This window comes from Phaseolus vulgaris, chromosome 1 (genome assembly GCF_000499845.2).
Source record: "Phaseolus vulgaris cultivar G19833 chromosome 1, P. vulgaris v2.0, whole genome shotgun sequence".
NCBI lineage: Eukaryota > Viridiplantae > Streptophyta > Magnoliopsida > Fabales > Fabaceae > Phaseolus > Phaseolus vulgaris.
In genome coordinates this window covers 14,741,154-14,813,242 of record NC_023759.2, presented here as the reverse complement: position 1 = coordinate 14,813,242, position 72,089 = coordinate 14,741,154, and the positions used below count along the sequence as shown (strand labels likewise).

At 37.8% G+C, this 72,089-nt stretch overlaps 1 protein-coding gene across 8 annotated transcripts; it reads right to left on the bottom strand.

Annotated features, from left to right (window-relative positions):
- Nucleotides 1-16,320: 16,320 nt before the first annotated feature.
- Nucleotides 16,321-30,800, bottom strand: LOC137813658 (uncharacterized). Of its 8 annotated transcripts, none has more exons than XM_068616028.1 (9): nucleotides 30,446-30,800; nucleotides 28,934-29,028; nucleotides 27,390-27,522; nucleotides 26,685-26,932; nucleotides 24,146-24,265; nucleotides 23,747-23,891; nucleotides 22,171-22,310; nucleotides 22,055-22,090; nucleotides 16,321-17,604 (listed from the first exon to the last, which is right to left on the bottom strand). In XM_068616028.1, exons 3-9 carry the CDS (start codon nucleotides 27,463-27,465, stop codon nucleotides 16,828-16,830), a joined length of 1,542 nt encoding a protein of 513 aa, XP_068472129.1. In that variant the 5' UTR covers nucleotides 27,466-27,522; nucleotides 28,934-29,028; nucleotides 30,446-30,800; the 3' UTR covers nucleotides 16,321-16,827. The 8 variants fall into 8 exon arrangements, with proteins under 8 accessions (XP_068472129.1, XP_068472125.1, XP_068472128.1 ...); XM_068616024.1 differs by having other exon boundaries at nucleotides 28,887-29,038; nucleotides 30,446-30,782; XM_068616027.1 differs by having other exon boundaries at nucleotides 28,887-29,038; nucleotides 30,442-30,707.
- Between the last annotated feature and the right edge of the window lie 41,289 nt (nucleotides 30,801-72,089).

Below are 72,089 nucleotides of genomic sequence, written 5' to 3'. Positions count from 1 at the left end.
TCGTATCTAGTGGGAATCTTCTTAGGGTTCTCACCTTAAATTGCTAAATCCAAAATCATAAACAAAGAGCAACCAATAAAATGTGGAATTTTAAAATCAATTAATCACATGGATATGCTCCCTCACTATTCTCTTTTTCTTCCCCACTAGACTCATCATCTTGGCTGATATACTCATCCCTCCCTCTCAAGATCATGGTTCTCCTATTTGGGAATTGGGATGTTATATGACACTTAAAGCATTGGATGTATCTAGTGCGGGTTTGTGGGGTAGTCACATCTTTTCCTACACTTTTGGGAGTTTCCTTGGATTTATATTTTGACATACTATCCTCCCTTTCTCTTTTATGCTCTCTCTTGGGATAAGAGTTAGAGTAAGAACTCTCTTGCAACTTGATCCTTTTCTCAAATTTTGTTGCTCAACTTTTATACAAGGTTGGATCAAGTCATTCAAGTCCCTATAGGGTAGTAGTTCCACTTTATCTCTAATCTCAAGACTGAGACCACTTAGAAACCTGTTGAAGATGGGAAGCTTTGATGTATCAAATCCTCATGAAGCCTGAAACTGTGTTATGTTTTAGGTTTAGGTTTTGTTATGGGGTTTAGAATCTTTGTAAGATCAGTCTTGATTCTCAAACAAAGCTTATTTCAACCTGTTTTAAAGATTAAAGTGTTTTTCCATGCAAAGGGAAAAACAACCGATTAAAGTTTCGAGATAACCAGTTATTTGTCACTTAGCTGGCAAAGGTGTTTTGAAACTGTTTTTTTTAATCAGTTGTATAACTGTCAAAATCATTCAACCGGTTAAATCGTGGTTTTAACCGATTAAATGTAAGTTTTCATAACAGTTTTTTGAAAACCTGTTTTAACTGATTTGGTTGTTCAAATCTGACTTCAACAGTAGCTTCTCAAGGTTTATAAAACTAGTATTCTTTCAAACGTGAAAAGATTGATGAAACAGAAAAGTTTGATACTCTGATTTGTGATTGATTTGAGAGATTACCAACTATTTGTGAAAAGGTGTTTTACCAAGTTTTAGCAAGATTGCTTTTGAGCTTTGTTGTGGTTCAAGAACTTATCAATACAATTTCTGGTGTACTGTGATTCCAGGTGTTTTCTAACCTTGTTAGGTTCTTGTAATTGTTCATATTGCTCTCTACGAAACTGTTGTAAAATCCTGTAAAGTTAGTGTGATTCTGGCTTGAGGTGTTGACTGTGTGCAAAGAGGGTGAGTAGGCTTTGTGGAAAGTCACCTCTTTGTGTTGTGTATGTGTAATTTGTGATTGGTTGCATAGTGAAATACTCAGTGGTTTGACTGAGGACTGGATGTAGCTCTTGGATATAGTGAACCAGTATAAACCTTGTGTGTAATTCTCTCTACCTCTTTCCTCTCCTCACTAACATAAAGTTGTTCTACCTTTATCTCCCAATCTAGATATGTTTCAACATTTTCCTTTCCATAAAAATGAGGTAAGTCTACCATAGTCTCCTTTGGGCTTTCTCTTCTAGTTCTTCTAGGTGGAGGTTGATAATATTCATTCATCCTAAGATCCTCCTCAGAATGTGAGTGACTCAACCTAGAACTAGATGCATGTGAAGATCTTATTATTTTTTTGATGTATTCATCCCTTTCTTTAACAAGTTTCAACTTTCTTCTAAGATTGCAAGATGGGCATCTCTTTCTTTCTTTTCTTCCAAAATTTGAGCCTCATGTTGCAATTGTCTAAGTGATAGTGATTGAAAGTCTTTAGCCATTTGTTTTTAAAGAGATTTTATAGACTTTTTATCACTTTCACTAAGACTAGAAGAATGAGAAGACATGTTTAAAGTTATGTAATAAAAGTAATTTTAAAAAAGAAAGATAGGTGGAGTGAAGTAAGTAATTTCCCAGGAAAGGGAGGTGGATCACTAGGATCTCTTAAGTACCAAGTCTTTCGTTGCCAAATACTATCCCACAACACTTTCACAAATATTTCTCTAAGCAATTTACTTAGAGTACAATCAAAGATGAAAACAAAATTTTATGCAAGAAAACAATGCAAAGAAATAAAACATTTGAAAGAAAATTGCTAACTAGAAAGCTTTAAACTAGGCGTTTCCTAAGATGAGGCTTTTTTGCACTTAGAACCTTGAAGGCACACTCACCATCTAAGATGAAATTAATCCACTAATTAATCAAGGTTTTGCAAAATACAACTCAAAGAAATACAAAGAAAATTAGATCAACAAATTTTGAGGCACCAAAAGTTTAAGACCTATTTTATGCACTCCTTCACTTGTAGCTCCTTTGTGTATATTTTTTTTTATAAGTTTGTTGTTGTCCCTTGCTATAACTCTTTAGGATATTCAACCTTGAATATTCAATTATGCACTTCTTTAGTGATATAACTTTCACCAAGAAATTTCAGCTCCACTACTGACCAAAGCACTTTTTAGGTCATTTCCACCAAAAAGAGGTCAAACTAGTTTTAAAATAGGACTACAACAAATGAAATTGATATTTGACATGACTTGAAAGATTATTCAAGAAAATTGAAAGAAAAAAATGAAGGTACACAAAAAATGGTAGCACACAAATTGAAACCTAAAGAATGACACTAGAATACATGAATAAAACCAAAAACAACACTACATAATTGTGTAAAATTTTTCTCAACTTGTTGAATTTATGGTAGGCAGAATACTTCAAATTTGAATTTGAAATTTAAACCACAGAAACCTCATTGTTTAAGCTCAAGCATTGGAAATTCACCAAAACAGTACGCCAATTAATTGTAATAATTTTTTAAAATTCAATATCCGCTTCAAATTTTTTTTCAGAGTCAAAATTTTGCACTCTGTCTGTTTTTCATTTATCATTTTTTTTTTCTATTTTGAATTTTACTATACTTTTTTTTCACTTTTTTAACACAATAAACTGATCAAATCCAGAAACTCGGAAATTTTTCACCAACGGAATTAATTTTTATAAATGTTTTCAGCCAACACAAAAACTGTGAAATAGACGAATCCTAAACTGGAATTAAAAACATAATTGAAAACTTCAAAAACACAATGGAATTATGTGGAAAATGAACTTGTATGGAACTAACACACAAGTATGAACTCAAATCTGGAAAAATTAAAATGCACCAAAGCTCAAATTCAAAATAGAAATTGTACTCAAATTAAAATCAAGCAAGCAAAATTAACAAGAAAAGTACTACATAGAATTGATTACAATTTTGGATGCACATGACATTGACATTAATTTAATGGATTCAAAAATTAAAATGACTCAAGACCAAACATAATTGCACCGATTAAAAACATCAATAAGACTCAAATAAAGCAAAAACATAACACACAATTACTCAATAGAATCCTATAAAATTTGCAACACGGATGTGATTTGATTTTAGGATTGTTCATTTAGGTGACACTTTTAGAATTAGAATTGAGATTGTTAAACAATTAAGAGTGAAAACCTAAGGAAAATCCCCACTGGACATTAACTTAACCAAGTGGTTAAGTAGATGTGAATGATCTTTTCACAAAGGCAAAAGGAAAAACACAATTATATGATGAAGATGATGACAAGATATGGAGCGGAATTTAAGCATGGAAAACAATAATAATGTCAATGACCGAATGTAATTCAAGACAACAAAACATGTACATGTTTATGAATAAAATGGAATGATAATAGAAGGAAAAGATGAAGGAAAAGGAAGCTTATGAGAATTGGAATTGAGAATGGTTGCACGCCACTTGGATGGTGAAATAACTCCAAGATAAGTGAAGGATGCCGCCACTTGAGAGCTCTCAAAACTCACAAGATAAGACTAAGACTAAGAGGACAAGCCTCACTAATCATTCACACACAAAAATGTGTAGAGTAACTTTTCTCTATTTCATTCAACTTGTAAAATACACTAGGTAGACCTCTTATTTATAGGTGAAGAAGCCTTGGAGAACAAGCTAAAGGGGTAGGATGGGAAAAGGGAAAAAATGGGCTAGGCTTGTCCTTCTAGAAACTAGGTCAAAATGCCTTCAAATGGGTTAGGAACAAGCTAAAATGCTATGCACACCCCCTATTATGCTAAAGGTACCTTATTCTAGCTTATATTTTCTATTTGGACCCCCAAAGTGAGCCCAATTATTTACAACATATTTGTAATTATTTAAAAAGACCAGTAGGAAGAACTTTAGATGCTCTGGTCTATGTCCCATTCTCCCTCTAGTGAGCTCTCCACTTTGAGATGACTTCTTATTGTGTAAATTAGCATCCTTGGGCATCTCCTTGTTGACTTGATTTGCAACAAAATTACTCAATAGAATTCTATAAAATTTGCAACATGGATTTTTCAAGACCAATTGAACAAAATGAACCGAACAGAAATTAAAAACAACAACACAAACTTAAAATCAAAACTAAAACAGCAAGACAATCAAGAACAGGATGAACAAAATGAAATTAAAAATTAAAGGAAGAGAAGACACTTATCTCTTGAAGAACCTTGGCTCTAAATACCAAATGATGGAATGTGCCTTCATGACTGAATTCATTTGTTGAATTTTTGGAGGAAGTGTGAAAGCTTCAATGGAGGAAATGTGCAAGGATGGCTCTTCTGGAGCTATGGATTCCTTGAAAGTGCATGATAGGTAGGGAGAGTGATTCTGAGCTAAGTGAAGAAGAAGATTAAAGTGTCCATCCTAGAGAGGCAAGACAAGGGAGTGAGATGGATAACAATCATTGCACAATTCACTCATTCGTTAATCCTGCAAATTAATGAGCCAAACACCCCTTTATATAGCTTTAGGGTCCGACCATTGTACACATAATTTGGTGGGAAATTCAAATGGAAAAATGTTTGAAAATAGGCATCTATTTGAGCTCACAAGGGAGACGTAACATGGTATGCATCAAGTGACTCAAATTAGGTCTAAAGGACCGACCAAGGTTTCATTAGGAGTTTCTAGAAACCCTAATTTAACCTAGGCTGATTTTTAAATGCCTAAATTCAACCCTAATTACATTTAAGAAAAATTACAAGTAAAATTCCTATTCTACTTTTGACAAAAATAAATTCTACTCTACACTAGGTTTATGGCATGTTTTAACATGTATAGGAAAGTTTCTCTGCCATCAGTAGCAAAGTCCTAGTCTTCTTGGATCTTCCTTGTCATTAATCTAGTTGTTGGACCTAAGCTTGACCTTCTTCCATCATGGCTAGTTTTTCTATACATTTACAAATAGTGGAAAATCAACTACAAAGAAATTTCACATTTTACAAATATTTGTCTAGGGCTGCATAAGACAAAAACATAAATTCCACCAAAAAACCTTGTGAAAAATTCCTTGAAATAAAATAATTAAATCGAAAGATTAAGCAACTTCATCCAATTCGAAAACAAGATATTATTTCTGGGGATATCTTGCCTATAATTTTCTTTATCTTACTTTTCTTGTATCATTCTCACTCCAACCTGTTGGCATATTTCAATCTTCTTTTAAAAGAGGTATGGCTATGTTTTTCATTTACATTGTTTTCTCCATTTCTTGTGGTGTTTCTTTTATCTGTTTTAGGTAATAAAAACCACAATAAAGGTACCATACAAACTAATTTGTTTGTTTTCAGTTTACATACCCATCAAACTTTATTCTCTTCCATTCTACTTGTGTTTGCTATCTTTTTAAGGTGGATCCACGAACCGGGTGGATATTGACTTTAGTGTTTACAAATAAGGTGGCACATTAATCAGATTTGAGGACAAATTATTTTGAAGGGGGGAACATGATGGAGGACCATCAAGCCACCATATATAAGAAAAAGGACAGAAGAATTGTCTGTATAAATAGTAGAATAGTCATGTATAGGACTTGTATTTTGAACTTATTTCAAGAGTACTTTGTAAATAAATCAAAGACACTCTTAAAATCCTCACTTGTCACGCAAGCAAGGGTCTCTATAGCATCTTAAGAGGAATTACACAACACCCCTTAAGCCACTAAATATCACCATAATTAAGCTTGCTTAACTGGAATTATGGTAGCTTAAGAAGTAAGCTACCTTCATTGTCTTCATCTATAAATAGCCAAATAAACACCATGTATTTAGATTTGCATTAATTGAATGAAGTGTTCATAATTTAAGCTTATCCTCTCCCAAATCTTCCTTTGCTAGAGAGCCTTCCAAGCTTAGTGAAAACCCTGGAAAGTTGGCCTCACCTTGTTCTACCTCGTAGAACCTAAATCACTCTCAAACCTCATCAATTCACTCTCAATCTTGGTGCAAACCTTCAACAATTCCATGAATTCTCTAGTCCATCTTGATGGCATTCCTATGAGCTATTCTTGGATTTTTGTTGATGATGGTGCGGAAGCTTAATGGATGAGAGTGGAACAAGGTCCTCCTAAGAGGTGTGGTGCATGAGAGGTAGTGAAGGTTGGAGTGGTTCGGCCATCTCCATTTGGGAGTGAAGTTTGAAGACTAAAAACCTAATTCTAGAGAGAATTTGGCAAGGGAGTAATTTGAATGGCACTTGGGCAGCATTTCATTACTCAAAATAGTCTTCAAAATACAAGGTGTAGGCTCCTCCTTTTATAGGCTAAGGAGGACCATAATGCAACCCTAATGCTAATCAAAATGAAATGCAAATTACATAACATGGAGCACATGTCCGACCATGTGGAGAATCCTTCTAGAATGTGACCAAATCTTTGCCAAATCTAGGTCAAGTCTCATGAAAACAAGATTATGCTATTTACACTACACTTAATACTAAGCCACCCTTAATGGGCCTTCATGTAGCATATACAAGTTGCTTTTTCTCCCATCCGTGGCTTGGCACAAGGCTCCCATCCATAGCTTGGTCATGGACCTAGTAAGAGGTCCTAGACGCTCTCTCATTCCTTCTAGACGCTCTCCACCTTGTGCTAGACGCTCCCCACTTGGCTCTAGACGCTCTAGATTTGGCTCTTGTCTTTCATGGGGTGTTGAGCTTGGCCCTCTTCCATCACATCTCCTTGGATTGCATCACATGTCCCTTGAGGTTTTGATTGCTGCATATTTTTCCAAATATTCACAATAACCTTTTCATCTTGGACTTTTAATTTAAGCCTCCATTTATCAACATCAATCACCATTCTTGCAGTTTTCAAGAAAGGCCTTCCAAGGATCAAAGGGGATTTCTTACTTTCTTCAATATTCATAACCACAAAACCATATGAAAATATAAATTTATCAGTTCTTACCATCACATCTTCAATTATACCACATGGTTGTTGCATACTTCCATTAGCCATTCACAAAGTCATGTTGGTTGGTTTCATGGTCACTCTACCTATCTCTTTCAACAAGGAAAAGGACATGAGATTTATATTGGCCCTTATATCTTATAATGCATTATGTGCAAAAAGGTTTCCTTTGGATACTAGAATTATGAAACTCTTAGGATCCTTTGACTTTCTTGGTAGGGGTATATTTATTATATCTTTGCATTTACTACTTATTCCTCCCTTTTTTGCAAAACAATTTTCTTTTTCTCTTCACTTTTTCATTTTTATAAACAAATTCTTTTTTTTTCCGATTCCCTAGTCTGTAATCTTTTCTTCTTTTCTCTCTTCTTTCTCTTGTTCAACTTCCTCGATACTTTCATCTTCTTCCAAATGTTTCTCATTTTCTTTTCTTTTTATTTTTATTTTGATACTCATCATTGTCTAAAATCAAATTGCTTGAGTTTTGAAATTCAATCACCATACCTTCATATGCTAGGACATTGCAATGTTTCTTAAGGTTGATTTGTGTGTTGGTTGAAAATCTTCCTTCTTGTTTTTCTGCTAATTGTTTCGTTGACTGTCGCACTTGTGTTTTTAAATTTTTTATTGAAGCTTTAGTGTTTTTCTCATTTTTCAAGGAAGCCTGCATGAATTTTTCTAAAGCCACCAATATGATGGAGGGCCATCCATTCTAAAGCCACATTTTCTCTCAACTAAGAGTAGATGATCAAACTTGAAGATTACAGTAGAAATATTTGCCTTAGTTTTGTATAAATACGCTCTTTTGTCTTTGCCCTTGTATGCTTTTCTTCTATCTGATTTCTCCTTATTTTGATTGCTTGGACATACTACTTTGATGTGCCTTAGCTTATCACAATCGAAACAAGTATAGTTAGCAGAACTAGACTCATTACGTTTACAAACATATCTCTTTCTAGGATGAAACCTTTCACGATTTTTCTTCTTTAGAAATTTGGTGATTTTCTTTTCAAAGATTTCCTATTCTTTCAGCCTGTTCAACCCTAGCTCGTGTTCTTTCAGCTTTCCAAATAGAGTTGTTGTAGATAGTCTTGACAAATCCTTGAATTCTGAGATTGTCGTAACTTTTGGTTGCCAACTTCTATCGAAACATTTCAAAACTTTGATATTCAATTCTTCCCTGTCAAAGACTTTGCCCAGACCTGTCAAGTGATTCACTATGTCTGTGAACTTTTTTTGTACCTCAACTATGGTTTTTTCCTATTTTATCCTAAACAGCTCGTACTCCTAAATAAAAGCATGTTTCCTTGTTCTTTTGACATCCTCAGTTCCTTCATGTGTGACCTCTAGAATGTCTCACATCTTCTTGGACGAACAACACTGAGAAACCCTATAAAATTCATCCATATTCAAAGCAGATGTAATAATACTTTTTACCACAAAATCATATTGACCCTTTTTCTTTTCAGTTTTAGACCAATCAGACCATGTTTTCATAACAATTATGTCTTTTACAGCATGCATAAGAATAAAAAGACCATTTAACACAATATCCCAAATACCCATATCAATAGATTCCATAATGATCTTCATTCTAACTTTCCAGAAAGCATAATTTGTAGAAAATGAAGCTTCGATGCCTCCAAATATGTGAAGAAAGCTTGATGTTTGTGTTGTTGTGTTTGGGTCAAGTTCTAGGTTGTTTAGAATTTGTAAAGTTCATTCTTAAACCAATGCACAACTGAATCAATCTGTTTTGAAAAAGAAAAGTGTTTTTCTAAGCCAAGTGAAAAACAATCGGTTGATTTCTCGGTTTAGTCGATTGTTTTACACCCAGCTTGTTTGAGGGTTTTCAAAACTATTTTTGAGTTGGTTGACTAACTGTCAAAACCAATTCAACCCGTTAAAACAACATTTCAACCGGTTGATATTTGAATTTCTTAACAGCTTTTCAAAATTCTGTTAAATCTGTTTTCAGTTGATTAGAATCTGTTTTCAGTTGATTTACATCTGTTTTGGCTCGTGTTTAATTGACTAAAACAGTTAGATTGAAGAGCTATAAAATTGGTTGCCCTCCATATTTGAAAACACAGAGAAAGTGAGATTAAGAAAGATCTTTGAGGGAGATTTGATTCAAGCTTTGCTAAGATTGCCTAAGGTTGTGCAAGTGGTTCAAGAAGTGACTTAGGAGCTCTGTGATTTCCTGTACTCCAGGTGTAATCTGTTCTTTATATTCCTGTAAATATTTTTCATTTTGTATTCTTGTAAAACATTGAATCTGTAAGGTTATAGGTTGTACTGATTGTGATTGTGTGAAAAGGCAAAGAGGGTGTGTGTTCTTGTGGGATCAAGATCACCTCTTTGTAGTGTTGTGTGATTGTAATTTGTTGTTGGTTACTTAGTGAATACCCAGTGGTTTTCTGGGGACTGGATGTAGCTCTGGTAAGGAGTGAACCAGTATAATTGATTGTGTGATCTTCTCTTTCCCTCACTTATTTAAAATCTAATTGAATTGTGATTTTAACATTGCTACCATAAACAATCATTTAAAACGTAATTTCAACTGGTTGTTTGTCTGGTAGCTGGTTTAACAGTTCTGTTTTCTTGGCTGATCTGATACTTTTATCTGTAAATCAATATCAATCTTCATTCTTAACCTAAATTTGTGAAAAACGCCCCATAAACAATTCACCCCCCTCTTGTTACATTAATTCTTACATAATTGACACCACCAAACATAGGAGGTTTATTAATAAACGCACCTTAACCAAATGGTAACTTAAACTCAACCTTTTTTCAAAAACTAGATAAACTTTCAAGCCCTAACTCTTGATACCTATTGCTCAAATAAGAGGAAGTTAAGTTCAAGTGGGGGGATTGTACTTGGAAATGTTTTCTCCAATAATTGTTTTAATTCAGAAAGAATTTTAACATATATTTTTGGGAAACAATAGATTGATTTTATAGTTGAAATACACTGATACAAAAAATGAATCTTTTTTTATATATAAAAAAATATATTAAATTATTTAATACACATATCTTAGAACACAGTCTTGTAAATCAAAAATACAATTTGAAAATATCAAAATTTGTTGTAAAAGAAACAAATATCTAAACAAATTTCAAAAGGTGATTTTTTAAAATAACATATTGTTTTTATGATCAAGAAATACTGGAAAGAAATTTTTACAAAGTACATAATAAGTGCAAAATTCAAAAGTATCAATTAATGCTTTTAAGAAAAACTTTGATTATATTAGAATTAATGAAAACTTCTTAAGTTGTGAATAAATTTATCTTGTTAATCTGTAACTAATACAAATTGATACAAAATATATCAGTATTCAATGTAACACCAATATCACTTATCGCTACAGTTTCAGTTATTACATTGAATCAAACAAGTCTGCAGAGAACAAAAACAAGTAATTGATTTTTGAAAACAATTGGTTAATTATACATGTACAAATTGTGATGCATAAATATTATAAAGCAGTGATAAATAATGCATAAAAGACACCAAGATTTTATGCAACATGATGATGTAATTTTCAAACACCAAGCAAGTGTGCCAATCCACATATGCAATTACCAAGAAAGCATTTTATGTGATATAATCCCTATGGAAATTGGACACATTATACTTGGTCAACCTTAGCAATTTGATCATAATACTTTCCATGAAGGTCATTCAAATAAAATCACTTTTACATTCAAAACCCTAAACCTTATAAATTTTTTTGTTTAATTACTCCATCTTTGGAAAGAGGTATGTCTTCTTTAAATTCTTCTTCTATTATTCATACATTTTCTTAAAAAACAATAAAGCCACACATTTATTGGCTTTTAACAAAATATTTTTGCCTTTTTTTTTCCTTACTTGATGCAATCCAAGATGATGGATTGTAGAAGTTGAATGGAGAGGAGTTTGCACCAAGAATGAGAGGTTATATTGAGGAATTTGAGTAGTTTTGGTGCTAGAAAGTAGAAAGAGATTTGGCCAACTTTCTAGGATTTACTAGGCCTTGGAGGCTCTCTAGCAAAAGGAGATTAGGAGAGAATGAATCTCAAATTCAGAGTTCTTCATTCAAAATTTTCAAATTTGAATACATGAGAGTATTTTAGAGTATTTATAGATGAAGGTAGCTTGCTCCTTAAGCTACCATAACTCTAGTTAAGTAGACTTAACTATGGTGAGTGTGGTGGCTTAAGGAGGTCGTGTGTACTGTTCTAAGGTGCTCCAGAAGCCCTTACTTGTGTGACAAGTTAGGGTTTCTAGAATATCTTTGTTGCATCTATAAAATAATCTATAGAAATTTAACATACAAATCTTATACAGTTTTATTCTATTATTAACACAAACAGTTCATCTTTCTTTTATTCTTGTGTACTTCCTCACTTCAAAAGGTTTTGTCCTCATATCTAGTTTAAAGTGCCACCTTATGTGAAAAGAATGCTTTAAGATCCGTCTGGTTCATGAATCCACCTAACAAAAACAACAAACATAAGAAGAATGCAAAAGTGTAAACGTTGATGGATATGTAAAACAAAAAATTTAGGTTGTGTGGTATTATTATTTCCTAAGTTAGGTAAATGAAACACCACACAAAATGGAGAATAAGGAAAAATATAACAGGGAGAAGAAGTACCTCGATCAGGTGATACAAACATGCAAAATTTTGTCTGTGTCGAGGTAACATGGTTATCTGATTTATTTTGTTGTTGGAAGGTTAAGGTTTTGTTGAGCAAATTATGGTTTTAGTTTACAAGTATCCCCTCGAATCTGTTTGGGATAAGAATATAGAAAAAACATTTCTTGTCTTTGTTAGGTTAAGATTTACCCTATAAAAACAATTAAAAGTTAACATAAAAGAAATATGGACAACAAAAGGAAGAAGAAAAATGGAAAACATGTCCTTTGGTTCAAGGTCAAAGTAATCCTTTCTTCATAGGTTGGCCGGAGAGATCCAAGGAGTAGTGTTATTTTTATATGTAGGTGTTAGTTTTTCTACCTAATGAAGTTGCCTAAACGTTTGATCTTCTTGGTGTATTACTATCAAGTCTTCACAAGAGTGTTTAGAGGAATCTATATCATAATATCCTAACAAATGCTTGATTTTCATTTGTTGAGGCACAACAAAATCCCCATCAATTTGAAGCCATAAATGTTTATAAGATGTAAATGGGGTATTTATGTTGTATTTAAACATTTGAATAAACAAAGGTATAAATTGATAACTATCCATTAGAGAAAACCTTTGAAAAAATTGACAAGTATGATGAAAATCATTTTCTCTATGGAGAGTGTGAAGTTGATTAGCATTTTTAAACCAAAGATTTGAATCAAGGAGAGAGTCATTGGAAATAATATGAACAATACTAGTACTAGACTCATCTCCTTTTGGTTTACTATTAATCAACTCTTTAGAAGATATGTCGATTTCTTGCTTATTATTTCCTATATTTGTATTCTATTGTTGGTGTATCTATAATTGGAGGTATCTTGGAAGAGATGTTAATTTTTCTCTAAATTCTCTCTCTCTTTAGATATAATCTTTTTCTCCATTTATAAACTTTTGACCTATGGCAATAAATTTTTAGATCTGCAAAAGTAGGCTTACAAATAATAGGTTCAGCAAAAGATACTTTTGTAGAAATCTTCTCCCTAGAATGTGGTTGAGCTACAACATTGATCCACAATATAGGAATTATATAAGACCTCTTTACTTGAAGAATAGGGTATCTTATAAGGTGTTGTGTTTGTATAACACCCTTCCCCTTGTCTGATCCAAGGTCTATGTATGTTTTCTCTATATCCTAGACCTATGTGTGTTTACTTTCCTGAATTTGTTTATATTTTATAAGCATTTCTTTTATCTCAGAAATATTTTTATAATAAATCAAGTAAAAACGATAATGAGAGAGATAATGCCAAAGTCTCTACTAGTTCACCTATAATCAACGCTTACATTCAATTAATCAACCATTCTAATAAAGTTATCTACTAATTAAGTTTCAAAAAAAAAAAAACCCTAAGTAATGTTGTCTTAAGTTCTACAATACTTTAGTTCAACTTTTGTGACACTTTATCACGAGAATAACATGGAAAAGCTATCCATGTTCACACTATTACCTTAAAAAATAATTCAATGAAAGAACAATATCACCTACAAAGAGTTAAGCATAAGAAAATAGTTGGAAACTCGAGTAATCACACAAATGTTTTTCTTATGCCAAGGTATTGATCTCAAAATTCAAACTTGACTCAGAGAACAATTATATTACTCAAGTATCAGTATCTCCCATTAAACAAAGGGTTTAAAAAAAAATGCAATTGATTTCATGTTATTTGGTTTTGAAATGAAAAAATAAATAAAGATTTCAAAATCTCGGAAGTTTCAACTTTCTTACTTTGACATGTATGATCAAAGTGGCATAAAAAAGAACTTATGACAAAAATTACACTTGAAACAATGATGCGAGAGACACTACACCATCCTTGATTTCAAATCTTCATCACTTAAAGATCTTCACTCCTTACATATCTCATGATCAACTAATAATATTAGTTTGAATCATCAAATAAATTGCATTTAGCACACATGTCATCAAGTGAGGCCATAAATTCTTTGAACTTTCTCTAATGAATGGTTTAATTCTCCATCTACTTTTAATATATACCAATAGTCTATTTGGCTAGAGTTGTCATGTATCTTCCCTCATGAACATTAATTTCTGACTGCAATTTGTTTCCTTTAGTTATATTATTTTTATTGAACTTAATTCCTTTTAGGACCTTAACATTCTTAAATTTATCTTAGCCAATTAATGACCAAATTGGTCGACCTCTAGATAGTTTGGATTGAGAATATTTTTTTACATAATTAAACTTAATTTCTAATTATCCTGATATTATATGATAATTTTGGAAATAATTTTAGAGAGTGGTAAACCTTTATAACCAAAAGTGATTGAAAAAATAGAATCAATATACAATTAGGAGAATAGCCTAAATTTTTATTATTATTTTTTTAAGTTTGTTTAGATCTCTTAAATTTGAATTTCTATCTATGATTAGAACTTTTTTTATAGTTATTACACACTAATCTCTTAATATATTCAAACAAGTACCAATTGAAACCGAATGAGAAACGTCACTCAACGTCATTGACCGATAGGGTGATGAATCACATAAAGAATAAATTGATAATAAATGACAAATAAGAAAACATTTTATAAATCAGAATAATAACCTTCCTATAAATTTGGGTCACATCCCACCAAATCCGAATGACACCTCGAGAAATAAGTTAACATTGATTTAAAGATATATGCTAGATATGGTCATTGAATCAAATAGTTTGTTATCAAACACGATAAATAAGTCTTCTACAGATGAGCAAAGTACGTTTTTATTAATTTTACATCATACACTCTCAATACATAATATTTACTTAATCATCGGAAAATCTTTTACAGGTTTACTTCCGACTGAGCGCTAAAGCGCTAAAGAATTGAAGGGTTAAAATTTAAAGCAGTAGAAGAGTTTAAAGAACTGGAATAAAAAAAACACGACCAAATACGCAATTATTGAAGAGCAATAGACATTAACAACAATTGTATTATAAAATAGGCTTAATTTAAAGATCACGTACATGCACAAAATCTTCATATTATTCAGTAATACCTAATATCTCGTACATGCTCACAAAATTTGTATTCCTACTTTTTTTCTTCGTACGCACCATAAGAGAAATTTCTTTGTTACATCATAAAAGAAATGCTTACACGTTGTTTATTATTGATTAAATTATTTTGAAAATCTCAACGTTGTGGTTGTCATTTCTTTTTTAACAAACCTATAATCATAAAATCCAAAAAGCGAAAAATTACTCATAATTTTTTAATTTTAACCAGTAATAAAAATGTTAAAAATTGATTGTTAAAACTCTTATAGGAATGGGTGAGAAACACGTTTATTTTTTGCATTTACTCGATAAACAGGTTTTGATCAAAGTGTTTATTTAAATTTGAATATAATTTTTTTCAATATTTGAAATGTGAGAAAAATAATTATAAAAGAAAATAACTTAAAGATTATAAAGTATTCGAATCAATACGCAGCTTTCATAAAATGTATCAATATTAACATTTAACATTCTATATGTAGTTAAATAATAAAATAAATTAATTATAAAATTTAAATTTAAATGTTTTTGCAATATATGCGTTGATAACGTTATAAACTCTGCTGCAAATTGATGCGGAAACACGAGCAAAAATATAAGTTCTTGTGTTCTTAAAAAAGCATTAGGTGACTAACTCTTTAATCCCAATATCACACACTAGAGCATAGCGCGAATAAACTATTTATACAGTGCCTCTTTGAATAACTCATTTAGCATAATGGTTAATCACTCTAGGCTCATACATCGAGGATAATTCCTTGACAAAAATCTGTGATTAACTTTTTTGGGGTATAAAAATTTGTTTCATAAATAATTCTCACAATACCACAAGTTAAGTTTAGAGTCTAGTTATTATTATGTAGTCTATTTTTCTAATAAAATAAACTGTCAATTCAAAATTAAAACCTTGTTAAGAGTTTACATAATGGAGACTTAATTAGCCTCAAGTCTCTTATAACTCGCATAGCAAGTAAAGTTTTGATAGTAGTTTGTTTTCACCGCTAATAATATGCCAGAAATTATGTAAAGGAACACTTTTTTTGTGTGAGGAAAAAAAACAAATGAAGCTTTTATCTTATAGACGAGATTTTCCTGTCTACTAAACTCAACTTAATCTAAAGTTTATAATATGCATTTGGTCAAGAAAATGAATTTAAATAAATTAAATTATAATTTCTAATAATAACTTCTATTTTCTCATTCATCTTATAAATCACACAAATTATTGTTTATCTTTAAAAAAACAATTTAAACTACCAGATTAAATTTTAATACAAAAATGGATATGAAAAAGAAACTACTTTCAAGGAATTTTCTAATTGGTAGTTCGAAACCACCATACACTTTTGAGAATAAAAGAATCTGTTGCAAAACTTATATCATAAGCATATTTAAAGAAATGTTGTCATGTATATGATAAATAAATAAAAAGGTTTAGAATTAGCCGGGCTCTGAGTGCAGTGTTATAAATCCATAAAATACAAACACAAGGTCTGTACATATAACAGCCCCATCAGCGGAGATTTAGATGTTAAGAAGATATGCCAGCTGACTATGACTCATGTCGAACTACAACACTAACGGATTCACTAGTAACCACATGCCTACAACCCTCCAAAACCACACATCTAATAAAAAGCCATAAGGCAATAAAAATGCTGTTATACAAAAAACAAAACCCTACTCAATAAAAGTACAAAACCGTTATCCTCGGCGTACCACAACAAAATATTTTAACTTCAGGAAATTAGTACCAACCCAACAACTAAGTTACAGAGCATTTACTATCTGCACATCTGACTGTGGGAAGAATCAGATTCCCATAGCAAGGTTAAGGGTGGAGGTATGAAGGCTTTTCTAAGCAACCCTACCTCCAGAACATCTAGAACTGGGAATCTTATTGTCGAGATATTGGGGCCATAGGCATTGATGAGGGCTGGTTATAGTAATTTCCATCTGAACCCTGAAAACCCTGATATGTACCCATTGGAGGAGGGGTAAAAGTGGAAGCACCAACACCGGGATAGGCTGCAATTGACGGCTGTTGTGTCATGCCATAGCTGTATGCCATACTACTAATGGATCCAGCAGTCTGCATGAACTGCGGCACAGGGTACTGTGATATTGGAGGTGGTGGTGGTGGCAATGGGGGAGGTGACGATGAGGGTGGAGGTGGTGGTTCATTGGGAGTAGATTGCTGGTTGGTTGTAGGAGCATTGTGTTGAATAGACTCAGGTAGAGAGAAGGGAGGAAGTGGTTGTTGAGGATTCTGAGATGGCATAAAAGATGGTTGGTCATTCTCGAGCTTGGTCCTCTTCTCTGAGTGATAATCAGCTGAAGACTGATTGCCTATGACACCTTCTGATGCTAGGGAGGACAGCACATATGATAGCATCTGCGCGGAGGATGTTGAAGCAGTAAGTTTTGCTGCTACTGCAGCAGCTGCAGATTTGCGTGGATCTTCCTCAACCTGTCCAGATTTCTGAGAAAATGACACTTGTGGTGTGTACATTAATGGAGCAGATTGCTCCCTTTCACGAGAAATACTAAAACTTGCAGATGACATGGAGGTTTGAATTTCCTTTGAGCTCTGCTCAGCTATTGACTGAATGTTGTTGCCATTAAGTAACTGTTGGCAGTTGTTGGACGCCCGATCTGACCGTACATTTGCAGCCTAAAATGTACAAGTATCACATATATAAGGGGAACCAGGCTTACATTAGTAACATGTCAATACATAATACATACATGACTAAAAGTTCAGATAAAAAACATTATAATAAAAGCCATTCAACTTTAAAAACAATACTATCCATCCTAAATATAAATACAATTGTAACATTACTTTTTATTAAGGTCAAAATTACATATGAATCATCATTTAAAAAACTTAGCCTTTTGTTAGTTCATAACATGGTACCAAAGTGAAAGTCTACACAAGACCAAGTAATAAACCGTTTGATTGTTCCCACCACCCTAACCCCCTTTCTAATAAAAAATGTGAATTCCAGCAAAAGAAGTGATAAACTAGTTTTTGTATCAATCTGTTGGAGATCCCACCCAAATTAGAGTAAATAAGTGGATGCAAACCTCATCTAATAAGTCAGTTTTGTGAGACCATGTTAGACTTAAAATTCACTTCCTAATATGGTATCAGAACATAGCCTAGCAAGGTTTGTTTGAGCTAACTGTGCCACCCGCTATCAAGATTGTTGTTGAACCACCCACAAATATCTAGTCTCATGCTCAAGATGTCTAATTATCATTGTGAGTAGGTGTGTTGAATATCCCTCATCGAATAAAGATAAAGCCAAATTATATTACATAACAAGTCACTTTTGTGAGATTGAATTAGACTTAAAATTCACTTTCTAATACAATGTTATTGACAACATCATATTAATGAATATTAGAAGTCCAAAACTCCTTTACAAAAAATATATCATTAACCATAATAGGTTATGGTGGAAACATCTCAGGAAAAAAAAGATACAATACATATACAAAGATAATTAAAAATGCAGATATATAATTGTAAGGCAAAATAATTAAAGACAACCAACCATTCGGTTAACAATAATAACTAGAGATGTCAAATAGTCTCATCTAATATGCCAACAAATAAATTAGTGCTGTTGACTACACCCAGCCTATGTCAAGCCAATGAACCATTTGGCTCCACTTGAAAAATAAAAAATAATAACTTTAAATAAAAAATTAAAAATAAAATATTTTTTTTTTAAATTTTAGTCATTGATGAAATTCATTTTAATTTTATATACAACGATTTGATACATATATATAAATTGTAATACATACATATATATATATTACTTTTATTTTGTTAAAATACAATTATTATTTTCTAAGACGAGTCAACCGACAAGCCTACGGGTCAGCCCAGTCTAAGCCTATTCAGGCCATGAGATAAATTAGGAGAGCCAAGAATAGTCCGCTTCAATTAAAGCCACGTTCATTTTGGTCTAACCTGGTTCATTTGTCTCGAACCAGTCTATTTAGACAGCTCTAAAAACAAGTCAAAGTAGAAAAGAATAAAGAAGGTGGAGGGTGGCACTGCAGAACAAAAGAGGAAACAGAAAAGAAACTGGAAGGGTGGCAATGAAAACAAAATGGGAAAACAAAAAAGGATACCCTGCAGTTTAGATTGGAGGGACTGCGCTTGGAGAAGGGGGTCAACTCCGGCTCCGTAGTGAGCCCACAGACGCATTCTATGGTTATTTAAACAGGCCGACCAAAAAAAAATAAAAATGGTTATTGAAACAGAACAGCTCTGCACAGCTGGTAGGTAACCTAAGTTTTTTTTTTTATTTTGGTTTGGGTTCAGTTGTTTACTGTAACTTCATTTTTATTTTTTTCATTTTTCGCCGCAAAAGATAAGATGGAATGGATTATGTTTTGTGGCGCATGAAAGTGAAGTTAAGAGATTGAAACCCTAATTTCAGATAACCTAGTCAGTAAATAAGTTTGGGCCTTACTTGGCCCATTTCAAATTTTTTAAGCATTGCAACCCTAACTGTTGAAATTCACTGCAACTAGATTTGTTGTGTGGCACCGCAAAAGGAAGTCAGCTGCAACATTTTTTTCAACCCTAATTTATTTGGCATGTTTCGGTGAATGTAAAAGGAGTTAAGAGATTCCTTGGGTTAACAGGTTATTATCATAAGTGCATTTCCAATTACGTCAAGATTGCTAAGCCACTAACAGAGTTGTCTAAGAAGGACAAATTTCTATGGAATGCAGAGGCTGCTGCAGCTTTTGAGATTTTGAAGAAAGCAGTCACAAAATCCCCAATTTTGGCTCTTCCTAACTTCTCAATTCCATTTCAAATAGATTGTGATGTTTCTGAGAGTGGGGGCAGTTTTGATGCAGTGTATTATAGCCTACTTTAGTAAAGCATTTTTAGGAGCTAAATTGTTCAAGTCGGCTTATTATCAAAGATAATTAATGGCATTTGTATTATCAATTCAGCATTGAAGGCATTATTTGTTGGGGGTTGGAAATCCAAAGTCTATTACAATCAACTTGATTGAGCAAACAATTATTACAGGAAACCAGCAGGAATGGCCAGCTAAACTCTTGGGGTTTGACTTTGAGGTGGGTTTGGAAAATAAGGTGGCTGAATTGAAAACCATTATTTTTTTATCCAATTTGGCAGCAGAGTCGTGATATTCAAGCGGAAGCAGTGCAGGATCCAGCATAAAAGAGATTACTGGTTCCTTGGAAGTCAATTAGAGTGAAGGCCCAGGTAGTCCTTGAAGGGTTGAGGTGTTGTTTTACAAGAACAAGCTGGTTTTATCATCTAGATCTCTAACTCCTCAGTTGTTGGAGGAATTTCACACACCACCAAGTGGGGGTCATTCTGGTTTCCTGCACACTCATTGTAGACTTGCTGGTAAATTATTTTGGCAAGGAATGAAAGGAATGGAGAAAATATTCAGTCGCTACTAGTGGATTGTTGAAGGTGAGTGGGTTTTCCTTAAACTCTGGCCCAGAGACAAAATTCAGTTGTGCTCATCAAAAAATGGCTCCTCTGTTTTTTGGGCCTAATCAAACTATTCACAAGTTGGCAGAAGTGGCTTATAAACTTAAGTTGCCCAAAAGTTAATTGTTTATAGAGTGCATCCTGTATTTCATGTTTTGCAGCTCAAAAAGGCAATTTGAATTTATTAGTTTTCTCCTGAATTGCCTTTGGATTTGAGGGGTTGAGGAAATCATATTTCCTGAAGAAGAAGTTATTGTGGAGGGATAAATTCGAAGACATGGACAACATACAAGGGAGTGTCAGCAGAAGATACCAGATTATAGACTTGAGGACAATGTTTTAATTAAAGGGGGGAGTAATGATAGAATACTGAATATGGACCCTTGTGCTGCAGGATGTCAATGATGTATTAGTAGTGGGCTTTAAGCCTGACAAGCCCATCCTGTTGGAGAGTTTGAGTGTAGGAAAAAAGAAATAAAAGGGAGAGATGAGACAGCTTCTTAGGTGGCAGTTAGTTCAAAAATGTCCATATAGTGATGGAGAGAATAAGGGAGGGCTGACCAAATATCTTTTCTGTTAGGACCCAAGTGGATAGAGAGAAAATATCCCTTCCTGAGGTGCATTGGTCTGGAACTCATTGTATGTGAGAGCCCAATTTCTTATTGCTATCTAATATCATTGCATTTGTTTTCACTATTTCAACTCTGTTCTATCACACTCCCACATAATCGGTTGCTGAAACCAAGTTCTAAATTACCTATTGGTAGTTGGGTTTTTCAATGGAATAAAATAGAAGGGTGTAGATAAAACAATTAAAAACAGGAATCTTTTAAGAGATTAAAAAAAAAAGAACCAACAAAAAGAAAGGACACAGTTCTTTCCATTTCCATATTTTTATTCAATGTCTTCACAGAGAAGTTGCTCGTAACCACTGTCTTTCAGATATATGGTAATTCAATTTTTTGACAAGATCATTTACTAAAATTGATTGAGGACCATCCAAGCCACCATATATAAGAATAAAGACAGAAGAATTGTCTGTATAAAAAGTAGAATAGTCACATTTAGGACTTGTATTTTGAACTAATTTTAAGAGTACTTTGTAAATAAATCAAAGACACTACCATCACTTATACAAGCAAGGGTCTCTAGAGCATCTTAAGAGGACCTACACGGCACCTCCTTAAACCACTAAAGTTCATCATATTAAGTTTGCTTAACTAGAGTTATGGTAGCTTAAGGAGCAAGCTACCTCCACCCTCTTCATCTATAAGCAGCTAAAACACACACAATGTATTCAGATTTGCATATTATTGAATGAAGTATTCAGAATTGAAGCTCATTCTCTCCCAAATCTCCCTTTGCTAGAGAGCCTCCAAGACCTAGTGAAGATCCTAGAAAGTTGGCCTCACCTCTTTCTTTTTCCTAGCACCTAAATCACTCTCAAACCTCACCTAAATCACTCTCAAACTCGGTGCAAAACCTCACTCATTCCACTGCCACCTCACTCACTCATTCCACCTTGGATTGCATAAAAAATACTTGCCAATCTTTGCCAACTTATCCAGAAAGAAAGAACGAAACTATATAACTACTCATTAAATTTGGACAAGTTCCAAACCTGAATCTGGCTACGGACTTGACCCAGCTTGAATTCCTGAAAACAAAAGCATGTCAGAAATATATACTATTAAGTTGCTTTCATCAATTTTGTAAAGATAAAAGTCTCAAATGAACCTGATCTTCAAGAGCTTCTCTCAACTGAGACACGAGACTAGTTCTAGATGACTCTATGGCTGTTAACTGCTCAATGCAGTCCTTCAGTACAGCATTATGCCCCTGGAGCTCATCCACCAGTGCGGATCCACCAAATTGCCCTATGACGATTGAATAGCAAACGATACACAATAAGATGCAATCAACATGCATTCCAACTTAATTAAACACTTCAAATGAAAAATACTGGGCTAAATTGCAATTTTGATACCCTTATTTATTTTCCACTATTTTAGCCCTCAGATTTTAGAAAATTCATAATGTCAAATCCCCAATTTTGCCTATATATATATATATCTTTTATTTTTTTACATTTTAATTTATTATATTATTTCATGATAGTTCCTTAAATGAATGTTAGGTCTGGGATTCAATTGAACCAAAATAAAACATAAAAGTTAGTCCTGATTACAATTGTATTATGGCAAATATAACAAAGGATATGGTTGCTACTGTAACAACTGCATCCACCTACACTTGTAACCAATATCATCGATATCGAATATCGGAAATATCAGGGACCCAGAAATCTTTTATGAAAATATATTAGAAGCCGTGGCAGAAGCATTGCAAACAAAGAAAATACTATATATACATATACACAATATTAGAAAATACAATATATACATAATATAAAAAAATATAATATATGTACATGCATAATACAAGAAAATACAACGCATACATATATATAATATATAATATAAAAAAATACAACATATACATATAGATAATTTAAATAAATCCGAATATATAATTGTAATCCAAAAATAAAGAAAGACAATCATAATTAATAATAATATCATGTCTAGAAATTCAAATAACAATAAAAACCAGAAATTTCAACTTCAAATCAAAACTAAAAATAACAAAACGTGATGAAGGAGACTGTTGGTTCAATGTGGGTAGGGTGGGTGGAGTTGCAGTCAGCAGCGGCAGTGACAGGCAGAAGCAGTGACATAGTGGCAGCGACAGCGCCAGCAGCAGCAGCAGGACTGCACAATAACAAAGGAGGTTGTTGGTTCATTGTGGGTAGGGTGGCCTAGGTCAATATTCTGTAGTAATCTTTGGTTTGGGCTGGGTTATATGCGGACCCCCACTGGGAAAATAAGAAGAAAAGAGAAGAATAGGGTTCACTGCCTCAAGTTGGGTCATGCGGACCCTTGGCTTATTCTACGGGTGCTTGCTGCCTTTGTTTGGCAGACCATTTGGCAACAACGCCATTCCCTAAAACCCAAAGACATCACAATTGCCCAGCCATGAAAAACCTGCATTGCCACCGCCATATTGTGGTGGAAAGCTATAACTCTGCCACCAATTTCATCCATAGGGGATTTTTGATAACACTGGTTGTAACCAACAAACTCTTCCAAACAACTGTCGCACTATTTAGCACAGCTGTATTACTGTTGATAGTGGAGAGATACAACATGTGTATACACTAACAAAGTGGGATCACTTATACATGAATCACAAACTAACTATTCAAGTCAATTAAATAGGCAAACAATTATAAGTAAATGATAAATTGACATACCTGAAACTATTTCTTTATCTGCTTTGTCAAGACAGTTAATGGCATTACTGCATTTGCTCAATATGGCGTCTTCATCTTTTTGCCCTCCATAAACAACATGAAAAGCTGAAACTATTTTCTCCAATGCATTCCCTGAAGATGGCCTCTGCAATGGATAAGAGTACAGCATAAGAATGCAATCAGCATGCAGAGTATTAAGAATGAAGAAAATAAATAAAAGATTGATATCCCTTGTGTAAAACACACATAGGGGTGTTTATTATAGATGAAAATAATAACAAAATTAATAACATAATAACAAAATAATATAAACTATGGGTTAAGCCCGCTACATTCAACACAAAGCATATTAACAAAGTAGGTGCTTCAAATCATCTACATCAAGACACAAATTATTACCAGTTTCATGTTTGTAGGCTTCACATCTCGAGTAGTGTTTTCCACATTCCTACCGACAAATTCTTCCTTAAGAATTTGACCACGAGAACCAAAGACTTTCCTCTCTTCCCATATAACAATCTGCATAAAGTAGAAAAACATGTCACAGTGGGAAGAAATTTCACCCTATGTTTAACATGATCTATGTTATCATGAATATTTAATCTACAAGAAAACATGATAAAAAACAAGTTACAAGTTACATATTTTCTTATTGATCACTTATGGCATTGCGTTATTAAAGTAAGACTGAACCTTAGAACCAGCCCATAATAAAATGCCAAGTTGAATCGGAAAACACATTTAGAATAACCATGAATTTAGCAGAATCAAATATCATGTCCATTTAGCAAATATTAGAAAAAAATTCCATAAATGTCGCAGCACAGAATACACACTCCAGGTAGAATAAGAGAGAAAAGTTTTATTATTGTTGTTGTTGAATAATGATTACCTTGTTGTATAGCTTTAACAAAGCTGGTTTGCTATACCTAGTATGCCACAGGCAGTAGTGCTTATTTAGAGTTATACCATCAATTATTCATATTTATAAATAAATACACCAGTGGGTGTATGAACACATGCTGTTTTCCAGTCTAAAACCTTCAACTTGGAATCAAAGCAGGTACAGTCCCACTCTCAGTCCTCCCTCCAGTTACTGTGTTGACTGTCAGAAACCGTTGTTGCTGCTGTCATCAGAATCTTTATTTTTTTCAGCAACTTACATACTATAATTTGGTCATATATCAATGTCGGATTTCCAACACATTCCTTCACACTAAGGACTAAATATCTCAAATGTGAGAATAGATATTTGTGGCACGGTAACCTCGCTAGGATAGGCTCCTTATTTCTATTTCTATAACTGTATCAGCCTTGATTATGGTTATACCTTCTCTCTAGTATCCAAAATTACCATTGTTCAGCTTTTTCTTAATATGCCTAGCATTAGCCATTAGCCACTCTATCAACTTGACATTCAAAATGTCTTTCTTCATATTTCCCCCAAACAATGTGTTTACTTAGTTGATGACAATGATTACAAGCAATGATGTTATTAAAATTTCACAATTGAGAAGGCACTTATTCAACCACTTCCAAATCAGATATATTGGTTGCTCAAAATATTTTATTGGTATTGAGGTGAATCAACCAAAAGAAGGCATTGTGATCTCAAAGAAAATATGCTTTCGACATTTTGGAGGGAACTGGCATGACTGAATGTAGGCCCATTGAGAGTCCTGTGGATCAAAGTTAGAAGTTAATAGTTGATCAAGGTGAACCATTCTCATATCCTGAGAGATATAGGATATAGGTAGGGAAACTCATCTACCTCGCAATCACAACACCTAATCTTTCAACCGTCATTGGAGTTGTTAGCCAATTTATGTTGGATCCTCACACTGATCATTGGAATGCTATTATATGCATTTTGAGGTATATCAAAATATCTCCTAGACAAGGGTTATTATATAAGGATAAGGGAAATAGTTAAGTTTTGGGATATTGTCAAGGTGAATGGGCATGTTTCTCTATAAACAAATATTCTACTATTGTGTATCCATTGGTAAAAATCTTATTTCTTGGAGGAGAAAGAAACAAATCATTGTTGCCTGTGAGTTATGTCTTTAACTACATTGAACTTGTGTGGATCAAACAACTTCAAGAGTTAAATTTTGTGAAGTCCAACAGGTGAGTTATATTGTAGTGTTAATTAGGCAACCCTTCACATTGCATCTATTCCAGTGTTTCATGAAAGAACTAATCATATTAACATTGATTATTGGTTCATACAAAAGTAGTTACTAGGGAGATTAGCGCTGAATTTATCAACTCCAGTGATCAACTTGCAAGTCTTTTATAAAGTTGTCTTCATTATACCTAGTATGTCATAGGCAGTAGCCCTTATTTATTATTTCTCAAAATTGTAATGTCAATTACTCAGATTTATATACGCAGACACACACATCAGTGGAGTGTATGAAAACACATTGTTTTTCTATCTAAAACCTTCAAATATTATTATTGAACAGCTACAAATCCAGGGTGGGGGAGGGGGAAGGAAGGAGCTAGAAGGGGAAATTGACCACAACAAGATCCAAACCTAACTGTGAAAACCGGATGGTGCGATATGTTAGCAAACATTAAACTTTATAGTTTATACACAAAATGATAGAGATCAAATAATCATATTAAACATTTACATACATCCTCTTTTTTCCCTTTGATATTCAATTCATATCTATGAACACAATAAAATATATTAATTAACTTAGAACTGAGACATTGCATTCACCCAATAATAGAGTAGGCATGTAAGAAATGTTGGGATGAACAATAACCAAATTTATTCATCCTTCTTTTAAATCAAAAAGATCTAGAACTTTTTTCAAACTCCAACTAACAAAAATACTACACTCTAAGTTAATATGTATTATGTGGGGAAAAAAGTCAAAATGCATGTATCACAATTTTAACTAAGAATGAATAATTAAAGTACCAGTCGAAGTGCCGCATTCCTAGCAAAATCATCTCCATTTTGAATCACATCTCGGAGAGCATCTGGAAGAACCTTCCAGAATTCACCTACAAATTCAGATCCTTTTCGCCTGCTGTTCTGTAAAATATCATTTGCAAGATACAGAAATGCCAATCTCTTCTCACGTGGAGAACCATGAAATTGCCTATCCCATGTTTCAACAACTTGTTTGGCTTTGTTCATATGAAAAATACACCAATGTGACAAAGCTTAACCGTGTTAAGGATCATATCCAAGCAGCAGCATATATTTATGCAACAAATATAAAAAAAGAAGACAAAGAGATTGCATGAATGTGAGTGTAAGAGTGTGTGAGTGAAAGTATGATAAAGAAATAAATAATGGTTACGCTGCTTTACTAGTAAATATAGAACCCCATATACAGTTCTGCATTTAAAAAGGGAGGGCTTAATCATTGCAACAAACTGAGAAGGACACAGGAGGGTGCGGGTGCTTAGAAACCAGTTAAAGGGGTATTACACCCCAGTCAACATTTCAGGGATCAGGTTCCAACTTCCAAATAAAGTAAAGCACAAATTATTGGCAATAGGTGATGTTAGACACTAAAAGCAGAACGAACTCAAAAATTGGAAACAGACAACTGCTTAATTAAACAATACAATATTAAACATACATTATAAACCATAAAATGATCTAGAAGGATACTCTCTATGCTCGTTTGGGAACCATTCAGCTTGGCTAGTTTTTCCACTAAAATTTGTGGATTAAATGTGCTACCCATCTTTCCAATTAGAGTCAGGGACAACTAATCAACTAGAATGTGAACCTCGATAAAAACCTTCAAATAAGAAAACAAAAGAAACACCAAAATTAGAATAGAACCAATGCCAGCAAAAAAAGATAACATACAATATAAAAGATATAGATTTTTATGTTGATAAACATGTACATGCATCAGCTGTTGCAAAAAACACATATATTAAAAAAATTAGATGAAGTAACCCTTCATAATAAAGTACCCCAGCTAAATATGTACTTGAAAGTCGCAAATTCCGAACAAAATGTATCTTTCTAAAATGATAATCATATGCATACACATCAAATGCCTATGGTGTATGGACCATAGTTGCCTGGTTCACATTACTCCAGATTGACAAGTGTATAGATATCTTTCCTGAGTGAGTGCCACATGAGGAATATACTAGGTTGCTAGTTAGGCTTGTGGTACGTTTTAATATATTCATTAGAACAATGCTAATATCAAAATACACATTCATTTTTCACATTTTATCTTGAATCCAAAGATGTATTCATGTTACATGTATATACAATGCCTTTCCAGATTTTAATTTTAAATTAATATTCATAATGCCTACACACATGTGCACATATATTCATCAGTTTTAACCAGAATGCCTTATAGACATGTGCGCACATATATTCATCAGCTTTAACCATAGCCATGGTAACAAGCTCCAATAACCAAAAATATAAATGACAGTCCTGCAACTAGTAACCCCACCACAAGAATCACTTAAATAACCATTCCTTCACATATTCCTATTGAAGACGACAGAAGCTCTGCTATTTTAGCACTACAATGAAAACACCAACATTAATGCTAGCCAGAATGTTAATGCTTCAATCAAGGGTTGTGTCTCAATACATGTTCCTCAACATATTGAAATGAAAACACACCGCAAACTAGAAAGAACTACTCAGATCCCTATTTGTTAAGCAATATGCAGAGTTAATGCGCATCCAAAGCCAAGAATTCCAAATGCTTGTTCTGAGCTGGACCTCCAATTTAGATCATTTATAAATGTAAAAAATATGGGAATATCTTTTTCACTGTCATACTCTAGGTTTCTGATATTGCAGCTACAGACCAACATGTGACATTATTTTGAAATTTACATATACCTCTCTGAACATGTGCCAATAAAAGTACAAATGCACAGATTAGGCAATCATTTATAAGTAGTTCAGAACTTAAAATAGTAAATGATTTATTTACGATAGACAAATGCACCATCCAAGAACACAAATGAGAAGTGACATGAGCTTGGGCAAACCAAACTAAATTTTAGGATTGTGCAAATAAATTAACAAATAGATTTTCCTTATTCATGTAATGTTTTCAAAGATGGATAGACATAAACACTTACAAAATTAATAAATATTACATGTATAGAACTCAACCTTTGAAATTGCAGCTACCATCTCAGGTGCAGGTGCGTCATGATTACCTAAATTGTGATTGATGAGGCCACAATTGCCGTAGTGATGCAGTTGCAGAGATCTCCAAAACCATTATACTGTGTTTGCAGACCTAACTTAAAACCTTGACAAAACTAAAGTGAAATTAGGAAATTTTTAGTTGAAAATAAACCACAAAAACAAAAGAAACAGTTGGTTGTGAAAGTAAAATGAACATAGAAATCTACCAAATAAGCATGTAAAGACATAGGAGAGAAAAGTCTAGGTAACCAAAGCAACAAGACCAGGCAAACAAACGAAAATCTAGGTAACCAAGGCTATAAGTCTACACAAACAAATGAACTATGCTTAACAAGATCAAACCATTTAATATCTAATCCGTTGGCTGATTAGCACTTGCTTTAATTATAAACTTGCAATGTAAAATAAAATACAAGCATGTGATGCCATTAAATTATGCCTTGATTAAATGAAAGCTGATATGGCCATTTATATACAATCTGATACAGAAAAATAAATATAAAGTACAGATGTAAATGATGTACGTGCACACAGAGGACAGAACAGCAGCACATATGGAGACGTAACCACAGAAACACACATGATTGCCAATCTTAACGAAATTAAATCACTAGCATCGATGCACACATAGAAAACATGCACACAAGGAAAGAACACCAGCACACATAGACACAAGCAATAGACACACATGCTTGCCAATATTGGTGATATCAACTCACAAGCATGGATGCACACACTTGGCAACATTAACGACACCAAAGCACAGAAAGGAAAAAAATGGATTTAAAGCACACAAGTAAACACAGTTAGGACTAAGATTCAAAAAGATTGACCAGTCCAGATATAACCCTAAATATCCACTTTAGCGCATTAAGTTTCGTTACAGGCTACTTAAAGTTCACTAATGACAACAATTATGTAAAAAATATGACACAGAGTCACATGAACTTAAAGAGGTAGACACACGAATGCAAGAGTGTTTAGGGTTCAGGCCACACAAAACAAAAATATGACCAAATTAGCACACACGTCGGTGCTTAGGGTTTAGGGTCACACCCTATGATAAGTAAGAGTGTTACAGATATGGCCACAAGGCAAGGACTCAAATTGAATATGAAACATATAATAACCAAAACCACACAGGAATATGACAAACAAAAACTTTTCTGAGAGGTTTTATATAAGGTCCACAGGATTGTATATTCCAAATTCCAACCAAACCGTTCAATACCTCCATCATACACGAATTCATCGACAAACATCTTTCCACGAACCAAAATAAGGTACACAAACGCAAAACAATCCTCCTTTGTCCAGTGATTAACCAATCAATAAACAAAAATTAGACATGTAAAAACATATTAAAAGAAAACCCACATCATATTCCTAATCGATAGAAACCCCAATCAATTGCCGCATACCAGAATAGACAAAGCGAACAAAGAAAGAGCGGAAACATTTTTAAAAAAATATCAGAACTGAAAAATGAATTCAGATTCCAAAAAGCGGCTCATACATACAAAGCAGTAGGAAGGAAGAATGCGGTTGAAGAGAATCAGAGAATAAAGCAACGAAGTAGGATTCGCACGGCGCTTAGATTTTCTGGTGACAGAGAGAAGTGTATTTTGCTAACGAAACTATATTCAGTTGCAGTGAGCTAAAGCGAGGTTTTAGTTCCGGGTTTCGGTTTGGGATTGTGCGGTTGTGACTTTTATACGGCAGCGAAAGCACCCACAACACAATGTGACACAAGAAAGAAACAAACGAAAGCTTCGTCTGTAGAGGGGGTACATTTGGGGAGGGTGAATTTTATGTTCCCTGAATTACCCCTTGTCTTCCTGCAAAATTAATCAAATTATCCAATACAACGGCGTCGTTTCTGTAAAGGCCTCGCGTTCTTTATGTAGCTATATTTTGGTCTTAAAAGTAATTTTGAACAAAACCCTACCAGCAAGCTGTGCTTTTTAAGTCTTACTTTTTCTTGAGCTTTTGCCCGTTTCATCATATGGTGAATTGAAACTTTACCTATTTATCCTTTTACAAAAAAACTTCAAACAAACTGACTAAAAAAAAAAACTTCAAACAAACTGACTAAAAAAAAAACTTCAAACCGCTAATATTATATCCCACTTTTATATATATGTGAGAGAGAATGAAAATGAAAAAAAAAAATCATTACTTTCATAGATCAAACAAAAATTTTGATTTTTGAAAACCGAAATTAAACCGCTATATTATTATTAATCTTTACAAATGATAATTTTTGTCGTGTCACTATCCTACAAAAGAAAATGTATTGGTTGGATGTGCTTGAGCTTGACTTAAGCACTCAAGTGTGTTATCTTGGCTGGTTAAGTGAATACAGCGAAAATATTTAGGTTGGTTCAAGATAAATAGTAAGTTCAATAATACGTTGAAAGGTCGGTCTAAACAACTAACAACTCATATTAAAAAGATAAGTAAAATAAAAATAACATAAAGAATAGCCAAATTAGTTAATCACATATATTACTGTAAACTTCAATGAAAATAAACAATTAGAGATAATCTTTTGTCTGTACTCATAAAATAAAGGGATATATTAATAGAATATCTTTATGTTTGTTAAACTCCTGAAGGGAGATCTACAAAAATTATAAAAGGGTCTCGAGACCCTAAGCAAAGGTAAGTTCAATCTAGGATACTACACCCATACAGATACTCTATATTCAGATACTCATAGTTAGGGTTGGGCAAAAAATCCACTTTTGTCAAATTGCTCCATCTCTGCACTACACTAATCCATTTATTTAAATCCAGTTTTTAGTTTGATCCATATTTTATTATATTTTTAGAGCAAATATTCATTTTGTTTATAAGGATCTTAAAAATTAGAAAATCCAGATTTCCAATCCAAATTCTCTGTTCTATCCAAACCATCTTTCTATACTTTCTCTCATTTGTGGTTTTTTCTCTCTCTCCAGCACCTCTTATTCACTTTTTAAAATTTTAGTTTCTCTCTCTTGGTTCCACCTCTCTCTCTCTCAATCTCCTGCACCTCTTGGTTCCACCTCTTATTCACTTTTTTAATTTTAGTTAGTGTTTCACACACACATTACATTATTATGCAATCAAGTTTTATACATTTTCTTTATAATTTTATTTGTTCCAATATTTTGTACATAATAAATGGATATAATATTTTTAAAGTTTAATTAAAGTATTATAGGTAGATATATTTTAATGTTAAAATGTATATATTATGTTATCTTTAATTTTTTTTTAGTTTTATTAAATTATAACTTTATTATATTTTCTTAATATTTATATAATATTCTAACTTTTTGATATATATTATTATATTAATATTATGTTAATTTTTTAAGAAAACATGATTTTTTATTTAAAATACAATTTTTTTTTATAAAAATATGGATTTTTACTTAAAATCCAATCCAAATATGTGGATTTGGATATCCAAATTGTTTTTATTAAAAATATGGATTTGAATTATAAATCTAATCCAAATATTTGGATTTGGATTGGATTACCTAAAATCCAATCCATGACCACCCTTACTCATAGTTATATGCTCTCACTGACTTGATCATCAGAGTCTTGTCAACAGGTGGAGCTCCCCTCACTATGAATTATTAGCATCTCAAAGCAGCAACAACAAAAAAGAAAGTCAGCCCGGAATCCACCACTGAGGTCCGATCCAAGTCAGCCGGCGAGAACTGAAAATAAAAAAAATTTGTTAAAAGTGTTTCACAAACATGATACATACATAAAATTTGTTAACACAATAGATGCATGTTTCTATTTGAAATTCGAATTTCGTGGGTAGTATGCTCAATGCTCAATGGTGAGGAACGACCATTGATTGTCTATAGAGCATGAATAAGGTTGGGAAGGCAAGTTCATGTATCTGAACCCTATTCAGCCAATCATAGGATTCAATGGTCACAGAGCGCGGAGATGAGACTATGGTGAATTGCTCCATCTTAATGCATAAGTGAGCCATAATAATTACTTACTTTCTAGATAACCTTGTGCGAGGAATCAACTTGGTTTGGCCATAAGGAACAAGAAGTTTTGAATAAACATTGCATTTAAGAATAATAGTAACAAAGGAAATCCTTAAAGTTATTTTAATCTCAACATCTATGTTATATTGTTAATTCCTTGCTTCAGTGATTTTTCTAAACTTCACATCTAGATCTAAATATTTAGTATTATTATTATTATTATTAATATTTAAGTTATTTATAAACATTATATATAGAAACCATCTTCAATCTTAGTATCACTTAATCTTAAAAGTTAATCCTACTATGGTAACATTAGTTCTCTATAAATTTGACAAACCTCAAGTGTACTACAGTTGACCTGCCCCGCTTGTTAAGTGAAAGGAAACAGGACTTAAACAATCCGTCGTCAAGTTTTCTGCATCATTGTCGAGGAATTAATTGAATATCAAGTGATTTTATCTTTCATTTTGAAGAATTACACATTGTAAATTTTGTGAATAGCTAACTTTTAACTATAAATTAAGATTTGACTTTGTTTATATTAGACTAACTTTTCTAACCCACTAACTCTTTTTAGTTTTTTACTTTGTTTTTTATTTTGAAAAAGAAATCTCTTTGTGGTTGCACTTGCATTCTAACAAGAGGCAAGTTCTCTTCAAAAGATATTTTTGTTAAGTAGGACATTGAAAGACTCTTGAGATCTAAAAGAAGAAAACTTAAACAAAACTAAAGAGATTTAGAAAAAGGATTGAATCTCACATAACCCAAGTTGAAAAGATGGTTGATGACAGAAACAATGATGGACAAAGAATTGTTACTCCTACAAGGAAAACTTTGAGAGACTATGTTGTTCAACAAGGACCAATATATTTTTCAAGCATAGTTATGTTTGCCAAAACATGATCATTAGAAATGAAGCCAACATTTTTTAGCTTAATTAGTGTACCGCCCTGGTAGTCGGAAGTGATGACGTGGCATCCCGCTACAGTATAGGCGTGTTGGCAAGGCGCCAGGTTGGCAGAAGGGAAGGAAGTCGGGGGGCTCGTGAAGTCGCCAGTTATTAAGTTGGCGTGTTCCGATCTCCAGCATACCAGAATAGGCGATCACCGGGTTAAAGATGAAGTCGCCAGATGTAAACTCAGGCGACCAAGCGGTTGGAGATCGCCAGAGAAAGCACATCGCCGAAGATGAAGGAGAAGCAGATTATGAAGGCGGCCGGCGAGACCACAGGGAAGGTGTATGAAGGCACCCTAACTCGTCAGTTCCAGTAGAGATCGCACTCCCAAGTTGGCTATGTACTGGGCAGTACCATGCATAGGTAACTTAGTAAAACAAGAGTAGAAGCAGCGCCCAAGTCAAGGAGGCTCCAGATGATGGCACGTGTACAGTTGGATACGAGCCACGTGTCCAAGTCTGTAACTGCCAGGAGAGAGAAAGTAACCAGGTATATAAGAGTTCTCAACGAACTTTCTAAGGTACGCACGTTCAGATTATACTCTTTACGCTTGCGAGTTATAGAGCTGACTGTGAGAGAGGATTTGCACGGTTCTTGTTCTCTTAGTATTTGGTGATTCGGTCACTGACTTGGGCGTTGGAGTGCGATCGGCCGCAGCGACGCCGCTCTGTTTCTTTGCAGGTTCTTGAGGTGGATCTTGAAGAGGAACGGAGGTGTGAAGCGGTGCGCACGTCGATCCTTTGACGAGGCAGTTTCCAGCGTTCTGGTCAACAGGCAGGATCATCAGGCGCCCACCGTGGGGCCGTGTAAAACTTGCTCCCATCCACAGCGTGAGTTCTTGGAGGTTTTCGAAGTTTTCTGCGTGGTTGTGTGCTGGTGCAACCATCGTTCGCTGTTTGCTTGAGATTTGTTCGGTGAATTCGCGTTTTACACCGTTCGTTTGGGTTTTCGATCGGTGAAGTGAGGTTTCCTGCTGTTTTCGCGCGATTTGTTCGGTGGAGTTGAGTTCTTTCGTCCGTTCGGTTGTCCGCGGGAAGATCGGTGGTTGCTGGTGAAGTTACAAGTTTCTTTGAAGGTTTGCGGTGTTCTTGAGTTTTCCCCCGGAGTTTCGCACAGTTTTTCCGATTGATCGCTGACTCAATCGTCGCTGAAGTAAGTGTTGTCCGCTGCATTCTGTGATTCGCTGAGTTTCATGAGAAAAATGAGAAGCAATCGCTCAAGTCCAGTTGCGCCCGTCGCTGCCGAAGGCGCCGCTGCCATGACCATGGCGCAGATGGCAGAGATGATGCGTTCGTTGCAGGCAACTGTGGAAGCCTCAGGCATAGAGCAGGCGAGAATGCATGAGGACCTGGTCGCCTCTCGTGCCAGGAATGAGGAGCTCAGCAAGGTGACTGAGGAGCTGCGTCAAGCTCTTCAGGAGCAGCAAGGGCGTTCTTCTGCTGAAGAGGTGGCGCCGTCATCGCCACCTCACGTTTTCCCTATGCCTTTTGTTCAGGCGATTACCGACACGCCCATTCCTACGAGCGTGGTCCCTGTCAAGGCTGTCTTTACCGGCGTGGAGGATCCAGAGGCCCATCTGACCACGTTCCATACGCAGATGATGCTGTCGGGAGGGTCAGACGCCATGTATTGCAAGATGTTTGTAAGCACGCTCCAGGGAACGGCGTTGGAGTGGTTTGTGAGCCTACCTAACGGTCACATAACCAGTTTTCAGCAGTTTTCGAAGGTTTTCGTTGAGCAATACATCGTGAACAAGGCACCGCCCAGGGTGTCTTATGATCTGTTTGATATAAGGCAGTACCAGGGAGAGTCCCTCAGAGACTACTTAAATCGCTATGGAGCGCAGATGGTCAGATCGCCGGCTAAAGATGAAGAAATGCTGGTCTATGCATTCAAGAAGGGCGTGCTGCCGGGACCATTCTGCGAGGCCTTGATCAGGGCTCACCCTGCAACGTTTGCTGAGGTCAGGCGACTTGCGGTGGCTCACATCGCCGACGAAAGTGAGGTCGCTGAGAAGAGAGGGAGCGTGGCTCCCGCTAGGCCACGCGCCCAGACCAGAATCCAGCCGCAAAGGGTGCTGGAAACAGCGGCAGCGGCCAGGAAGGACCAGAGGACTCGCCATCCTTACGATAGGAGAAACAAGGGGAGGAGCCAGGGGCGCCAGCAACCAGCACGCCGGGAATACAATCGCCCGCCTAAGCACAAGTTTGTTATGGGATTAGCGGACCTGATCGCCATTCCCAACATATCTGCCAGGTTGAAAGCGCCTGAGAAGGTGGGCGACAAGGTGCTGGGACCAAAGGCAGATGCCTGGTGTGAGTTTCACCAGGGCTTTGGCCACACTTTGGACTCGTGTTTGTCCTTAGGGTATCAGCTCGATGATCTGGTTAAGAGCGGATTCCTAAATGACTATCTGCTGGATAGGAGGATGGGGGGAGCGTCGAGTTCCCAGCCAGCAAGTGGAGAAGCCCAGCAACACGAAATGCCTATCCACGGGGAAATCCACACCATCGCAGGAGGCTTCTCAGGTGGTGGATGCACCGCGTCGCAGAGGAAGAAGTACGCGCGGTCGGTGATGACAGTGGATATGTTTGAAGATCACTCGCCGGAAGTGGACATTACGTTCACCAAGCAGGATCTTCGGGACGTTGTACCTCATGACAACGATCCCATAGTCATTTCGTTGGTTACGGCGGGAAGGAAGGTCCACAGAGTTCTGGTGGACCAAGGAAGTTCGGCAAACGTGATGTTCTGGCCGACTTTCACGCAGCTGGAGTTGCCCCTTGACCAGCTAAGGCCCTATGGAGGGTGCTTATATGGGTTCGCTGGTGACCAGGTGGAGGTCAGGGGGTACATTGAGTTGAGAACCACGTTTACAGATGAGGCTGGTTCGAGGACGGAGAAAATCAAGTACCTCATCGTAAACGCTCCTTCGGCATACAACATCCTGTTGGGAAGGCCCACGCTTAACAGGATAGGCGCCATTCCGTCGACTCGGCACATGAAGGTAAAGTTGCCGTCTATGGAGGGGGTGGTGATCAAGATCAAGTCTGATCAGAAAGAAGCGAAAAAGTGCTATGAGAATAGCCTGAAAAACAAGAGATCAGTGAGTTATGTAACAACCACCCCACCTCCCGGTGTGAAGCCCAGATCAACGGTAACGGACGAGACCGCCGGAAGGGACGTGGAGATGGTGGACGCTGAGCTAGTGGAGGGAAACGCTGGCCTGGAGGAGGAGGAGGCGCGGAATCGCCCTGAGGAAGCGAGAGAACAGGGAATCGCCAGGGCGGTGATCGCCCGAGAATCTAGGCCAAAGCCTGTCGAGCAGTGGCTCGAGAAAGAGATCGGGGGAAAAATCTTCAAGTTGGGAAGATCTCTGGAGGTCGAGCTCCAGGACCAGATCGCCAAGGTGATTGAGCGGCATCTGGACGCGTTTGCATGATCCGCTTCGGACATGCCCAGGATTGATCCCGACTTCCTGTGCCATCATCTGGCGATGGACAGCTTGGTGAGACCAGTGCGACAAAGAAGAAGAAAGTTCAACGAAGAAAGGAGGCAGGCGATTAGAGATGAAACTCAGAAGCTCCTCGCTGCAGGCCACATCAGGGAGGTCCAGTACCCTGAATGGCTGGCGAATGTCGTGCTGGTAAAAAAGAGTAACGGGAAATGGCGCATGTGCGTCGATTTCACCGACCTGAACAAAGCTTGCCCAAAGGATTCGTATCCTTTACCAAGCATAGACGCCCTGGTGGATAGTGCTGCGGGGTGTAAGCTGTTGAGCTTCCTGGATGCCTTCTCGGGGTACAATCAGATTAAGATGCATCCCATGGACGAAGAGAAAACAACCTTCATGACGGAGAGGTCGTGCTACTGCTACAAGGTGATGCCGTTTGGGCTGAAGAACGCGGGGGCCACGTACCAGAGGCTGATGGATCGAGTACTTGCACCGATGCTGGGAAGGAACGTGCAAGCGTACGTCGATGACATGGTCGTGACCTCGCCGGAAAAGAGCAAGCACGTTGCCGACTTGGAGGAATTGTTCACGACGATCGCCAAGTTCAGATTGAAGCTGAATCCAGAGAAATGTATTTTCGCCGTGGAAGCTGGGAAGTTTTTGGGTTTCCTCTTGACTGAAAGAGGCATAGAGGCCAACCCTGACAAGTGTGCCGCCATCCTGGCGATGAGGAGCCCAGCTACGGTGAAGGAGGTTCAACAGCTAACAGGTCGGATGGCAGCCCTGTCCCGCTTCGTGTCCGCTAGCGGGGAGAAGGGCCATCCCTATTTTCAGTGCCTGAGGCGCAACAATAAGTTTGTTTGGACGAAAGAGTGCGAGGAAGCTTTCGTCAAGCTGAAGGAGTATTTGGCGAGCCCGCCGGTTCTGTGCAAACCGCTGGTGGGAACCCCTCTCAGGTTGTATTTCGCTGTAACTGAGAGAGCGGTGAGTGCGGTGCTCGCCCAGGATCAAGATCAGGCTCAGAAGCCTATCTATTTTGTGAGCAAGGTGTTGTAGGGCCCCGAAATGAGATATCAGGCCCTGGAGAAGGCTGCGCTGGCTGTGGTATTTTCGGCGAGGAGGTTGCGCCACTACTTCCATAGCTTCACAATACTGGTGATGACTGACATGCCCATCCAGAAGGTCTTGAAGAAGCCTGACGTTGCAGGAAGGATGGTGAAGTGGGCAGTAGAATTGTCAGAGTTTGATATCAAATATGAGCCCCGAGGCCCGATTAAGGGGCAAATCTTTGCAGATTTCGTGGTCGAGCTCTCATCTGAGGCAACGCGAGTTGAAGGGGACGATTTCCGTTGGGTACTTTCGGTGGATGGATCGTCGAACCAGCAGGGCAGCGGTGCTGGAGTCATATTGGAAGGACCCAACGGCGTGCTGATCGAGCAATCTCTGAGGTTTGCCTTCAAAGCCAGTAACAATCAAGCGGAGTATGAGGCGCTGATCGCCGGAATTTTGCTGGCCAAAGAGATGGGAGCTAGGGTGCTGATGGCTAAGAGTGACTCGCTGCTAGTCACAGGGCAAGTAACAGGCGAGTTCCAGGCTAAAGATCCACAAATGGCGGCCTATCTGGAATATGTGCAGGAGTTGAAGAGTTCTTTTGCCTCTTTTGAAGTAGTGCATGTGCCCAGAGAGCAGAATGCCCGAGCTGACTTGCTAGCTAAGCTCGCCAGCTCGGGCAAGGGGGGTAGGCAGATGACGGTGATTCAAGAAACTCTGAAGACGCCGAGAGCATTTGTGGAAGATCACCTGGTCCTTCAGATCAGCAGGTCGACGGAGAAAGCCGCGAGAAGCCATAAGTCCCTGACGCAAGAAACTCTGAGATCACCGAGAATTAGAGCTTGCCGGGGAGAGAAGGTGAACGTGATGCAGGTCTGCGCTACCCATGAGCCAGACACTTGGATAACCCAGTACAAGCGGTGCCTGGCGGATGGCCTTCTCCCGCTGGATCCGACTGAGGCTAGGAAGGTAAAGAAGAATTCTAGCAAGTACACCCTGATTGATGGCGATCTGTACAGGTTTGGGTTAACTCACCCGCTTCTGGAATGTATACATGGCGAGAAGTGCACGAGAATCATGGCGGAGCTCCACGAAGGTATATGCGGAAGCCACGTCGGGGGTCGAGCTCTGGCCGCGAGGACTCTCCGTGCAGGATACTACTGGCCATCCATGAGAGAAGATTGCAAGAAGTATGCCCAATGTTGCAAGCAATGCCAGCAGCACGCCGATTGGCATAAGGCGCCTCCCGAGGAGTTGAAGTCGATTTATAGCCCTTGGCCGTTTCATACCTGGGGAATCGACATCCTGGGACCTTTCCCGCTGGCGATCAGGCAGATGAAGTACTTGGTGGTGGCGATTGAATATTTCACCAAGTGGATCGAAGCAGAACCAGTGGCCTAGATCACCGCACACAAGATCGAAGGTTTCGTGTGGAAGAACATCGTGTGCCGGTTTGGAGTGCCTAAGCGCCTGGTGTCGGATAATGGGACTCAGTTTGCAAGCCACTTGTTGAAGAAGCTCTGCGAAGGGGTGGGAATTCAACAAGTGTTTGCATCCGTCGAGCACCCTCAGACAAATGGCCAGGTGGAGTCAGCTAATCGGGTGTTGTTGAGAGGTTTGAAGAGAAGGCTAGAAAAAGCCAAGGGAAGCTGGGCTGAGGAGGTGCCCCGCATAGTCTGGGCATACCACACCACCGAGCAGTCAGGAACCCATGAGACCCCGTTCAGCCTAGTCTATGGGTGTGATGCGATGATTCCAGTAGAGATCCAGGAGAGCTCGCCGAGATTCCAGAACTTTGTAGAGGAAGACTCGAATGAAGAGAGAAGGCTGAACCTGGATCTACTGGACGAGGTCAGGGAAGGGGCGAGACTGAAAGTTGAGGCGGTGAAGAGAAGGATTGAACGAAGGTACAACTCGAAGGTGATGCCAAGACAATTTAGAGAAGGCGACCTGGTGATGAGAAAAGCCCACCAGTACGAGATGGAGAATAAGTTGTCGCCTAAGTGGACGGGACCGTTCAGAATAACCGAGGCGCTCGGGAACGACGCCTACCGCTTAGAGACACTGGAAGGGGGGGCGATCCCTCGCACTTGGAACGCCACACACTTGAAGTTGTATTACAGTTGAGAACTTTTGTAAGTAAAGACGAACACAAAAGTTATTTACGATGTTTCTGATAAAACAGTTTGGAGGGGGCACTCTTTTTTCCCTAAGGAGGGTTTTTAATGAGGCCACCCAATAAAAGAAGAGTTTACGAAGTATAAGGCGTTTTCAGATTGCATGCTTGCTGTTTTCCAGAAAAGTTTTGAAGAAGACCTTGTCACTTATACGTGACTTAAGGCGAGTTAAAAAGATTTTGCATGCTTTCTAAAAAGTCTTTAAGTCCTCATCGTTTTTCGGCGATTGGAGGCATCAGTTAAAGTTTTTAAGTCCTCATCGTTTTTCGGCGATTGGAGGCATCAGTTAAAGTTTTTAAGTCCTCATCGTTTTTCGGCGATTGGAGGCATCAGTTAAAGTTTTTTAAGTCCTCATCGTTTTTCGGCGTCGGAGGCACCAGTTAAAAGACCTCAACGCCCGCGCGCGTCCTGAGGCATGTAAAAGACCTCCTCGCCGTCGAGCGAGTGCAGGCGAGAAAGAACGAAAAGTCCTTTCTGGGGGCGAGAAGATGTAACCCCTGGGGCAATGTAGAGGCAAGTAAAAGTCCTCAGTGTTTCTGGGGGCGAGAAGATGTAACCCCTGGGGCAATGTAGAGGCAAGAAAAAGTCCTCAGTGCTTCTGGGGGCGAGAAGATGTAACCCCTGGGGCAATGTAGAGGCAAGTAAAAGTCCTCAGTGTTTCTGGGGGCGAGAAGATGTAACCCTTGGGGCAATGTAGAGGCACGATTTAAAGACCTTCTCGCCTGTGAGCGTGTTCAGGCGAGTAAAAGACCTTCTCGCCTGTGAGCGAGTTCAGGCGAGTTAAAGACCTTCTCGCCTATGAGCGAGTTCAGGCAAGATAAAATCCTTCTCGTCTCGAACGAGTTCAGGTACGGTGTAGAGGGTGGAAGAAGTTCTGAAGGTGGCTAAGGTAGGTTCGAAGAGAACGCCTAGCCACCCGGTCTCGCTCTGAAGCACAAGGAGGCAGAGAAGGATCCGAAAGGCATCTCTACCCCCAGATCAAAGAGCAAGGGCCAAGGCGTGAAGCCAGAGAGAAGCTGATCGCCAAGAGTTTCTGGTGACCAGGAAAAGTTCAAACAATGGCGAGAATGTTAAAGGACCCGTTTTGGTGGAGCAGATCGGGTGAAGCAGTGTTTAAACCAGCAGCTGAGTCAAAGTTTGTTGCTTAAGGAATGTTTTTACGATAAGGTTAATTGCCTTAAGTTTACGAATCGATAAAGTGATTGTTGCTTAAAGGTTGAAGTGGTTCGAAGCAGTTAAGTCAAAGATTGTGCCTACGGTTTTGCTAAGACATTTCTTTGAGATTAAACACGCAAGGGAAGTTGAAGCGATTGAAAGAGTCAAAGGAGGAAAAAAATGTAGACTTTGTCATTAACAGTGAATAACAGTTCAAAACATATATACAAAAAGACATAAAGTCTATTACAAGTTATAATGCAAGGGAGAGTATGAAAGCGATGGATGAATTAAATTAATCAGTCCTCGGCGGGCACCACTTTTCCATCCACCACTTCATTATCCAGCGACACCATGCTGAGATCCAGGTCGGGGAACAAGCAAGCAAATTGTTCCCGTGCAGCTTCGAATCCAGCGGCCAGAATTTGAGCAGAGTTTAGCTTGAGTTCTTCAATTTGCTTCTGAAGTTCCTCAATCCGCTTCTTGAGATCTTCAGTTTGCTCTTTCAGCTCCTTGTTCTGGTGCTCCAGCTCTTCGACCTGCTTCTTGAGTTGTTCGTTGGTCTCTTGAGCCTGGAGAAGGTCTTCAGCAACCTTCTTGGATTCCGCTTGCACTTGGGCCAATTCGGCAGTTACCTTTCCCTTCTCTTCGTTGGCTTTGGCGAGATCAGCTATGGCGTTGTCCCTTGCCTTTTCCACCTGCCCAAGGAGGGTCTCTCGGTCGGCTGACCTTTTCTCTAGTTTTTGCACCTTGACGGCGTCGGCCTTCATGAGAGCCTCCAGGTCAGCCACCTTGATGCGGTAAGGCACAATCTTGCTCTCTAGTTCGATCTTTTCTTGAGCAAGCTGTTGCACTTTGTGGCGGAGATCGGTGGCCTCTTTGCGCGCCAACCTGAGCTCGGTGTTCATTGCGTCCTCCACTCGGGAGTGTTCAATCTCCGCCAGCGTCAAGCTGAAAGACAACTTCTCCACCTCAACCCTCATGGTGCTGTTCTCGGTCTTGAGGTTGAAGAGGTCGTCTTGGAGCCTCCTGGTAGAGCTTTCCACAGCTCTGGTGATGATGGCTGGGATATCTTCTGCTATCGTCTTTAGCTTAGCAGATAGAGGCTCCCACATCCTCGTGACCTCAAGGGGGAGGTTTGCTGCTTGTAGAGGCACCAGAGGCGCTGTGGGGGCCTGTTGTGGGTTCTCGTCGCCACCTTCCTTAGCAGGTTCTTCAGTGGGCGCTTGTTGGCGTGGTGACGGAATCGGGGATTCGGTGATCAAAATCGGTGAGGTATGAGCGACCTCATCCCCGATTGGAGCATCCTCTGCGGCTGAGGCGTTTGAAGGGGGACCCCCTCCCGCTGATGCATGTGGCGTGGAGGCGCTCGGGGGGTCCTCCATGAAGTTTGGCTCTTGGGCCTCAACCGCAGGCAGCGCAGTGGCTAGCGGGATAGCTTGGACTGGTGAAACAGGAGCTTGTGGGGGTGGCGATGATGGAGGAGGAGCAGGTGTGGATGGTGGCGTTGACGAGGGAAGAGGGGGTGGTGCAGGTGGTGAAGAAGGTGCCACCCTCTTCCTCTTTGTAACGAGGCCATCCTCGGTGACCTCGTCATCTTCTTCCTCATCCTCTTGGACTATCTGGGGAGCCTTCCTCTTGGGCCTCTTAAGGACCAGTTTCTTGCGTTTGGCAGGTTCCTTAGGTGGCGATCGCCCGTGGACGATGGCTGTCTCCACCACCGAGTTGGGCACCGTTTGAGAACCCGTCGCCAACCCGTGGGTTCGGGCGAGCGCCCTCAGTTCAGCAAGCATACCTTTGCCCAACATGTTATCTGCATGAAACGAAAATGCATGGGTTAACTCAAGGAGAAAATAAGTGCACAAGGCAGTATGCAGCATAGCAGGTAATCGGTGCAGGAAAAGTAAAACCAAAGTCTTGCGCATAACGCACAAGACGCCCAGAAACAGTCAAATAGAAGCAATATTGAAACAACAGTTTAAATGTTCTAACCTATTCGAATTTCGAGTTGGTCCTCGTAGAATTCGAAGCAGATCAGGGTGGTGGTAAGGAAGGTGATGTTGGCATCCGCGACCCTTTTCCAGAAAAGGCAGAGGTCTCGGTCCAACGCTCCCATGCTGTCAGGACTTCTGGGTCTCCTGAAGCAGCTCTTGGACTCTTTCTTCCCTTTGTCCACCCAGTACAAAGGGAAGCCGTCGAGTAGGGAGGCGTCCTTGTCGTTAGGGCGCACTTGGACGAATTTCCCTTTCCAATCTTTATAAGATTGCTGGAAGATAGCAAAGATGGACCTCCCAGCAATCGCGTTCAAACTAACCCACAGGCAGTCTCCTGGGTGCTTGGCTTCGAAGAGAAATAGGAATACGTCCACGGATGCGGGCAGCCCCAGGTGGTCGCACATAACTTGAAAAGCTCGAACAAACGCCCAGCTGTTAGGGTGAAGCTGGGCGGCGGCAATGTTGAGCTCGGTAAGGAGTTCCCTCTCGAATCGGGTGAAAGGGAACTTGAGCTTCACCTTCTTGAATAAGGTCGTGTAGACGAAGCAGAAGGGCCCGTCGGCACTCACCTTGTCATCGACACAAACAGGAAGATCGGGGGGGCAAGGCAGCACCATCATCTTTTCGTCGTGCTCCTTATGAAATGATTGATGAAGCTCATCCCCCTTAGTCAGCCGCAAAACTGCTCCCGCAGTGTTCACAGAAGATGTCTCCCTCAGAAGGGTCGAGTTGGCCCAGGGATACAAGGTTTTGAAGTCTGGCAAGGGAACGGGGGCTCCTCCGGCGATAGGTGGAGTCGCCTGGGCCAGGTTAGGGCGGGAAGACGCAGGCCTCTCAGCCTGGGAAGATGAAGCGCCACGAACTCGTGGTGGGTCGTGTGCTTGAGAAGGGGGGTTTCTTGATGAAGGAGGAGGATTCAGGGTGATCTTTGTGCAAGTCATTGTTGCAGCTGCAAAGGAAGAAGAAAAGGAAAAATGATCAGGGGCTACAGAGGCTGACTCGATCATGGAAGGAAGGTGTAAAACGAACGAACGTAGGTTCGTTGCGATGATTGACGAAGCCCTAAGTTACGTAGAAGGAGAAATGGAAAAAGCAACCCACAGCGTATGCACCAGGCAGTTACAGGATGATGCGAATCGGTTAAAATGCAAGGAAAACCAGCAGAAGAAGGAAAGTAGGTACCTTTCGATAATCAGGAAGACGATGAAGGTTGATGATGGTTCAGGATGTTGAAGAGCGCTGAGAGAGAGTTTTTGCAAGAGAAGGTTAGAGCGTTTGAGAACACGAAGAAGAGTGATGGAACAGTAGGGTGAAAATGGGCTTAAGAGTTTTTTCGAAAATGGGTTTGGGAAGCGCAAACGGTAACTGAAGGTAACCGTTGATGAAGCCACGTGTCGAGTGATGGATGAGGGGTTTGGTGGAGCGTCAGAGCAGCAGAGAGTACAACCGCTTAGAATTCTGCGTCAGTGCCACGTAGACCGGTGTTGACGTGACTCTTTCAGTCTTTTCGCTAGACAAGTCTTCGCTTAAAGACTGGGGGGCTTGTGTACCGCCCTGGTAGTCGGAAGTGATGACGTGGCATCCCGCTACAGTATAGGCGTGTTGGCAAGGCGCCAGGTTGGCAGAAGGGAAGGAAGTTGGGGGGCTCGTGAAGTCGCCAGTTATTAAGTTGGCGTGTTCCGATCTCCAGCATACCAGAATAGGCGATCACCGGGTTAAAGATGAAGTCGCCAGATGTAAACTCAGGCGACCAAGCGGTTGGAGATCGCCAGAGAAAGCACATCGCCGAAGATGAAGGAGAAGCAGATTATGAAGGCGGCCGGCGAGACCACAGGGAAGGTGTATGAAGGCATCCTAACTCGCCAGTTCCAGTAGAGATCGCACTCCCAAGTTGGCTATGTACTGGGCAGTACCATGCATAGGTAACTTAGTAAAACAAGAGTAGAAGCAGCGCCCAAGTCAAGGAGGCTCCAGATGATGGCACGTGTACAGTTGGATACGAGCCACGTGTCCAAGTCTGTAACTGCCAGGAGAGAGAAAGTAACCAGGTATATAAGAGTTCTCAACGAACTTTCTAAGGTACGCACGTTCAGATTATACTCTTTACGCTTGCGAGTTATAGAGCTGACTGTGAGAGAGGATTTGCACGGTTCTTGTTCTCTTAGTATTTGGTGATTCGGTCACTGACTTGGGCGTTGGAGTGCGATCGGCCGCAGCGGCGCCGCTCTGTTTCTTTGCAGGTTCTTGAGGTGGATCTCGAAGAGGAACGGAGGTGTGAAGCGGTGCGCACGTCGATCCTTTGACGAGGCAGTTTCCAGCGTTCTGGTCAACAGGCAGGATCAATTAGTAACCGTCGGTTCACAAGAATGGATCATGAGAACCCTTGTACTCATTTATCCATTTTATATGAATTGATTGGAACCATGGGATTTGAAGAAAGGGACCTGGAATTAGTGTACCTTAGATTATTCCCTTTCTCATTAGCTGGAAAAGCAAAAGAATGGCTTAAATCCTACCCAAACCATAGCTTGAATACATGGAGTAATATTGAAGAAAAATTTCTAAATAGGTTTTTTCCACTCTCTTGGTTTATTAAAGCTATATCTGATATTTCTACATTCAGGGAAGACTAGATGAGCCTTTATGTGAAGACTGGGAGCACTTCAAAACACTTATGAGAAGATGCCTTAACCATAGTATTGAAGACATAGCCCAGCTAAGTATCTTTCACAATGGTATGAGGACAGACACGAAGATGATCTTAGATGTAGCAGCATAAGGAACAATGATTTCAGTCCAAATCTTACAGTATTCAAATTTATATAAAAAAATCCAACAAGAAATGTGAGAAAATAGGAAACTTAAGGAATTTGAATGAATGAATAATCTACTCAAGACATAATAGAATTGTAACTATAATGAACTTATTAATGAACTAATAACAAGATATGAAACTCAAAATCATAAAGGAAAAAACACTCAAAGGCACAATTACATCAAATAGCTTGTGGTTACTCAAACCAAATCAAGAAACAAAAGTAAACAATGTTACTACTTGAAGTCTATGACATATATGAAATTAACATGACTAAAACAACAAGGAATGGATTTAAATTGAAGCTAAAACATCAAAACAAATAATGCACTGAATAAAAATTGAAATATGACTCAATAAAAGCAAAAACACACATGCTAATACAATTAGAATACCTAAGGAACAATGTATAGATGGCTCAAGTAGGAATAGTTAATTTGAATCGATTAAAACACAATGAACACAAAAATAAACGGTGAAATGGATTGAAAAAAAATTCAAAACAATTAAAAATAGATTAACACAACATGGAATGATGAAGAACAAAAGAAGAAACTACTTATCTTTACTAAACCAGTTTTTGATACCAAATGATACAATCCTAGTTTGCATCCTTGTTTTGCTTTGCATTTTGATGTTTTTGGACGAATTGATGGAAGCAATTTGATGAATCAATGGAGGATGTTTTCATATTGAAGAAGATGAATTCAGTGTATGGAGAGAGAGAGAGAGAGAGAGAGAGAGAGAGAGAGAGAGAGAGAGAGAGAGAGAGAGAGAGAGAGAGAGAGAGAGAGAGAGAGAGAGAGAGAGAGAGAGAGAGAGAGAGAGAGAGAGAGAGAGAGAGAGAGAGAGAGAGAGAGAGAGAGAGAGAGAGAGAGAGATAAAAGACAATCGAAACTGAAAATTGGCAGCATTATATTAGTCTAATCCAAACTCTTTTACAGTATGACTAGACCTTGTAACTATAACGCTAATTGGTGCCAAAGTTAAGAAAATAATCATAAAAACTCTCCACTCATAGGATGACAAGTGGTTTTCTCTAATTGGAGCAAATTCTCTCAAATTAGAGGATGCAAGTGGCATGTTGTCATTAGATAAAAATGCTCTCCATTAAGATGTTCCCAAGTGTATATTAACATTAACCCTTGCATGCTTAGCTGTATAGTCATGCTTTTCATGTTACAAGGTGATGCTTCCTTCTTTCCATGCCATACTCCTTGTTTCCAAAACTTGTCTTAGACGTTTATTGCTTGTCTTAGATAGTCTAGGATTGCATTGGGTTCAAGGAGACCTAATTGTAACCCTAACTATACTATCTTTTACTATTTACATCCTACTCTACTTGGTCCAATACATGTCCCACAAAAATAAACCTACACTACTCTGTGCAAATTTACAAGACTAGAAAATTAGAAGAACATTAAAAAATAATTCTCCATAAAAGAATAGTCTTTTAGCTACTTCTTCTACCTCAACCTTCTATCCATGACCTTTGTTAAAGGACCAATACGTGTCCTTCTAGATGGTCATCCATTACTTTGTTTTCACAAAAAGGATACAGACGCTCATATCATGAGATCATCTAATGGGGCACCTGTAGAGGTGTAAGAAATACTTGTGTACCTAAAGAGGTAGAAAATACTTGTGGACTTGAAGAGGTGTAAGAATACTTGTGTATTTGAGAAGGTGGAGAATACTTATGTTGGAGAAGGCTCTTGAGCTAGTTGCTTAAGGGGATTGGCTAGCCCTTGTTGTTGGGTAAACTAATACAAATATTTTATCTATTTCTTGTTAGATGTTGTGTTTGTTTGGCTTTTCAGGTTTGCGATTTGAATTAAGACTGCATTCAACCCCCCCTTCTGGAGCCAACTGGTACGTTCAAATGAGAGTACAAATATAATATTTATTTTCATAAAATGATTCCAAGGGTTAGCGTCTATACTATTCTCGGGACACTTGTCACACCATAAAAAAAAGAATAAATAGTGTTAGAAGAAAATCCAACAGACACCAAGTTTGTTTTTATTAATTGTTTATAGTAAAGTGTAAAAAGGTTCTTCAAATCTAAATACCAACATTGTCACACTACAAAAGAACATGTAAGTTGTGACGACTTTTGTTAGGTTTGATGGCTACAAGAAGAGGAGGGGGTGAATTGTTTTCAAACTATTTTCACAAATACTTTGCTTAGAATGAAGCTTTAACAAACAACATAGAAAAGCAATTCAGAAAACCAATTCAATAGTCAAACAAAACCTGGAATCAGAAATTCAATTGGTTAAAGTTGCGATTTAACCGGTTGTTTATGACAGCGAAAATTACTAACAGTTTAATAAGAGATGAGATAGATAGAATTACACACAGAGATTATACTAGTTCACTCAATCACAAAGCTACATCCAGTCCTCAGTCAAACCACTGAGTTTTCACTATGCAACCAATCACAGATTACACAAACACCACACACAAAGAGGTGACTTTGAATCCCACAAAGCCTACTCACCCTCCTTGCACACAACAACCACCTCAAGCCAGAATTCCACTGACTTTACAGGATTTTCCACAGTTATACAAAATGTTATATGAACAATTACAAGAACTTGAACAAGATTAGAAAACACCTGGTAAAACACAATACACTAGCACCCTATTGATAAGTTCTTTGAAAGACAACAAAGCACAAAGCAATCTTGCTAAAACTTGATGAAAAACATTTTCACAAACAGTTTTGGTAATCACTCAAATCAATCTCAACTTAGAGTATCAAAAGTTTTTGTTTCATCAATCTCTCGTCTCTTTCATCATCACTTAACATTTGAAACAAAACCATATTTATAACACTTGAAATGCTAACGTTGGAGCAAATAAGTTAAAACATATTTTCAAAAAATTGTTACAAGCACATACATTTAATCGATTAAAAGCACAAATTAACCGGTTGAATGCTCTTGTCAGTTATAAAACAGTTTTAAAACCTTCTTTGCCAGCTAAGTTACAAACAACCGATTATCTCAACATTTTAATCTGTTGTTTTTTCCTTTGCATGGAAAAACATTTAAATCTTTAAAACTGATTGAAATGAGCTTTGTCTGAGATTCAAAACTGATCCTACAAAGATTCTAAACCCCAACCCAAAACCTAAACCTAAAACAACACACAGCTTCAGGCTTCACTTGGATTTGGTACATCAAAGCTTCCCATCTTCAACAATCTCCCCTTATTTGATGGAGACAAATCCCTGGGAGCTTTTAGAAATGGTCTTTGTTTAGAATATGTTGAATCCTGCAATCACTGAACAAGCACAAAATAGTTTTGTCCAAACATATATGTACTTTATATCAGTTTTCAAAATAAGCAGAACCATATAAGAACAATCAGTTATAATACACAGATAACCGGTTGAAATCCTGCTGAAAACCAGAAACCATAGTTTCCAATACTTCTAAAAACTTAAAACAGTTTAATAGCAGTAATATCAATGTTCAAAAACAGTAAACACACAATTAAGAACATATTACAACTTCTCAAACACTTCTCCCCCTATTTGTCTCATAAAAAAGACAAAAGGTAGGATTAAAAACAACATAAAAGAAATTTAAAAACTTTTAAGCTAAAAAGAAGGGCTATCCTCCCTTTGAAATTGTAGTTCCAGAATCTGCCTCTGAACTTCTTCAATTTGTTCATCCAGAGTAGAGAACCTTGTATCCATGTTTGTAAACCTTGATTCGCACATCTCATAGAGGTTCCTTTGGTTATTGGCAAAGTTGTCCATTTTATTCAGCATTTGCATTTCAAAGGATGAGATGCTTGTCATCCTTTCCTCCATGTTGATATCATGATGCATTCCTTCTTGAGTTCCAGCAGCAGGATCATATTGCATAATTGCTTCTTCAGTTTCATTTCCTTCATTGGTTCCACTTGGGCCAGCATAATCACCATCTTTGCTTACCCATCTTCCACCAATCTTAGTAAACCCCATCTTACTTAGGGATCCACTATTGATTTCACTGGAGGGCTTGATAACTTCTGCTAGCTCTCCTTCTATATCCACTTCAAAATAGTGAAGGAACTTAGAAATCAAAATAGCATAAGGATAATGAAAATCATATAACCTCATGGCTTTTTTGCATATGCTCTTTGATAGTGTGAATCCAGTTGATCTTCACTTTATTCATGATGCAGTAGATCATGAGGAGATCTTCTTCAGAAAGAGTTGAATGGTTGCTCCCCCTAGGTGTGAGAATCCATGAAACTATGAAGGCCACAAGCCTTTCATCAAGCTTCAACCCTCCAACAGAAAAATTCCTCACTTTGGAGTGGGGATTCTTGAGACAACTTTTGTAAAACTGGATTTTGTGCTCTACAACGTTCCAGTTAAATCAGTGAATATCAAACACAGTTTGCATAAAAAAAAAATTTCCAGTAGCTAAATTTTTTGTTTTCTTCATCTACTCTAGTGCTTTTCCTTAGGTATTCTTTTGTGTGCCTACTTTTCTCATTGAGTTCTTTATTTTCTTGATTGTCTTTCATTCTTACTCTTTGAGTTTGTCTTACATATAGTATTCCTTTTGCAATTACCTTTTCCTTGCTTATACCTTTTCTTGTTTGTCTTTATTGTTTCTTTGGTTTTGTGGTGGTTTGCTCTTAAGATTGGTGTGCTTGCTTTGACATATTTCATTTGAGGATTCCAAGGCCTCAAGATCAGATTGGAGCAAGAACATTATTTCTTTGAGAGTGATATCTTTTTCAGCCTTAAATTCACTTCGGTAGTTTCAAGTACAAAGCTCACTGTTTTTGCTAATTTTTAACTTGTTTGCTGTTTTGTGTGTTTGCTGTTTTTTAATTACAAATGGCTGGATCTTCAAGTGATGCATCCTACAAGCAGAATTCTCCTTCCAAAGCTTCCATTCTTGGTGAATTACATGAAGCTCAAAGAACAATTAGAAGGTTGGAGGAGAAATTGCAAAAGATGGAGGTCCAACAAACTAGACCATCTCCTTCTATCCATGATGGACATCATTCTCATAGACCATCTTCAAGAGCTTCTTCAAATGATGTTGGCCGTGAAGATGAGCATAGGAGAAGGAGACCTCCACCCCAAGTCCATGGACAAAGACATCATCACCAAGGGGAAAGAATTCACTACGGCAATGGCTTCTACCATGATGCAAAGTCCAAGCTTCCTTCGGTCAAACTACCTTGTTTTAATGGTTCTAGTGATCCAAATGTGTATTTAGATTGGGAGGCTAAGTGTGAACAAATTTTTGAGATCCATGAGATCCAAGATGAGCATAAGCTCAAGCTAGCCACCCTAGAGTTTAGTGATTATGCCATGAAATTGTGGCATGGGATTGTAAAGGACATTATCTATCACAAGGGTCCTCCCGTGGACTCTTGGAACTCTTTAAAGGATCATATGCGCGCTAGGTTTGTGCCCCCACATTTTAGGAAAGACCTCATGTTGAGACTCCAACGGTTTCAACAAGGCACGCTAAATGTGGATGAATATTATAAGGAGCTTGAGACGCTTGTGCTTAAAATTGAATTAGAAGAAAGTGAAGAAGCCATGGTTGCTAGGTTTGTGAGTGGTCTTAGGAAGGATATCCAAGACATTGTTGAGTTACAAGAGTATTCATCATTGGGCTCTTTAGTTCATCTTGCAATGAAGGTGGAAGCCCAACTTGCTAAGAAAAACTCTTTTAAAAATGCTTCCAATAATGGATACTACTCCAAGTCTTGGAGAAACAAAACTTATTTTTCAAAACATCCTTCCAAAGATTCTTCTTTCAAACGCAAGGAATCTAAGCCATCAACATCTAGACCTAAGTCTCCCACTAGAACATCTAACACTAAATGCTTTAAATGTATGGGTTATGGTCATATTGCTGCAAATTGTCCTTCAAAACGAAGTATGTACATGCATGAGGGCATTGTAGTTAGTGAGCATGATTCGGATTCTTCAAAGCATTCATTGCATTCTCATGCATCTAGTGAGGAAGAGAGTGAATGTCCACTTGAAGGGGACTTGTTAGTTGTGAGAAGACTTCTTGGACAAGTTTCACAACCTTTAGATGAAAGTCAAAGGGAAAATATTTTCCATACAAGATGTCTTATTCAAAACAACATTTGTTCCTTGATAGTGGATGGGGGTAGTTGTGCAAATGTGGCTAGTACAAGAGTAGTAGATAAGCTTGGTTTGCCTACTATCTCTCATGCAAAGCCCTACAAATTACAATGGCTTAGTGAAGTAGGAGAAATAATTGTTAATAAACAAGTCCTCATCCATTTCTCCATTGGAAAATACAAAGATGAGGTATTATGTGATGTTGTGCCCATGGAAGCCACTCATGTTCTTTTGGGAAGGCCTTGGCAATTTGATAGAAAAGTTTTACATGATGGCTTTACCAACAAATTATCTTTTGAATTCCATGGTCACAAGGTTACTGTAAAATCTCTCTCTCCAAGAGAAGTCCATGAGGACCAAGTTATCATGAAGAAAAAGAGGGAGAGTGAAAAAGATAAAAAAGATAAAAAAGATAAGAGTTCTAAGCCTACACTCCTTGTGTCTAGGCGTGACATTGAAAGGGAAATAGTGGCTCATCATCCTCTTTTTTTAGCCATCCCTAGAACTCTTAGCATAGAAACACTTGTTGATAGTCCTCATTGCTTGGAAATTTTGGTAGAAGAGTTCAAAGATGTGTTTCAAGATCCTCCAAATGGACTTCCACCTTTGAGAGGGATTGAGCACCAAATTGATTTGATACCGGGCTCTTCTTTACCAAATCGTCCCGCATATAGGACCAATCCAAGTGAAACCAAGGAAATTCGCCAACAAGTTGAGGCTTTGATTGAAAAAGGGTGGGTGCAAGATAGCATGAGTCCTTGTGCTATGCCTATCATCTTAGTGCCAAAAAAGGATGGCACATGGCGAATGTGTTCGGATTGTAGGGCCATAAATAACATAACCATTAAGTATAGGCATCCCATACCTAGACTAGATGATTTGTTGGATGAATTACATGGTTCAAAAATCTTTTCAAAGATTGATCTTAAAAGCGGCTACAATCAAATCCGTATCAAACCGGGTGATGAATGGAAGACGGCTTTTAAGACCAACTTTGGTTTATATGAGTGGTTAGTTATGCCTTTTGGTTTAACTAATGCACCAAGTACCTTCATGCGCCTCATGCACCATGTTCTTAGACCTTTCATTGGTAAGTTTGTTGTAGTTTACTTTGATGACATTCTTATTTATAGCTTATCTTTGAATGACCATAGGTTGCATGTTAGGCAAGTTTTGGAAACCCTTAGGAAGGAACATTTGTATGCTAACCTTGCTAAATGTATGTTTGCTCTTGATCATATAGAATTCCTAGGGTTTGTTGTGAGTTGTAAAGGGGTCCATGTGGACAAAACCAAGGTGGTGGCCATTCAAAATTGGCCTACACCGAAATCTTTGAATGAGGTCCGAAGTTTTCATGGGCTTGCTTCTTTCTATAGAAGATTTGTCCCAAACTTTGGTACCATTGCCGCACCACTCAATGACATAGTGAAAAAGGATGTGGTCTTTCATTGGGGAGAAGCACAACAAAATGCTTTTGATACTTTGAAAGAAAAATTGACTAATGCTCCCATCTTGGCCCTTCCTAATTTCACTAAGACATTTGAGATTGAGTGTGATGCTTCAAGCATAGGTATTGGGGCTGTTCTCCTTCAAGAGGGCCACCCCATAGCCTATTTTAGTGAGAAATTGAAGGGAAGTCATCTCAACTATTCCACCTATGATAAAGAATTATATGCACTTGTTAGGGCTTTGTTTACTTGGCAACACTATCTTTTTCCCAAAGAGTTTGTGATACATAGTGATCATGAATCTCTTAAATATTTGAAAAGCCAAAACAAACTTAACAAGAGGCATGCTAAGTGGGTGGAATTCATTGAGCAATTTCCTTATGTGATCAAACACAAGCAAGGTAAAATAAATATTGTGGCGGATGCTCTTTCTAGAAGATATACCTTGCTAAATATTTTAACCTCTCAATATCTTGGTTTTGATCACATTAAGGAACTTTATCATGATGACCTTGATTTTTCTCTCCTCTATCAAGAGTGTCTTAAGGGAGGACACAAAGATTTTTTTATTCAAGATGGCTTTCTTTTTAAAGGAAAACGTCTTTGTGTTCCCCAATGCTCTATTAGATTATCTCTTGTTAGAGAAGCTCATGAGGGGGGCTTAATGGGACATTTTGGGGTTGCTAAAACTTTGGATGTGTTGCATGAACATTTCTTTTGGCCTCATATGCATAAACATGTTCATAGTTTGTGTGATAAATGCATAGCTTGCCGCAAAGCTAAATCTAAAATGCATCCCCATGGTCTTTATACTCCTCTTCCTATCCCTTCAATGCCTTGGGTAGATATATCTATGGATTTCATCTTAGGCTTACCCAAGACATCAAAGGGAAAGGACTCCATTTTTGTGGTAGTGGATCGTTTTTCAAAGATGGCTCACTTTATTCCTTGCCACAAAGTGGATGATGCATGCCACATTGCAAACCTCTTCTTCCAAGAAGTGGTTCGCTTGCATGGGATTCCTAGGTCTATAGTGTCCGATAGAGATCCTAAGTTCTTGAGTCACTTTTGGAAGACCTTGTGGGGCAAGCTTGGAACTAAGCTTTTATTTTCTACCACTTGCCACCCACAAACCGATGGTCAAACCGAGGTGGTGAATAGAACTTTGGGACAACTATTGAGATGCTTTATTTCGGGGAATCCTAGAGTGTGGGAGAATTTACTACCCCATGTTGAGTTTGCATATAACCGAGTAGTAAATTCTACCACCTCCCATTCTCCTTTTGAGGTGGTCTATGGGTTTAATCCCCTAACACCTCTTGATCTTCTTCCTATTCCCCTTCTTGACGATGTCTTGTGCAAAGATGGGGATGAAAAGGCTTCTTTTGTGAAAACTTTGCATAAATACATCAAGAAGAGAATTGAGAAGAAGGTTGGCAAGTATGCTGAACTTGCCAATAAGAGGAGAAAAGCATTGTTGTTTGATGAGGGCGATTGGGTTTGGCTTCACTTGAGGAAGGATCGTTTTCCTACTCAAAGGAAGTCCAAACTAATGCCTCGAGGGGATGGACCTTTCCAAGTCCTCAAGAGGATTAATGACAATGCTTATGAGTTAGATATGCCTGATACATTCTTAGGTAGTCATACTTTTAATGTCAGCGATCTAACTCCTTTTTCTGTAGGTCTCCAGAATTCGTGGTCGAATTCTCTCCAACTCGGGGAGTATGATGGAGATCAAGCCCAAGAGAACATGGAGGCCACTCATCAAGCTCAAGAAGAGGTGGAGGCACAAATGGAGGACGCCCATGGAGGTCAAAGTCCACCTCAAAGGATTACAAGAAGCATGTTCAAAGCCTTGGGAGCTAGAGGACATTTATTTTCTCTTTTTGTAGTGTCTTTAGTTGAAGGTGCTTAGAGGGAAACCTTAGAAACCTCTTTTGTTATAGCATCTTTTAGGCTTTTAGTTAGGAGCTTTAGGGGGGTGTATTAGTAGATAGGTGTAGAAGTAGAATAGGGGGTGCCAAAGTGAAGGAAAGGATCACACCTTCCTTGCTTTGCAAATAGGCGCCGGTTCTAGTTTGAATTAGGAGGGAATTTTGAATTGTTTTAGCTTTCTTTTTCAGCACCTTAGGCTATAAATAGAGGTGCCTTCCTTGTAAATTTCAGATTTGATTTTATCTAAAGAAACTATACTCAAAATTGGAGTGAGCATTTGGAGAGCTTTGAGCTTCTTCTCTAGTCTTATCTTGAAGGACCATGGTTTCCTCAAGTGGCGGCTTCCACACTCATCTAGGAGCATCCATACTTCTAGTGGCGTGATCATCCAACCTATCTTCCATCTTCATGAGCATTCTCTTCTCCTTCCTTTCTTCTTCTTCAATTGTTCATGTTACCTTGTGTTTTGAGTTGTCTAGCTTTCGGTTTTTCTATTTTCAGCACCTATATTCTTTTTTGTTTTTAAATTCTGTTCGGTTCTTTTGTTTAGTAGCTTAATTCTGTTCGGTTAATCTAGTTTCTATTCCTTTGTTGATTCAATTTGACAATATTTGGTTCATCCAAATGAGTTTGGGATTTGGTACTTGTTATTGGTGAGTTCTTGATCTTAGAACCATGATCCAACTTCTAAGAAAGTGCCTCTACATTTTCCAGCTCAAGGTGATTCCTCAAAGTGTCAAGAATCTTGTTCTATGTGGCTATTGGAATCACATCAAGAAGACTTCAGCCCGGTCACATCAGACCATACATCATTTGTAATAATAACATCTACACCTTTGACATGAGAAACAAGTGAGTCACCATCAAAAGTAAGGTTAGTGTAGAATACCTTTACAAGATCAGGATAAATGTTCCCTGTGAGATCCAAAAATCTCTTCAACTTTTGTTCTTTGAGGACACTCCTTACAGAATCTAACTTTTGTTGTTTCATCCAAGAGAAGGAAACAAATTTTGGAGTATTTAGATTCTTTCTACTAGTCTCTAGTAGGTACTTGTTGATGAGATTGGTATCCCCTGCAAACCAACCTTCAAGCTTTCCAGAACTTTTGACACCCCTGGACTTCATTCTTTTTGCAGATGGAGGAGTTCCAACCATTTGAATCAAACAGTTTATGCAAAGAATTTTTTTGAAGAAAGATAGAAATAACAATTATAGTTTAACCGGTTATTTCTGAGTGGAAACAACAACTAAATGCATTGGGTTTTATAGCAAAGAAACCCTGGTCAAAGCTAAATGTATTCAACATAAAAACGAATCAAACCTGAGCAATAAAGCTGACATGGTCAGTCCAATCAGAAAGTGCAGATTCACATGTGATATTTGACCAAACATTTAAGACAAATTTGATTTTCAAGTTAGGTAGTGATCTGATCTATTAAAAGCTAATGAACCAGAGTTAAACTGTATTCAAACATCAATTAAGGCAAGTTTGACCATACACGTCACTAGGTTTAGCAGAATCATAAATTCCAAAATTAAAAATAAAAAACAGATTCATCCAAAGCTTACCTGACAGAAATAATCAGTTGTTTCGAGGAAACAATCGGTTAAATTCCTGTTCTGAAAAAAAAAATTGTTTTTAAAACCAGAAACACATGTTGCATGTAATTATTAGGTTTTCACATAACTGAAAGCTACATATGCAGGGAAGATGGAGCACATAGAAATCATTCATAGAAACATAGAAAAGCATATTGAATTGAATTTTGTACATTGATAGCTCTTAACAAAGAATAAGAGATTAATCCCTAGATTACTGATTTTCTAATTATAGAAGCTCAAGGAAACCAACACAAGATTCTGATATGTTGACAAGTACAGAACATCCAGTCCTTGCTGAACCTTTCATGAGAGAAATCAGAAATATGCAAAATAGAACTTTGTTAAATCTTAAGATTTGATCCCTTGAAGAATTTGGGACCTTCAGTGTTAGATTTATCTTTTGTATTGACAATACATCTTGGAATCCACTTATAGATGCCTTTAGGTACAAGAGATTTACGAAACCTGCAATACATGACAGAATGACCTTTCTTCATGCAATAGAAGCATGTAACAACCGGTTGAAACGATTTTTTAACCGATTGTTTTTCTGGAAAATTTGGAAAAGGGTTTGCAATTTTTTTTCTCTTTGCTTTGGGGATAAAATCCCAAACCTGCTTTTCCAAAAACACATTCTGTGAGGCTAAAACATCTTCAAAGTTGGACTTCCCAGTTGTAAGTTTGTCCAAGGTTTTCAAAAGATAGCAAATCTTCTTTTCAAGAAGTTCACAATTTTCACAACTCATTTTCTCACAACTACAAGAAGAATTCTTGAAGATTAAATCCAGATGTTCTAAATCTTCATTAGTTTTGTACAGCTCTTTCTCAAGATCCTTAACTTTATTTTCTAACCAGTTGTTTAATCCTTTCAACCGGTTGAGAGAAAGGGTCAATCGGTTAGCTTCATCATGAGTTTCATAAAAAGCATTAAGCAATTGATCATAGGTTGTACCTTTACTAGTTGAAGTAAAATCCACACTACTTGTTACTGATGCTAGAAGACACAGATTAGCTTCCTCATCATTTGAAGAGTTTGAGGATGAGACATCATTGTCATCCCATGCTATATAAGCTTTCTTTGCTTTTCCCTTCTTCTCCCTTTTCACTGACTTCATTATTTGGGCATTCAGACTTAATATGTCCCTGTCACCACAACCATAACAAGTATACTTATTAGAATTGAATTCACTAGGTTTCTTTGAGTCATACCTTTTAGAAGCTTGTTTCTTTCTCAAGAATTTGCTGAATTTTCTTGATAACAAACTTATGTTTTCCTCTTCACTTTCACTGGAAACATGTTGTTGTTTGCTAGCTTTGAGTGCTATGCTCTTGTTATGCTTATCTTCACTCTCTTGAACAACAAGCCTTTGAATCTCCATTTCATGCTCTCTTAGTTTGCCAAAAAGAGATGCCATAGCCATTGAGGTGAGATCCTTTGATTCTGAAATGGCAGTAACCTTTGGTTGCCATGTACTATCTAGACACTTCAGTACCTTGATGTTGAGTTCCTCTTCATCAAACTTCTTACCGAGGCTTATAAGGTGATTCACAATGTGATGAGAATAAAAAAGATGTTGTTAATAGGAAGAATGTGTTGAACCTTGTGATGTTCAATGTTTTGAAGAATCCAAATCCTTTGAAGGATGTTGAAGCCTCTACTTTGCTTGATGTTGCTGTGCTTGTTTAAGCTTTGTTCTGGGGTAGTTTATATGTTGTAATCCACCCTTGTATTAAATCTCAAGCAATCAGCATCTCAATCTTTATAAAAGTAAAATGTTTTTCAAACTAAGTTGAAACAACCGATTGTTTTGTCGAAACAACCGATTGTTTATACTTCGGTGTTTTGAGAAAGATTGAAAATTGTTTTCAAATAGTTGAAACTGTTAAGTACCAAAACAACCGATTGATTCGAGGAAACAACCGATTGTTTGTTTTGGGACCATAACAGAAAAACTGTTTTCTTTTACTGAGCTTTAAATGCTTTAACTGTATACACTCCAGTCATTAAATGCTTTGACCAATCTTTTAATGCAATTTAAGAGTTTGTTAAGATTTGATAACAAATTATATCTTTGAATATATTCAGAAAAACAGATTTAAGAATTAAGAATCTTTTGACAAAGTTTTTCTAAGAGAGTTTTAAAAGTGCTGAGATTGCTTAAGAGTTTTTGTGATTGATCAAGGTGCTGGAATAGGATTCTACTTGTATTGATTTCAGATATTCATCTGTAACAAGTGTAATCTTTGTAATCTGTTGAACAATTCTTTTTTGTGTTTGCTGAGATTGGTTGTGTGTTCTTGAGGTGTTCAAGATCAACAATCTTAGTGTTGGCCAAGGAGAGTGTGTTTCTTGAGGTGTTTCAAGGTCATTCTCTTGGTTGTGGTGCAAGTGATCAAGTGGTGATTGCTTAGTGGATATCCTCAGGGTTTCTGAGAAGACTAGATGTAGCTCTAGTTTGGAGTGAACCAGTATAAACAACTGTGTACAATCTCTCTATCTCTAACTCTTTAAATTTAGTTTATTTGTTGTTTGCTGGTATAAACAACCGATTGTTTCTACGAAACAACCGATTGTTTTTCTGGTACTATAGCTTTTGCTTGCTATTTTGGCTAACTGAATTGCTGAATCAATTGGTTTCTGAAATAAGTTCATTCTAGTTTTGAAAAGTTTGTGAAAACCCATTTAAACAATTCACCCCCCCTCTAGTTTAAAGCCATCTTTTCTAACAGAATGGACAAGGGCCAAATCATTTAAAGTTCTTCTTATTAGTCTTTTCAAAAGATGAGGCCTAAGCCCAAGCCCAAAGCCCAAGCCCAAGAAGGCCAAAGCCCAAAATGCCCAAGTCCATCCCATGAGGAGCAAGGCCAAACATTAAATAAAAGAGCATCATTTGAATTACTATTGTATAGTTGTAGGAGGTGTGGATATTAAATAAAGGAGTGTGAATATGTAAAATAAAGTCACATTGTCCATGTGACTTAGGAGAGTAGGTGTAGGTGTAGTTTTTAGGAGGTGTCATAGTAGAAAAGGTCACACCTCCCATGTGACTTGTTTTTGGTGGGAATTTCAAATGAGTTTCATTTGAATTTTCCCACCTATTTTTCAGCACCCTCACACTATAAATAGAGGTGTGGACTCTTGTAAAATTCAGATTTGAGAATTGATATAGCAAAACTCTCCCAATTTGGTGATTGAGTGTGTGAGAACTTGTCTTCTCCTCTTCCTTGTCTCATCTTGAGTGCCTTGGTTCTCTCAAGTGGCGGCATTTGCTCACTTATCTTGGAGCCTTCACACTTCAAGTGGCGTGACCATCAACCAAGCTCTTCATTATCATAAGTTCTTCTCTTCTTCATCTTTTTCATTTCATCTCCATGTTCATATGAAGCTAAAACATGTCTTAGGTTCCTTTTCTAGCATTTTCATTCGGTATTTTAGCTTATTTCTTAATATGCTTCGGTTCATCTTCTCCATGGCTGGTTCCATTTGATTCTTCTTCATTTCTTATTGATTTGTTCGGTTCAATTCAGTTTTGAAGCATTCTTTTCGGTTCATTTACATTTGTGCACCTTTTAATCGGTTCAATTGGCAAGAAATGGGTCTTCCATGTGAGTTTGGTGTTTGGTGCAAGTTTTGGTGAGTTCTTGAAACATAGAACATTGATTCAATTCTATTAAAAGTGCCTATTCATTCTCCAACTCAAGTTGATTCCATAAAATGTCAAAGAATCATCTATACTTTGCTATTGGAATCATATCATGTGGTATCTAGAGTTTAGGTTTGTTCTTGTTTAGTTTTGAGTTGTGTTGCACTTTTACTTCAAGAGCTCTATAATTCTTGTTGTTTATCTTTCTGTTTTTAGGCTTAATTTTGAGTTTTATTGCTGTTTTCTTAATTGTTCCTATCATGTGTTTGTGTCTTTTCCTTTTTGAATCCATACAAGTTTTGTCATAGTCATGTTTTTCCAAGAATGTCATCACTTCTTTGTGGTTCTTTTATTGTAATTTTTGTTTCTTGCTTTTGTGTAATACAGTTTTTCTGAACTTGATTCTTGATCCTTTGTGCATTTTATTTTTAGTATTGAGTTCATACTTGTATTTTAGACCTATACAAGTTCCTATACATCATTTCCATTATGTCTTTGCTAGTTCTTAATTCTGTTTTTCATTCCTATTAGGATTCCTCTGTTTTTCAGAAATTGTGCTTACTGTTTCGATTTATTGCTATTTATTTACTCACTGGAAATTTCTGAAATTCTGGATTTGTGTTCTTTAAAGTGTTATAAAAGAGTAGAAAAAAGAAGTACTTCAAAATTCAAAGTACAAAAAAAATGATAAATCAAAAACAAAAAGTATGCAATTCTGCCAAAAAAAATACAGTAATCTGGCAGCGATTTTAGAAAATTTATCTCAATTAATTGGCTTACTGTTTTTACGTAATTCTAGTGCCATTGTTGAGCTAAGATCTTGATCTTTCTGTGGTTACAATTTCATAATCCAGTTTGCTTTACATCATTCCAGATAAATCGGTGAACATCAAGCACAGTTTGCACAAAAATATTTTCCAGTAGTTCTGTTTTTGTTTTCTTCATCTACTCTAGTGCTTTTCTTTCGGTATCTTTTGTGTGCCTTCTTTTTCATTGAGTACCTTATTTTCTTGCTTGTCTTTTGTTCATTACTCTTTGAGTTTGTCATATATCTAGTATTCCTTTTGTTATAGCATTTTATTGTTTACACCTTTTCTTGTTTGTCTTTCATTGATTCATTGGTTTTGTGGTGATTTGCTTTGAGATTGTGTGCTCTTGCTTTGACATCTTTCATTTGAGGATACTAAAGGCCTCAAGATCAGATTGGTAAAGAGGAGTATTCTTTCTTTGGAGTGATTTAAGTGACACTTCACTTCGGCATCTTGCTCCAATTTCTTTTTGCTAACCTTTATTTCTTAACATTGTTTGTTGTTTTGTTTGCTGTTTTCTTTTATAAATGGCTTCATATTCCAACAGTGATGCTTACAAACAACACTCTCCTAGTAAAGCTTCTATTCTTGGTGAATTAAAAGAAGCAAAACGAACCATTACTCTCCAAGATGAAGCTATTAGATGGTTGGAGGAAAAATTGCAAAGAGTTGAAATGAAGCAAGCTAGGTCCTCTCATTCTATCCATGGAGAGCGTCATTCTCATAGACCTTCATCTAGAGGCTCTTCCAATGATCATGGCCGTGAAGAGGAACATAGAAGAAGGAGACCTCATCCCCACTTTCATGGATATAGACCTCATGCTTATGGAGATAGACATCACCGTGAAGATGGCCACTACCAAGACGCCAAGGCTAAGCTTCCTTTGGTCAAAATTCCTAGTTTCAATGGGGATAGTGATCCTAATGTGTACCTAGATTGGGAGGCTAAATGTGAACAAATTTTTGAGATCCATGAGGTCCATGATGACCACAAATTTAAGCTAGCCACCTTAGAGTTTAGTGATTATGCCATGAAATGGTGGCATAATGCTGTAAAGGACATTATCTATCACAAGGGTCCTCCCGTGGACTCTTGGGACTCTTTAAAGGATCAAATGCGCCTTAGGTTTGTGCCACCACACTTTAGGAAAGACCTCATGTTGAGACTCCAACGGTTTCAACAAGGCACGCTAAATGTGGATGCTTATTTCAAAGAATTAGAAACGCTTTTACTTAAAGTTAATTTGAAAGAAAGCGAGGAAGCTATGATAGCTAGGTTTGTAAGTGGCCTAAGAAAGGATATTCAAGATGTTGTTTGAACTTCAAGAGTATTCATCTTTGGGATCTTTGGTTCACCTTGCAATGAAGGTTGAAGCCCAAATTGCTAAGAAAAATGCTTTTAAAAACTCTCCCAATGATGGTTACTACAACAACTCTTGGAAAATTAAAAAGTCTTTTTCAAACCTTCCTTCTAAGGATTCTTCTTTCACACCTAGAGAGTCTAAGCCTTCTACTTCTACTCATATCTCACCCATCAAATCATCTAGCAAGAAATGTTTTAAATGTATGGGATATGGTCACAAAGCTTCTAATTGCCCTTCTAAAAGGAATATGTTTGTGCATAATGGGGTAGTAGTTAGTGAGCATGATTCCAATTCATCTAGGCATTCTTCACCTTCTAAGCCATCAAGTGAGATTGAGAGTGAAAATCCTTGTGAAGGTGACTTATTGATGATAAGGCGTATGTTGGGAACAATTCCAAAATCTTTGGATGATGTTCAAAGAGAAAATATTTTTCACACCCGATGTCTTATCAACAACAAGTTATGTTCCTTGATTATTGATGGGGGTAGTTGCACTAATGTGGCTAGTACAAGAGTTGTGGAGAAGTTAGCCTTACCCATTATCTCTCATACCAAGCCTTATAAATTGCAATGGTTAAGTACCAAAGGTGAAATCATGGTTAATAAACAAGTCCTCATTAACTTTGCAATAGGAAAGTATAAAGATGAGGTTTTATGTGATGTTGTGCCCATGGAAGCAACTCATCTTCTTTTAGGAAGGCCTTGGCAATATGATAGACATGTTTTACATGATGGCCTATCCAATACAATGTCTTTTTCTTTCCAAGGGCGCAAGGTTATCTTAAAACCCCTCTCTCCCAAAGAGGTTCATGGGGACCAAATAAAAATGAAAACTAAAAGAGAAAATGAGAAAGAAAAAGAAGTAAGTACTAAACCGAGTCAAACCACTTTGCCCACTAAATCCAACATGTTGACTCGTGCTATGCCTCAAAAGGAACCTCCAAGGTCTTCTTCTTCTTTATCTTTTTCATTACCCAAGGTTCCTATTTCAACACCAACTTGGTTAAAAAATGTTAGGGATGATTTTTTCTTACCTCCTAATGGGTTTCACCATTTAAGAGGTCTTTTTCAAAAACATATCATCATTCCCAAACAAATTTTTCCAACTTGGTCGATTTATAGAACCTCCTTTTCTGAAATCCCATTGTTTACAAATGCTAAGTCATGTTTGCCTTTTTCTTCCACTTTTAATTGTAAATATAAACTAACTTTGTTATATGCAGGGATTCAGAATTCGTGGAAGAATTCTCTCCAACTCGAGGAGTATGATGAGAATCAAAAAGATGTTGTTAATAGGAAGAATGGACAAGGGCCAAATCATTTAAAGTTCTTCTTATTAGTCTTTTCAAAAGATGAGGCCCAAGCCCAAAGCCCAAGCCCAAGAAGGCCAAAGCCCAAAAAGCCCAAGTCCATCCCATGAGGAGCAAGGCCAAGCATTAAATAAAAGAGCATCATTTGAATTACTATTGTATAGTTGTAGGAGGTGTGGATATTAAATAAAGGAGTGTGAATATGTAAAATAAAGTCACATTGTCCATGTGACTTAGGAGAGTAGGTGTAGGTGTAGTTTTTAGGAGGTGTCATTGTAGAAAAGGTCACACCTCCCATGTGACTTGTTTTTGGTGGGAATTTCAAATGAGTTTCATTTGAATTTTCCCACCTATTTTTCAGCACCCTCACACTATAAATAGAGGTGTGGACTCTTGTAAAATTCAGATTTGAGAATTGATATAGCAAAACTCTCCCAATTTGGTGATTGAGTGTGTGAGAACTTGTCTTCTCCTCTTCCTTGTCTCATCTTGAGTGCCTTGGTTCTCTCAAGTGGCGGCATTTGCTCACTTATCTTGGAGCCTTCACACTTCAAGTGGCGTGACCATCAACCAAGCTCTTCATTATCATAAGTTCTTCTCTTCTTCATCCTTTTCATTTCATCTCCATGTTCATATGAAGCTAAAACATGTCTTAGGTTCCTTTTCTAGCATTTTCATTCGGTATTTTAGCTTATTTCTTAATATGCTTCGGTTCATCTTCTCCATGGCTGGTTCCATTTGACTCTTCTTCATTTCTTATTGATTTGTTCGGTTCAATTCAGTTTTGAAGCATTCTTTTCGGTTCATTTACATTTGTGCACCTTTTAATCGGTTCAATTGGCAAGAAATGGGTCTTCCATGTGAGTTTGGTGTTTGGTGCAAGTTTTGGTGAGTTCTTGAAACATAGAACATTGATTCAATTCTATTAAAAGTGCCTATTCATTCTCCAACTCAAGTTGATTCCATAAAATGTCAAAGAATCATTTATACTTTGCTATTGGAATCATATCACAATGTGTGAGAACCTCTTTTGCACATCACATATTGATTCTCCCTTCTGCATTTTGAAGAGTTCATACTCCTGGATCAGAGCATGCTTCCTAGCTCTCTTTACATCATTTGTGCCTTCATGTGTGACCTCCAAGATGTCCCACATTCTTTGGCCGAGCTACATTGTGAAACCCTGAAAAATTCATCACTACTCAAAGCAGATGTTATAATGTTCTTAGCTATCCAATCAAATTTAGCATTCTTAGATTCTGCCTCTGTCCATTCAGATGAAGGTTTATCAACTAAAACATCATCTTTCTTAACTTGAGGTACAAAAGGACCATTTTCAATTGATTCCCAAATGCCTTTGTCAGTTGAATGTATAAAAATCTTCATTCTAACCTTCCAAAATTGGTAATTAACTCCGCAAAACAAAGGTGGCCTGTTTATTGAGGCTCCTTCCCCAAAGGGCATTTTATCAGACATCAAAAGATTTTTTAAAAACCAGAAATCAAAACTTGAATAACTTTTAAGAACCTTGCTCTTGATGCCAATTGTTAGTTGATGGCTACAATAAGAGGGGGGGGGGGGGGGGGGGAGGGGGGCTGAATTATTTCAAACTATTTTCACAAATACTTTGCTTAGAATGAAGCTTTAACAAACAACATAGAAAAGCAATTCATAAAACCAATTCAATAGTCAAATAAAACCTGGAATCAGAAATTCAATCGGTTAAAGTTGCGATTTAACCAGTTGTTTATGACAGCGGAAATTACAAACAATTTAATAAGAGATGAGATAGAGAGAATTACACAGAGATTATACTGGTTCACTCAATCACAGAGCTACATCCAGTCCTCAGTCAAACCACTGAGTTTTCACTATGCAACCAATCACAGATTACACAAACACCACACATAAAGAGGTGACTTTGAATCCCACAAAGCCTACTCACCCTCCTTGCACACAACAACCACCTCAAGCTAGAATCCCACTGACTTTACAGGATTTTACACAGTTATACAAAATGTTATATGAACAATTAGAAGAACTTGAACAGGATTAGAAAACACTTGGTAAAACACAATACACCAGCACCCTATTGATAAGTTCTTTGAAAGACAACAAAGCACGAAGCAATCTTGCTAAAACTTGATGAAAAACATTTTCACAAACATTTTTGGTAATCACTCAAATCAATCTCAACTCAGAGTATCAAAAGTTTTAGTTTCATCAATCTCTCGTCTCTTTCATCATCACTTAACGTTTGAAACAAAACCATATTTATAACACTTGAAATGCTAACGTTGGAGCAAATAAGTTAAAAACAGATTTTCAGAAAACTATTACAAGCACATACATTTAATCGATTAAAACCACGAATTAATCGGTTGAATGCTCTTGTCAGTTATAAAACAGTTTTAAAACCTTCTTTGCCAGCTAAGTTACAAATAATCGATCTCGACATTTTAATCGATTGTTTTTTCCTTTGCATGGAAAAACATTTAAATCTTTAAAACTGATTGAAATGAGCTTTGTCTGAGATTCAAAACTGATTTTACAAAGATTCTAAACCCCAACCCAAAACCTAAACCTAAAAGAACACACAGATTTAGGCTTCACTTGGATTTGGCACATCAAAGCTTCTCATCTTCAACAACTTTAATATGGAAGTTATTAAAAACCGCCACAATTATCTGTAAAATACGACAACTTAATAATTGCTATTGTTCTCGCCGGTTGACCTTGGACGGATTGAATGGGCAGGTTCCTCCTCTGATTTGTCTCCAATTGGTGCTCCATTAGAACAAAGGGAGCTCTACCTGTTGATCACACTTTGACGATGAAGTTAGTGAGAGCATACAAAATAAACATTTAGTTTCAGTCTTAAGTATTTAGAAACAATGTACCTTTATTAGGGGTCTCAAGCCCCTTTTATAGATACCCTTCAACGGTTTTCTCTAATCTCAACAAAGAAAGATTTCAACATGGAGAATATAATCTCAACAGAAAACATATAATCATAACAAAAAAACATATTGCTTACGTACACCTTTATCTTCGGGTGCTTAACAACAATAAAACATTTTGTTCACATGCACCTTTATTCTCGAGTGCTAACTACTTTATTCTCGAGTGCTAACTACTTTATTCTCAACAACTTTTATTGGTATTTAAATAGCGTATGTATTATAAACAATCCGAATATTCCTTCTATTTTAAATTATATTTTTCGAGTTGTCTTTCAACATCTAGGCCGAGCTCATGGCCCACCCTTTGGGCCCATACTGGCTCAAAAACCGAGTTGACCTAAACGCTTGGACCGAGGTCCCAAGCATTCCTGGCCAATACACAAGCTCCCCAGGCTCGAGCCGAGCTTGGCTAGGCGAAGAGTCTTTCCAGCGTTGGCAAATGACGTGACACCTTCGCAAAGGGTAGGTGAGGCGCGGTTATCGAAGCATCTTATGATGAGACATCCCACCACACTAAATTTGAGACATCCACGTGGCATGCACATCAACGGCCAAGAAGCACTATCGCCATGGTTATCAAACTCGCGAGTCAACTCGTTGACTCGTCCGAGTTTACGTGTCCACATACCCTTACCGAGTTAACTCGGTAGTAAACTCGGTTTTGGAGTAAACTCGGCAGACTCGGAATGAACTCGGTGAACTCGTTCGAACTCGTGAGTCTGCTCCGAGTTGGCGAGTTCAACTGGGTTTTTGTTTTAACCCAAAATTGTGCATTTAGGGTTCGAGTTTCGTTTTGTTTCACGTTCGTTTTGATGGTGTTGTGTCTTCTCTGGAGTGCGGAGGTCAAACGTTTTCTCTGAACAAGTGCGGTGGTGGTGGCAATCAAGCGGAGCAGGTCTCGTGGTGGTGGCGATTCTGCATAAGAGGTCGCGCGATGGTGGTGGTTTGTCCGATCGTGCGGTGGTGGTTGTTCATCCGGTCGTGTGGTTGTGGTGGTTGCCCGGTCGTGCAGTTGTGGTGGTTGTGGTGGTTGCGGTGGCAGGTCGACAATGGTGTTGTTCATCATATAAGATTATTGAGATGGATGGTGCTGGAATTAGGGTTTCTGTAGTGTGATTTAGGAAATTAGTTTTTTTATTGGATTGCATATTGGGTTTTTCTATTGGGCTGCACTAAACTGGGTTCTTTTATTTAATTGAGGTGCAAATATTTTTTGTTTGCAGTGCTTTCTTTTTGAATTGGAAAAAGTTGGAGTAAATATTTTTAAATTTTTTTTTCATGTGAAAGTAAACTCTTACGAGTTTACGAGTCGATTTTGCGAGTCGAGTCTACTGACCTCTCACGAGTCTACGTAGACTCGCGAGTTTGATAACCTTGACTGTCGCTTCATCTCTTTTTTCAAACAATTAAAAACCCATTTCTTTCTCACTTACTTTTTACCCAAGCTCTCTTCTCTCCAGAACTCTCGTGCTCTCAAAACCTCTCTTACAACAAAACTTCTTTCGCACTTCTTCTCCTCCATCATCTTACCAGGTATTTTCCTCCACTAATCTCTATTGTTAGATATTTATTCATCTTACCAATTGCATTGCCTGAACTGGGATTTCCTGTCAATTTGTCTTCTCTACATCACCTGAACTGTGCTTGTACCTTGTTTGTGTTTATGCTTTTGTTCTAGCTATTTCTGCAATGGACTACAGTTCAATGTATCCCTGAGCCAAGAAAGAGAGTTAAGAGAAAATAGGTGTTCCATGAGTAAAAGATACGAGGATAATGTCAAAACCGTAAAGTGTAGGGAGGGTGAGCCCATTTGCTACAATGAGTCATCGAACCCTGGTGGTCCATTTTATTTCTTTTATGCCACATTTTTCAAAAGGGTTCTCTTGCGTCTCCCTTTATCCATTTTTGAAAAAGAGTTATCAACCGAGCTCAATGTTTCCCCTGCGCAGCTACACCCTAATAACTGGGCATTTATTCGTGCTTTTATCATTTTATGCTCACAGTTCGACATCTCACCATTTGTTGAAGTTTTTCTTTATTTTTGAACGATTTAAGGTATCACCCGAGCAGTAAACTGTGGGTATCTCTGAATGGTGCCCCTAGAAGATCTTTGCTCACCCTCTTCCAATCTTCATACAAAAATTTTAAAGGTAAATTTGTTAATGTTCCGGCCGGTTGACCCGGGTACGTCTTTCTGTGCGACCTTGCCCGTCTGCTATGGACACCCTTTCCGGTAATCTGCGAGCACCTGCAAAGAAGTAAGCAAATGGGCGCCGCCCTAGCGGCCATTTGCACTCCGACGCTCAAGTCAGCCAACGAGAAACACCAAAACTCTGCACCTTCGTATCGAAGCACCGTGAAAGGCACTCTGAAGGTGGAAATGAACTATATATTGTGTACTGTTTTCAGGTTTTGGCAAACAATCCTTCTCTAGTCCCTTGTGCGTAGCCTGAGGGCTCGAGCAAACAACTAGAGTGTGTTCTGGGAAAAATTTGCCAAAGGTCCGATCCCCGCTTCGAACGTTCGAAAACCCTTTTAATGCCACCCTGCATTAAACACGTCTTAAAGTGCATTTAAGGCGCTTTAAGGCGTATTTAACACGTTTCCTTAAAACCTTTAATGGAGGCATTTAAAGTGTTTTCAAAGCGTTTAAAGCGTTAATTGAAATAAAACATACCTGATGAGGAAACAAATGTTTCCTCATTTACTACATCTGACTCATGATCTTTTCTCTGACTTGATTACTGTCACACGTGGAGGGACCTCGTGGCGCCGTATCTCAATCTTAGGAACATTCTGTTGCGTGAGTTCCCTCCTTCTCGAAGTGCCGCTGGCGCAGGGGGTGACATTCTGGGTGCCAACTCATGCTCCCCAGGTTTCAGTCACTTACCCTGGGAGTGTATCTACCTTTCTCTCGTACCACGCCCCTGGTTTGTCCCTGGGCATGACCCTCTCTTGGGTCGTATCTATCCCAGGGAGCACCCTGAGGTGGCGGGGGCTTCACGAGTCGGTGTACTCCCCACTGGTATTGGAACTATGGCCTTGAAGCCATCTTTCTCTCCCCTCTAACTTGACTTCTGGCGATCTCGCCCCCTCCACAGTCTTCTCTACCCGTGGGTATCGGGGGGAGACGCCATCAGCGTCTTATACTGGCGACACCATCAACGTCTTGTACTGGCGACGCCTCGTCCTTGCGACGCCTCTTCTTCTTGGCGACGCCTCTTCCTCTTGGCGACGCCTCATCCTCCTTCCTTGGGCCCCTCAATGGGTCCAACCGTATCTTTGACTTTGACTTTAGTGAACGCCCGGGGACGGGACGGTACAATTAAAGTTCAAGCTTCAACAGGAGATCCGACCTTACTAGACGGATTTCCCCTTTACTGGACCACTGAACCTAAACTCCAGAGTGTTCAACGCCTGAAAGACTTGTCACCAAAAGATTAAGGAATAAGCAAGTTCCTAATGATCTTCAAGGTTGTTTTTGACACCTACTACTTGTTGACCAAAGAATACATCTCCGATACTCTGAAAACTTATACTGGTACTCTTCATTTCCTACCGTTAGTGAAAATAACTTTGTTATCGTTATTAACCATTTACTTGTTTCTTTGCAGAGAGGATGTTGTCTAACATTAGCACGGTAGAGCTAGTCGAGCTTGTTTGGCTAAGAAGATAAGGGCGGCTACTAGCCTGCCCAAGCAATCTTTGAATTAGAAAAGGAAAGCCCTAGTTTTGTTCACTTAAACCCGCACCGAACAGGATAACGACACCACCTCCGAGCTTGTCTTCAAGAGGAAGAGGAAAACAACTACTTCTGATATGATTCCAATAGCAAGATATAGATGATTCTTTGACATTTTATGGAATCAACTTGAATTGGAGATTGAATAGGCACTTTAATAGAAATGGATCAATGTTCTATGTTTAAAGAACTCACCAAAACTTGCACCAAACACCAAAGCTCACATGGAAGTTCCATTTCTTGCCAATTGAACCGATTAAAAGATGCAAGAGTTCAAATGAACCGATTAAAAAGCCTTAAAAGTGAAATGAACCGAACAAATCAAGCTGGAATGAAGATGAACTGTTTAAAATAAGCAAGGAAGAAGATGAACCGAACAAAATGTAAAATAAAGGCAAAGCACCGAATAGAATTGCAAGAGAAGAACCTAAGACATGTTTATGAGTTCATATGTTCACGGAAATGGAAGAATAAGATGAAGAAGAGAGAAGACTTATGTGGTTGAAGAACTTGGTTGATGAACACGCCACTTGAAGTGTGAATGCTCCAAGATAAGTGTGCAATGCCGCCACTTGAGAGAACCAAGGCACCCAAGATGAGATTAGGAAGAGG

What these genes read in the sequence shown, in the direction of transcription:
- LOC137813658 (XM_068616028.1), bottom strand. Translation starts at nt 27,465, where the DNA reads ATGGGTAGCACATTTAATCCACAAATTTTAGTGGAAAAACTAGCCAAG. An exon ending in TTCCCAAACGAGCATAGAGA is followed by an intron (nt 26,933 to 27,389) that starts GTATCCTTCTAG and finishes AACACGGTTAAG; the next exon opens with CTTTGTCACATTGGTGTATT. An exon ending in GGAATGCGGCACTTCGACTG is followed by an intron (nt 24,266 to 26,684) that starts GTACTTTAATTA and finishes TACTTTATGCAG; the next exon opens with ATTGTTATATGGGAAGAGAG.